The sequence below is a fragment of the Amblyraja radiata genome, chromosome 2 (assembly GCF_010909765.2).
Source record: "Amblyraja radiata isolate CabotCenter1 chromosome 2, sAmbRad1.1.pri, whole genome shotgun sequence".
NCBI lineage: Eukaryota > Metazoa > Chordata > Chondrichthyes > Rajiformes > Rajidae > Amblyraja > Amblyraja radiata.
The window spans coordinates 36,637,992-36,710,080 of record NC_045957.1 but is presented as its reverse complement, the minus strand read 5'-3'; positions in this window follow the sequence as shown (position 1 = coordinate 36,710,080).

The window sequence follows — 72,089 nt, the reverse complement described above, 5'->3', positions numbered from 1 at the left end:
ATAACTCCCTCCTTTGGAGTATATCATTGTGGAGCACCTCTCCATCAGGTGCTCCATGTGGGTTTTGAACGTTTAAACACGTTACCCATGAAGGAAGTTATCCTCTCCATCCGGGATCCTCCTGGCCTACCCTCCAATTGGGTTTGCCTAGGTACTCCTGACCCGTTTTGTTTTCCCCATGTGTGAGGCTGCTGGCATGGCCTGCTGTAGAGGCCCGTGCTGATACTGCTCCCTCCTTCGGAGCAGATCATTGTTGGAGCAACTTCTCCATAAGTTGCTCCATGTGGGAGAGTCGTCCTCAGACGCTCTCCGTTGAGGGAGGGTATCCCTCTTCCCCGGACTCATCTGAGTCAATGGGTGTCAGACTTGCGGTGATTTTTACGTCCCGCAGGACCACCACGGAGCTCCTCCTCCTGCACCAAGTCTTTCCTGCCGGTTCTGCCGGCGGTAATGTCGGGAACAAGACCGTCGCCCGCTACTGGGAATGCTGCGGTCTTCGGCAGCCGACTTCCCCGCGGACCGTCTCCTCGACATCTGGGCTCTGAAACTACAAAAAGCTTCAAGTCCGAGAGAACGCAGGTAAGTAGTTCAACTTTCCTTACCTGCCGATCCTGACGGCTGGGAGGACACAGTGCCTCTCCAGTCCGTCATGCGCGTTGCGTTCAGACGTAATGACGCGCACGCAGACGGACGGCCCTTCTTCACGTAGTCACTCACGTGACTCCGAAGTAAAATTGCTGTTCATAGCCTCTGCACCAAATGATTCAGATATGATGCTTTGTTTGTTTTTCCTGCTGTTTCTCCAGCCCATGCCTAATCAATGAGCCTTTCACACCACTTCACTGCTTTTGTTTTCTGCAGCTTTAAATCAATTTCGCTGACTGTTGAGTGCATTATGGCGGAGGTATGAACATCTCCGTGAACTTTTAAGCCAACAGGCATTGGTTAAATCAATACCATAGGCACCCCATGGTAAATATACCAAACTCGGACGCCAAGCAGAGTGCTTCATCAAGGTGGCTAGGGCTGGAGAACCACCACTTTCAAGTCCCTTTTACAGACCTAAAGTGCTGGAGCAAAGAAAACGCGTGGGAAGGAACTGCAGATGCTGATTTATACCGAAGATAGACTCAAGATGCTGGAGTAACTCAGCGGGTCAGGTAGCATATCTGGAGAAAAGGAATGGGTGACCTTTCGGGTCGGAACCCTTCTTCAGACCCACTCAGTGAATCAGGCTGAATCACGTGCTGAGTTACTCCAGCACTTCATGTCTTTTTTTTTGGACCGTCATCTATGTTTCTATATTTCTATGTTTCTACACAGTTGCTCGTGTCTCCCTTTGTGAGACTGCAGCTGTATTTTATCCATTAATGGAGAAAGGGCATTATCAAAAATGTTAGCATTCATCACCATCCCTGGTAGGTGGGTTTGGTTAGTATTGTCCTTGAACAATAGACAGTATTGTACAGTTGCTATCCTGTGACCAGCACTGAGGATTTTATCAGCACCGTTTCTGTTTAGGGACTGAAGTGGATACTTTTTCCACAAGACAATACCTAGAAGGATATGGCCAACACGGGCAGGTGGGACTAGTGTAGATGGGGCATCATGATAGGCTTGGGCAAGTGGGGCCAAAGGGTCTGTGTCCATTCTGTATGTCTGCGACTAACTCTGACTAGGGTGGCTCAGTGGCACTAAATTCTGCTTTAATTCCACTTACGAATTTGAAGAGGACAGCAACCGAGTGAGCTGGATCTTGAACAATGATGTGACGGAGCATGGGAAGTAGATAGAGACCAGTGTAATGTGGTGTCAAGGCAACAACCTTTTCCCTTAAAGTCAGCAAGACAAATCGACTGCTCATTGACGTCATGAAACCGGGCGACATGCAGACTAAAAACTCTACAGTATGAAGAAGGGTTCTGACCCGAAACATCCGTGTGCGGACGTGGCGTCGCAGGACGAGAAGCCGAAGCAACGAAGTGGAAGCCAAATAACCGATTGGAAAACGAAGCCGAAATGCCAAATAACCGAAAGCGTACAAAGCCAAAACGCCAACAAATCAAAACGGTCGGAAGCCTCAAAGCAAACTAACCGAAAGGGCGGGATGCCCAAAAGCAACCTCAACGAAAGGCCGCTCTGCTGAAACACCAACTAATTGAAAGGCTGCGTCACCTACAAACCAACTCACCAAATGGCCGTTCTGCTGAAAAGTGAAATAACGGACATGACGTCGCTGAGGGGGCGGGACTTGTCAGCAATTGGTCCAGAACCCCGCGCCCATCACATCACTGGCCGGTGGAGACGGGAGGGTGGGGGTCATTTTCCCACACAAGCCATAGGTGACTGGGCACTCTGAACCCGAGCACCAAGTAGTAAGCAGCCGAAGTAGCGCATCCCTCGGGACAACTCTCACTCTCCCATGGCTGCCCTCCGCCTTGTCTCCCCCGTGCAGCCGCACTGTGATGGGCTGTGTGTCAGCAGCGCTGCATGGAGCAGAAGTGTGGGACAGGCTGGTCCCTCCACCCACCCAGAGTCACTGACCTCGATGCACCACCATCGGACCCCAACCCCCACAACAGGGTCATTCACCCCCGACCCCCGGATCACGGTCAGAACTGCTGTTTTCTTGAGCAGAGGTGAGAAGGATTGTCGAACAGTGTAGATTAAAGAAGACTAAAGGAACTGCAGATGCTGAAATCTTGCATAGTCAGAGTCATACAACTTGAAAACAGGCCCTTTGGCCTAATAAATAAATAAAAAATAAAAATAAATAATTTGTTTATAGGGACAGTGCATATTAATGAACATTTGCATGTAAATATGCGAGATTGTAGCCAATCAGTAGCTAATTTCCGTCTCTAGTCCCAGGCAAAGGTAGGTGAAGTGTCTTGCCCAAGGACACAACGACAGTACACACTCCAAGCAGGATTCGAACCGGCCACCTTCAGGTTGCCAGCCGAACACTTAGCCCATTTTGCCATCTAACTTATCTATGTCAACCAATATGCCCCATCTATACACCTGCCTGCATCCGGCCTATATCCCTATAAACCTTTCATATCCATGGTCCTGTCCAAATGTCTTTTAAATGTTATTATACTACCTCCTCTGGCAGCTTGTTCCCTTTACCCACCGCCCTTTGTTTGGAAAGGTTGCTGCTCAGGTTCTTGTTAAATTTTTCCCCTCTCACCTTAATGCTATGTCCGCTGGTTCTTTGATTTCTCCTACTGTGTGCATTCACCCTATCTATCCCCCTCATGATTTTGTATGGCTATATACGATCACCCCTCATCCTCCTGCGCTCCGAGGAACAAAGACTTAGCCTGCCCAACCAATCCCTATAGCTCAGGCCCTCAAGTCCTGGCAATGTCCTTGCAAATCTTCTCTGCACTCTTTCCAGCCTAATGGCATGAAGAAGAATGATGTACAGGAAGGAACTGCAGATGCTGGTTTAAACCGAAGAGAGACACAAAATGTTGGAGTAACTCAGCAGGACAGGCAGCATCTCTGGACAGAAGGAATGGGTGACGTTTCGTGTCGAGGCCCTTCTTCAGACTTGAGAAAGAAGATGAATCTATTTCCAAGAGAAGGGAGGTCAGGGATTTAAGGTGATTTGTGGTAGAAGAATGAGCGCTTGAAGTGCCAGAAATTCAAAAGCTGCCGGCTAAGAGAAGATGATTAATATTAACAGGTGTTTTCCCCGCATGGACACATCAAGCTGAATGGTTTCTTCAATGCTGTAAACTTTGATAATTCTATGATTCTGTCTTCCCTTTTATGCTCCAGGTCTAATTTCCTGTTAAACGTTGTGATTAACTCTGTTTCAATAACCCATGTGGCTGCTAACAAACCTCGTTGTGAAAAGATTGCTTGCCACCTCCCACGTCACAACCCCCAGTGCTGATCCCAAACCAGTTGCTCCTTTGTCATCCGCATGACAAACCTCGGGGAAACTTCGTCTGAACTTCTTTCATTTTCTCCCTTTGAATTAATCCAGTCCTCCTCGAAAGTTAATAAATGTTAACAGTGACACGGGATTGTTCCCATAATTTATCACAATTTTTTCCTTTAGCATAATTCATGCCTTATTTATTGCGGCTCTGCAGATTTGGCAATTGACTAATGAATGTTTCAGAGGTAATGCACTAATTTCAGTGAAATTGGAAGCAACGAGTACGCTCAGTGTGATTTATGGCGAGGAAATAATCATTTTTGCTCCGAGATTTGTTGCTGAACACCTGTTTCATGACCCAAAGGAGAACATTTTTTACTGGTGTCTGAGCCATTGGGAGTCGATAAATTAGTAAAATTACCATTAATGAATCGCAAGATGACCATTGCTTAGCAGCTAAAACACGCGCAGCCTAATGTGTCTTTGATGTTATTTTCATCCACCTGCATAATGCAGTTAACTTTTCCTTAGTTCGTGTCTGACCTCCTTTCTCAAAGCCTCTGCAATATTTAGGCTCACTAACATACTTTCCATCATTGTCCAAGTGAGCAGTGAGTGTGGATGGAGGGACGACTGAATGCAAACACGCTGAGTTGAAACACGTGGTCATTTTCCATTTTGTCTCACTTTGAACCGTTTGTGCCTTTTTCCTGGGACCCCCCTTTTGCGTAGACACGAGGACCTGCTGATGCTGGTTTCGAAAAAAAGACACAATGTGCTGGAGTAATTCAGCAGGTCGGGAAGTATCTGCGGAGAACATGGATATGTGACGGTTCGGTTTGCGACCCATCTTCGGATGGGTTTCATGTCTTCCTTTCATTTCACAGAGAATTATCACCAGAGACCCCGGTTCGATCCTGGCTATGGATGCCAGCTGTATGGAGTTTGTACTTTCTCCCTGTGACCACGTGCGTTTTCTCCGGATGCTCCAGTTTCCTCCCACATTCCAAATATGCAGGTTTGTGGACTAATTGGCTTCTGTAAATTGTCCCTGGTGTGTAGGCTAGACTAGTGTACAGTCGATTGATGGTTGGCATGGACTCCGTGGGTCGAAGGACCTGTTTCCATGTTGTGTTTTTAAACTAAACAAAACTAAGACAGTTGTAAGACTATGTCTCACTCCTCAGCAATGATGCAAACTGCCTGTCAGGATAATATCAGAATAGCAACTAGTGCTGAGCCTTCATTTGCCCCATCTATGGTCATTCCTTTCATTGTCCAGTGGTGGCACCCTCACCTTTGCCATCACTATAACAACATTTAAAAGATGTTTGAACAGGTGCATGTATAGGAAAGATTTAGAGGATTATGGGCTAAACACGGACAGGTGGGGCGAGCGTAGAATGAACATCATGGGCAAGTTGGGCCTGCAATCTCTAGCGGTCTTGGGCAGAGCTATTCCCAAACCCACCTACTATGTCATTTGACAGAATGCTTTCTGCGGTACATCTATAGCTACTTGTTATGTTCTTGTGTAACTGACATTAATTAAGTCTTGGGGGTTAAGACAATTTGGCCATTCATGGCTACTAATACTGATGCCAGTCTTTTATTTGCAAATGTTTTAAATTAAACTCAAATTCCAAAACTGCCACAGTGGGACTTGAACTCACATTTTTGTACAATTAGGCCTGGCGTAAGTTTTGGTCTCCAAATCTGAGGAAGGACATTATTACCATAGAGGGAGTGCAGAGAAGGTTCACCAGACTGATTCCTGGGATGTCAGGACTTTCATATGAAGAAAGACTGGATAGACTCGGCTTGTACTCGCTAGAATTTAGGAGATTGAGGGGGGATCTTATAGAAACTTACAAAATTCTTAAGGGGTTGGGAAGGCTAGATGCAGGAAGGTTGTTCCCGATGTTGGGGAAGTCCAGGACAAGGGGTCACAGCTTAAGGATAGAGGGGAAATCCTTTAGGACCGAGATGAGAAAAACATTTTTCACACAAAGAGTGGTGAATCTGTGGAATTCTCTGCCCCAGAAGGTAGTTGAGGCCAGTTCATTGGCTATATTTAAGAGGGAGTTAGATGTGGCCCTTGTGGCTAAAGGGATCAGGTGGTATAGAGAGAAGGCAGGTACAGGATACCGAGTTGGATGATCAGCCATGATCATATTGAATGGCGGTGCAAGCTCGAAGGGCCAAATGGCCTACTCCTGCACCTATTTTCTATGTTTCTATGTTTCTATGTAAATGGTTGAAATAATTCTTAATAATTACTCTGCACTTACTTAATGCTCTGGAAATTTTGGCTGTCTCATTTCCTTTTCATTATCATTATTCCAAATATAGCTGCAGTTTTCTCCAAATCAATACAAATTACTCATAACCTTAATAACTCAGCCTTTCTGCAAAAGATGAAATCAATTATATTAATCACGTTCATGGGTCATCCAACGAGTTGAATCTGTGTTCTTTTGAGGGCGGAAATGTCCTTAAAATCTTCAGCAGTCTGTTTCAATTTCTTCAATGCATACACACCTAACATTATGTGCTGAAACCTTTGTTTAAAGAGATTTGATCCTTTCTTTAACTGCTGCAATCCACACTTGTTCCAGTTTCCCCACAGACAGTTAAGAAATCTTAATGACTAGCAGGCTTGATAAATATGAAGGAGAGGAAAACTGCCCTTGAGAAAGCACCTTTCACGACCCAGAGCACATCCTGAAGTGTTTTATGACCAGTATGTTTCACTTGAAATGTAATCACTTCTGCCACATTGGAAATTCTGTAGTCAACGTGCACAAAACAGGACAACGCAAAAGAGAAATGTGAATATGATCTGATAAGCTGTTTGAAGGATGTTGCTCCAGAATCAAGTGCTGGGCAAAACACACTTGCTTTTCTTCAGAATTAGGCCTTGGTTCATATTCAAGTTTAATGCTTGTACGTCTATAAAAGATAAAATGTTGGCATAGTCGTAGCTGCAGCACGTAATTAGGAAGGAAAATGGAGTCACAAGAGACTGTAATCTGGAGCAATACACTGCTGGGGATCTTAGCGGGTCGAGAAGCATCTGTGGGCAGAGCGTTTTTATCAAAAGTTAACTTTTAAAGTAGCTAATAAAATATATATGTACAAAACAAAAAGAGTGCAAGAATCTTCATACATTCCAACTTGATACTAAGTAATGTTAGCACCTACCTTTATACAAGACACCCTTGCCACTTACAGTACGTGGACCCTTGGGGTGATATCTCTTCCCTTGTTTGAGGGGGGTCCCCATTGGCCCTTCACTGTCCAGCAGCAGAAAGAACCTAGACTGTGGACCTCACCCAATGAGTGGCTGCACCAAGCTTCAGTGCACCCTAGACTTCAGACGAGACTTTAGAGATACAGCATGGAAACAGCCCCTTCACTCCAACAAGTCACGCTGACCAGCAATCGCACCATACACGTGCACTATCCTAGGCACTATGGACAATTCCCAATTTTCAGAAGCCAATTAACCTACAATCCGGAAAGTCTTTGGAGTTTTGGAGGAAACCAGTGTGGAATTTAGATTCGGAGATTCTGAATATTTAATGAAGTAATATGAAGGATTTTATTTTGCCTGAAGAAAAGAAGGATGAGTGAGAACCTGATTGAAGTACATTAGATTATGTGGGCCATGGATAAGTTAGATTGTCAAAACCTTTTATTCCCTGGTACAGCTGTTAAAAATAAGAAGGCAGAGTTTTAAGTTGGGTGAGAAGAAGATTTAGAAGGGATTTGGTAGGCATATTTATTACACAGGGAAGGACTGCTAGAGGATGTGGTGTAATGAATACAATGACCATGTTTAAGAGTCATCTATGCAGTCACTTAAATATGCATGACATAGAAGGATATTGCGAGCAAAAAGGATTAGATGGGCAAATGGATGTTGACAAAGGTCCTATTAGAAACTCAGACTAGTTTCGCTGTCCTCCTGATTAAATATTACTGATTGTATGCCTTGTTGTCACCTTCCCCTCAGCTAACACTGAATTATTCTACATTTCCTTATTATTATCTGCTTTGATCCATCATTTTCACACCTTACCCTTCCATATCTCTAGACTCCCTTTCCCCGGACTCTCAGTCTGAAGAAGGGTTCAACTTGAAATGCCACCATTCCGTCTCTCCAGCGATGCTTCCTGAGTTACTCCAACATTTTGCGTCAGTGTAAACCAGCATCTGCAGTTCCTTCCTACACGGTGCTATTTTATAAATTAATAGAGTTATACAGTGTAGACATGGTCCCTTTGGTGCAACTGTTCCATTCAACTGATACCCATCTAAAATAATCCCATATTGCCTCTGTTTTGCCATACACCTCGAAACCATTTATGTCCATGTGTCTGTCCAATTTCTTTTAAATGCTGCAATTATACCTGCCACTACCATCTCCTCTGACAGCTCATTCCACATACCCACCACCCTCTGGTGAAAGCTTCCCACCCAAACCATCCCCTCCCCTGGTACTTACCCTTGCAACCGCAGGAAATGCTGCACTTGTCGCTTTACCCCCCCCCCCCCCCCCTCGACTCCATCCAAGTACCCAAGCCGTCTTTCCAGGTGTGGGAGAGGTTCACCTGCACCTCCTCCAACCTCATCTATTGCATCCGTTGTTCCAGGTGTCAACTGCTCTAAATCGGTGAGACCACGCGCAGGTTTGGCGATCGCTTCGCCCAACACCTCCGCTCAGTTTGCAATAACCAACCTTATCTCCCAGTGGCTCAGCACTTCAACTCCCCCTCCCATTCCGAATCCGACCTTTCTGTCTTGGGCCTCCTCCATGGCCAGAGTGAGTCCCACCGCAAATTGGAGGAGCAGCACCTCATATTTCGCCTCATAGGTAGTTTACATCCCAGCGGTATGAACATTGACTTCTCTAATTTCAGGTAGTCCTTACTTTCTCCCTCCTTCCTCTCCCATTCCCAGCTCTCCCACAACCTACTGTCTCCACCTCCTCCTTTCTTTTTCCCGCCCCCTCCCCCCCCCCCCAACATCAGTCTGAAGAAGGGTCTCGACCCGAAACGTCGCCTAATCCTTCACTCCATGGATGCTGCCTCACCCGCTGAGTTTCTCCAACATTTTTGTCTACCCTCTGTGTGCAAGATGTTTCACCTCAGTTCCCATTTAAAATTTTCCCGTCTCACCTTAAACGTATGCTCTCTAGTTTTAGATTCCCCTATCCTGGGGAAAAAAACCTTATAGGAGTTTATCAAATTATGAGATGCATCATTAAGGTAACTATCTGTTTCTACCTCTCATCTTTAAAAAAAAAAGATAGGTTCAGCCTTCAACATCCTTTGCTCTGGGTAAAAAAAGCAATCCCAATCTTTCCAAACTCTCCTTATATAGAAACATAGAAACATAGAAAATAGGTGCAGGAGGAGGCCATTCGGCCCTTCGAGCCTGCACCGCCATTCAATGTGATCATGGCTGATCATCCAACTCAGTATCCCGTACTGAGTTGGATTATAACACAAGTCCTCTAGTAGAGAAGATATTCTTGTGAAAAAAGAGGGAACCAAAGTGCTGGAGTAACTCAGCGGATCAGGCAGCATTCTTGGAGAACATGGATAGGTGATAATAATAATAATAATAACAATAAACTTTATTACGGACTCAAGGTCCAGACAAGGGGCAACATTACATAAAAAATGCATTGCATATTAAATATCATAAAAATCATATAAAATCTTAGTATATCACATAAAAACATCATAAATTATATTTTAAACAAAACACAATACATAAGTTAAAAATCCAGATTAAAAGAATGATCAATGTCCTACAACGAGACAACGATACCAGTGTCTCCACAGCTGGGATTCGTAGCGTGTAGTCCTAACCCTTATGTTTGACAAGGCCACAATAAGCACATTTTTAGAGTCATTTATCCTGCAAATGAATTTATACATGTGATGTAAGTAAGTAAGTAAGTAAGTAAGTTTTATTTATATAGCACGTTTTAAGTCAACTCGCATTGACACCAAAGTGCTTTACATAAAATAGCTAATAAGTTTCCATACCATAGAAAAAGGTTAACAAAAAAATAAAGAAAATGGACACAACACATTATAGAGTTCAACACAAACGTCCCCCCACAGCAGAATCAAAAAATTTCACTATGGGGAAAGGCACCAGAACGTTAAGTCCTCTTCCTCTGAAACACCCGAGGTCGGGGCCCATTTGTGGCCTTGCAGCCAGTCCGATGATTTTCAGGGCCCTCTTGCCGAGAAAGATGGAACTCCGGCGCCGGGTGAAACAATTCCTCAGGCGGCTTGGAAAGTCTGGAGCGGCTGCCTCCTCCCCGGAGACCGGAGACCGGGGCACTCGTAGCCCTCAGGCCGCGCCGGTTGGAGCTCCAACCCTGGCGAACTCGATCCCTGGCTCCGCGGCGCTCCAAATCCAGCGCCGCCCGCGGCCGGACGCCCGCAGCCACAGCTCCGCGATGTTGGGAGTCGGCGGCCACAGCGCTCCGGAGCTTACCGCACGGCGACCCGGTAAGGCATCGCCCGCTCCCTGTTGGTATCCCAGCGCTGCACCGCCGAAGATGTAGTTCCGGCCGGTCCCGACAGGAAACGCCGCTCCACTCTCGATGGCAGGCCGCGAGGACGGGGCGAAGAAGGAACTTGGAGGGATGCTGCCTCTCCGACCAGGTAGGGGACTAAGAAATAAAGTTTCCCCCTCCCCCCCCCCCCCCCCCACCCACCACATAAAAGACCTCCAACTAACTAACAAACATTTTTTTTTTAACAGGACTTAAAATAAAAAAAGGTGAAGAGACGGACTGCGGGCAGGCTGCCATACACAAACGGCGCCTACTCCTGCACATCTGCCATCTTTGTCTTAGGATAGCTTCTAAAGTGCTGACTCTTGCAGCCACAAACATATTACTGGCACTACACCATCTAGGTTTCCTTAGCAGTGTTCTCATGGCATCGTTATATGCCACCTTTAGACTCTGCATACTTGTCTTTCCATAGTTCGACCACAGGTGCGCAGTGTAGTGTGGTGTGCAGTATGCTCTAAATAGCGACATCTTCACCACATCTGCACACGCACCAAATTTACGCAAGAGAATATTCGCCTGTACATACAGCATGCGTCGTTGCCTATAAATATCCTCATCATCTGTCATTTGTTCTGTAATAACGTCCCAAAATGTTATTTCGGGACGGGACCCTTCTTTGGGGATCTTTCTCCAGAGGTGCTGTCTGACCCGCTGAGTTACTCCAGCACTTTGTGTCTGATGGTGTCTGTGCCCGTATGGGATTTCTTCCAGATGCTCCGGTTTTCCACCACACCCTCAAAATGTGGAGGTAGGGTAGGTTATTTGGCCACCAAAAATTGGCCTTATTTTGGAGATGTGTGGGGGAGGTTGCAGGCTGATTGTGGGATGTAAATAGTTGGAATGTGGGAGAGAATTAAATGGGTTATTGTCAGATTAGGGCCTGTTTTGTGCTGTGCTTCTTAATGACATTTCTTGTATCATCTTTTCTTCACGTCTTATTTATTTAACTGGGTTTACATTCGTCAGCTGCTGAGATAAATTTTGAACTCAGTTGGAGAGAATGGTAGCAGCAGAGTCACTGACAACATTTAACATGTGTCCGGAGAAGCATTTGAATCGGTTGGGCTGTGAATTGCCATTCGACTCACTGGTTGGCATGCAAGCTAAGGGCTGAAGGGCCTGTTCCCGTGCTGGATGATTCTTTAGAAACAAGGAACTGCATTTGCTGGTTCACATAAAAGGAGACAAAGTGCTGGAGTACTCAGCAGATCAGACAGCATCTCTGGTGAACATGGATAGGTGATGTTTCAGGTCAGGTCTGAAGAAGGGTACCGACCTGAAATGCCCCATATCCAAGTTCTCAAGAGATGCTGCTTGACCCAATGAGTTACTCTGGCACTTTGTGTCCCGTATGATTATTTGGCATGTTAGATTACTGTACCCTATTCTCTACAATACACTATTCAGAGCCACCTAACTCTTTAATTTAGTCTGATGTTTGGAAGGCATTTTTTCTTAAAGATTACGTGCCAACTTTTTTCTCTTGTCAAAACATTCAATCATCTGCAGACAGCGGGCACTGTAAAAAGAGCACTTTAACAATATTCAAAGACGATGCAACAAAGTAGTGACTGCCACAAACGTGGCACAATATGTAAATACAGATATTCAAATTGTGATCGGCTTCCACTCCGTCTGTGATGGTTTGTCAGTTATCCCACATTTTTTTAGAATAAAGAACATTCTTGAAAAAGGGGCCTTTTCCTCTACTCGATCCCGACTACGGGTGCTGTCTGTACGGAATTGGTATGTTCTCCCAGTGATCTGCGTGGGTTTTCTCCGAGATCTTCGGTCTCGTCCCACACTCCAAAGACGCACAGGTTTGAAGGATAATTGGCTTGGTAAATTAAATTGTCATTAGTAGCTGCAGGATAGTGTTAGTGTGCGGGAATCGCTGGTCGGCACGGACCCAATGGGCCGAAGGGCCTGTTTCCGCAATGTAGCTCTAATCTAAACTAAACTAAACTAAACACTTCCACTTCAAGATGAAATTCGTTAAGCGTTTCAGAAGATATAACATCATTGTTGAAAGCCAGCACAGTTTTAGAAATCATGAAAGACCCAACAGTACATATAAGCATGAAGGAACACAGACACAAAATGCTGGAGGAACTCAGCGGGACAGGCAGCATCTCCAGAAGAAGAAGGGTTTTGACCCAAAACGTCACCCATTCCTTCTCTCCAGAGATGGAGTATGGGAGAAAACCGAAGATCTCGAAGAAAACCCACACGGTCATGGGGAGAATGTACAAACTCTGTACAGGCAGCACCCTTAGTTGAGATCGAACCTGGGTCTCCGGCGCGACAAACACTGTAAGGCAGCAACTACCGCTGCGCCACTGTGCCGCACACAGCTCTTTGCAGTTGGCAGGTTGTTGGAATGAATGATAAGAGTTATCCAAGGTTCTTGTTGAGCAGGTGCTTATTGGGTCTGAAGAAGGGTCCCGACCGAAACGTCACCCATCCATGTTCTCCGGAGATGTTGGCTGACCTGCTGAGTTACCCCAGCACTTTATGTCCTTTTCTGCATCTGCAGTTCCTCGGTTCTACGTCTTGTTTAGGTTTGTGGTTTTAATATTCTCATGGATGGCCCACAAAATTGTTCTAATCCCATGGAAGACACAAATGTTCTGTGAAAGAACGGAACAAAATGCTGATTATTTGAATCTAGTTTGAGCAGGTGGACCGAAAATTGCCGTCTGCAGTTTAACATATCTTATAAGTAGAAGGTAATAAATTTAGGAATATGGTAGAATGAGCAGGGGGTTTATAGGATTAATGGGAAATACAAAAAAGAATGAAAAAGCCATTAGGAAGTCATATTCAAGAGAATCATAGAAATTGATCCTTATTATCTGAGTGATATACTGGATATATTCAAATTTATAGAGGGATTATACAATTCATTTGGCACAGAATCATAGAAAATTGGAGAAGATCTATAACACAAGAGGAGGTCAGTCAAGCCTTCTTCCCTGCATCCATCTAAATAAGATGAATCTTAAAAAGATCCCCAGCTTCAAGCCTGCAGGACTGGGTACATGTCCCTGCAGGACTGGGTACATGTCCCTGCAGGACTGGGTACATATCCCTGCAGGACTGGGTACATATCCCTGCAGGACTGGGTACATGTCCCTGCTGGTTACAATTATTTGAGTACATGGCCAAATATTGTTTATCTGCGATAAGGGCTGGTGCCTTTACCCCAGTAAAATGGTGAGTTCACCCCCACCCTCTGGGTGACATATTTCTTTACTCATTTCAGGTCCTTCCATCAATTATTCCAAACTGATGTTCCATGTTCTCTGACCCCTGAGGCGGAGGTTAATACCAAGATAAGTAAAGGTGAGAGTGAACTCAAATCAAAAGGCGAGTCCTGTTCATAAAACGCCAAATGGCCATAAATCCCTCGGCCAGGGTGGCTGAAGCTCCTGGCGAGCCATGACCATATGTCGACAACAGGCCTGGCTCTCCCGCCGCGGAACCAGGAAGCCACCTGGAATCGTACGAAGGTCGTCTCCTACACGACCCGCAAGACCGGGAACCAACGAGGAGGACTGCAACGGCAGCTGATGCTGGACGAAGGGCCATTTTCAAGATGACAGCGGACAGAGGAGAGGATGGGTGCCACTAGGACAGCGGGCCATTCAGGCCAAGATGAGACTCTTGATGCACTCTTAAGGACTTGAAACTTAGTTAGCGCCAGAATCGTGGCAACTCTTTGTGTACCAGTGAAGTCGACCTTTACACTACAATCGTAGAGTCATGGAATTATGCAGCGTGGAAACAAGCCCTTCAGCCCAACTTGCCCTCAATGATCAATCTACACTAGTCCCACCTGTCTGTGTTTGGCCCATATCTCTCCAAACCTGTCCTATCCATGCGGATGGGAGGGAGAGATAGAAATGGCAGAGTAGACCTGATGGGCCAAATGGCCTAATTCTGTCTAATTGTTTCTTAAACACTGCAACTATACCTGTTTCAACTACCTCCACTGGCAGCTCATGCTATACTCCCATTGTTTGTGTGAAAAAGTTACCCCCAAGATTCCTATTAAATCTTTCTCCCTTCACCTTAAATCTATGTTCTCTGGTCCTCGATTCCTCTACTTTGGGCAAGAGACTCTGTGCATCTGCCCGATCTATTCCACTCATGATATTATACACCTCTATAAGATCATCCCTCATCCTCCTGCGCTCCAAGGAATAGGGTCCCAAACTGCTCAACCTCTCCCTGTAGCTCATATCCTCGAGTCCAGGTAACATCCTCGTAAATCTTCTCTGTACCCTTTCCAACCTGACAACATCTCTCCTATAAAATGGTGCCCAGAACTGTACACAATACTCTGAATGCGGCCTTACCAATGTCTTATATAACTGAAACATGACCTCCCGACTTCTATACTCATTACTCTGACTGATGAAGGCAAATGTGCCGAACGCCTTTTTGACTATGCTATCACAACATTTAAGAAATATTTAGACACATACATGGATAGGATAGGGGGGTATTGGCCAAACGCAGGCAAGTGTAGATGGGACATGTTGAAACGTGGGGACAAGTTGGGCGGCAGACCTGTTTCCACGCTGTACGACTCTATGATTCTATGACTCTATAACTAGAATTTAAAATTAGATCTGCTTCTAGAAAACAAATATTGCAAACACAAATACAAAAACAAGTCAGCAATCAACAACATAGGAAAGTGAAATTGTTAATAGGCATAAAATGCTGGAGTAACTCTGTGGGACAGGCAGCATCTCTGGAGAGAAGGAATGGGTGACGTTTCTTCAATCTGAAGAAGGGTCTTGACCCGAAACGTCACCCATTCCTTCTCTACAGAGATGCTGCCTGTCCCGCTGAGTTACTCCAGCATTTTGTGTCTATTTTCAGTTTAAACCTGCATCTGCCGTTCCTTCCTACACAAAGTAAAATTGTTATCAGCTCTTAAATATGCATTGCCAGTTTTAGATGTTACATAATTATTTTTTTAATTTACCACAATTAATGCAGAATAAATTGCAAGGTTGAAAATTTGTATGGAGCCGTCCAACAACCCATGGCAAAAGGTCAGTGATTGCAAATCAGTCTCATTCAAAAAACCTCATCCCAGTATTCATTAAGGATATTTTCGAGAAACTCATTGCTATTCATTGCCAATGATCAAACCATGTAATTACATGAAAGAATTTTAATATAAGTAAAAAGAAAATGCACGGCCTTGAGAATAATATGACTGGAGGATTGAACATTGTTAATGACTAGAATCATGAATTACAATTACTTTTGCTATCTTGCAGTCTTTCAATTCTTTTGATATAATTGAGATATTTCAGTTGCAAATCAGTTCTTGCTTAAATTTTGCAGTGTAAAAGCTGAGGTGAATTGTACTCAGTATATTTTCCTCACAACAAAACTTAGACTTATAGAGTGATACAACATAGAAACAGGCCCTTCGGCCCAACTTGTCCGCACTGGCGACCATGTCCCTGCTACACCAGTCCCGCCTGCCCACATTTGGCCCATATTCCTCGAAACCTATTCTATCCATGTACCTGTCTAATTGTTTTTTAAACGTTGGGATAGTCCCTGTCTCAAATACCTCCTCTGGCAGCTTGTTCCATACACCCACCATCCATTGTGTGAAAAGGTTACCGCGGAGTATACTATTAAATCTTTTCCCCTTCACTTTCTGGTCTTTTGGTCCTCGATTCCGCTACTCTGAGCGTCTACCTGATCTATTCCCCTCATGATATTATATACCTCTATAAGATCACCCCTCATCCTACTGCGCTCCAAGGAATAGAGTCCCAGCCTGCTCAACACATTCCTATAGCTCAGACTCTCGAGTCCAAAACTTAAAAGGTTATTCAAAGCAAAATCAGAATCAGAATCAGAATCAGAATCGCACTTTATTTGCAAAGTATGTTTGGCAACATACGAGGAATTTCATTGGCCAGGTCAGTCATACAATTCAAAGCAACAGAACAGCCAAAAACACATTTTAACATGAACATCCACCACAGTGACTCCTACACATTGCTGTGATGGAAGACGAAACAAAGTTCAAGTCCTTCCCTTAGTTCTTCCTCAGTCGTGGGCCTCGAGCCTCCGTTGACGTGACGATCTTGACTCCCGTAGCCGGCGGCATTATGGCCCTCCGCGTCGAGGCGATCAGCTCCCGCATCGGGGGGGATGTCAGCTTCCCCGCACCGGGCGATCGAACCTCGCGTCGGGGCTGGTCGAACCTTCCACGACGTTGGAGCTTCCCGACTCGGCCTCTCCCGAAGACTGCGAGCTTTTGATGGTAAGTCCGCAGTGGTCGCGGTGGGAGCGATCCCAGGCAAGGGATCAGATCCGATGTTAAGTCCGCGCCCCGCAATAGGGCTCAAAGTCAGTCCGAAGAGGCCTCCAGCTCCATCGATGGAAGGCTGCAGAGTGCCCGGAGAATGTGATCCGAAAATTAATCACATCTCCGGTAAGGTAAGAACCTGAAAAATAGTTTCCCCCGATCCCCTCCACCCTCCCCCCACATAAAACAAACCGAAGATCATTAAAACAAACTTTTAACACACTAAAAAATAACAAAAAATTTCTGTTTCTAAAAAGAATGAAAAAACGAACGGACTGCCGACAGGGAGGCCATCACCTGGTGAAATGGTATGGTTTTGGTGGTTGAGCACTCAAGCTTTCGGACGTATCTGCAGCACTCCCTCATGTTGTGTGTCCTTAATCCATCTTCTTTAGCTGCCTCATCAATGACACACAGGGAGGCAGATGTATGGGAACAACATTCAGTTCATGCTTGATCTGATCTAGGCTCCACTGAAAAATGAAGAAAAAGAAAATGAGAATAAAAGGAGAGGAAACATCAGGTTTGCTTGAGGTCCAAGGCTTTGAAAATTACGGGCGGCACGATGATAGTGTTGCTGCCTTACTGCGCTTGAAGCGCCGGAGACCCGGGTTCGATCCCAACTACGGTCTGTATGTTCTCCTCATCACCGCGTGGGTTTTCTCCGAGATCTTCGGTTTCTCCCCACACTCTAAAGACATACAGGTGTGTAGGTAAATTGGCTTGGTAAATATAAACATTGTCCCTCGTGTGTAGGATAGTGTTAATATGCGGGGATCGCTGATCGGCGTGGACCCAGTGGGCCGGAGGGACTGTTTCCGCGCTGTATCACTAAACTAAACTAAAACCAAAAACTAAACGGAAGTCAAAAACTGTGCCTCCTGGTGGGCTGTCGCTTGCTGAGTTCTAGGGGTTGGCTATGTGCCATGGACAATGGTTGGGGCATAAGGTGACGATGGTCAGGTTATGGGGGCATAGCCTGGAGGCTTTTGCCATAATCGATGGTGTTGAGGCCTGAGCTATTGTTTGGCCCTCGCTGTGATTGTTGATGGATGCAGGGAGTTTGGGAACTTTGCTGGGACAATTAGGGAAGGATCTGCGAGGATGATCTGTGTTGCTTGGGAGGTGGAACAGTTTGAGAAAATGGGAATCTTTACTACGAACGATGTGGAGGTGGGAAATACAGTTCCATTTTTGATAAATGTAACATTGGCATTGAAACCCGGAAGGAGAATTTGGCTACTGTGATAGAATCCCAAAAGTTCCCGACAAACAACTTTCTAGCAACTTCCTGCTCTAAGTTATAGAAACATAGAGCATGGAAGCAGGCCCTTCAGCCCAGCTCGTCCATGCCGACCAAGATGCCCCATTCAAGATTGCCCGCGTTTGGCCTATTTCTCTCAAAACCGTACCGACCCCCCTCTTGTGTTCTTTGCACAAGGGGGATGCGATGGATAGTAAGAATCTTTATTGGTGGGGATATATAATAAATAGGGAAGATAGACGCAAAAAGCTGAAGTAACTCAGTGGGACAGGCAGCATCTCTGGAGAGAAGGAATGGATGACGTTTCGGGTCGAGACCCTTCTTCAGGCTAATAAAAATAATTAAAAGGGTACAGGTTTAAGGTGAGAGGTAGGAAGTTTAAAGGGGATCGGACGAGGGATTTCTTACATGGAATCTGGACCCTGTTGCGTGAACAATAGACAATAGACAATAGGTGCAGGAGTAGGCCATTCGGCCCTTTGAGCCAGCACCGCCATTCATGGCTGATCATCCCCAATCAGTACCCCGTTCCTGCCTTCTCCCCATATCCCCTGACTCCGCTATTTTTAAGAGCCCTATCTAACTCTCTCTTGAAAGCATCCAGAGAACCTGCCTCCACCGCCCTCTGAGGCAGAGAATTCCACAGATTCAACACTCTCTGTAGAAGCGGTGGGAGGTAGATAATCTCTAACTTAAAAAAAATTTCTAGACAAGCATCTGAATCACCTAGGCATAGAATGCTGCGGCCCTACTATGATAAATGGGATGAGTATAAGTAGGTGCCAGGATCAACGTAGACATAGTGGACCTAAACATCAGTCACCAAGCAGACTGCCTCCTGCACAAACCTTCCATCAGGATATTGGCTAAGCTCCTCTTAGATAGATACAAAATGCTGGAGCTATTCAGAGGGTCAGGCAGCATCTGTGGAGAAAATGAATAGGGGACATTTTGGGTCAGGAACCTTCAGAATGATTGTAGGGAGGGACGGGAAATAGAAGGAAGAAAAGACCACTGTTTCTTCTATCCATTTGAAGGAAGCTTCCATCTGTTATCCAGTTCATTAATATATATGTATTGAAAAATTAACAGTGGTTCTGAACAAGACACCACATTGCTCTGAATGAAATAATTGCTAGAGTGTTAGTCAATTTGCACTGACCACTTGGTCTTCCATTTTATTCACACATTTATAGCATTAGGTCAGGTCAGGGGGAGTTCCCCCACCACGGGTGCCATGTAATCCCGTGCTACCTGCTCCATGGTCGGATAGTCGGCGACTAAACCGTCTCTCCCACCTGGTTTGCCAGGTGAGGAGGGGGCTGTGGAACCCCAGCAGGACCAAAAACAAGACCTGTCAAAGGGCGGATGAGCTCCTAGTGAGCCAACGGCCATCCACACTTCAGTAGAAGTTGCGATCAGCATTGTAAGGCACCGTGCCCGATGATGTTTTCAACGATGATGACGATGAAGATGCTTTATAGTATTTACCTCTGGCTTGCGATTTAGTTTAGGTTAGTTTGGTTTCAAGATACAGCATTGAAACAGACCCTTCGGCCCCCCGAGTCTGCGTCAACCAACAATCAATCCTACAACCTAGGAACAATTTACGCTTGCCAATTATGCTACAAACCTGCATGTCTTTGGTTTATGGGAGGAAACCGGAGCACCCGGAGAAAATCCACAGAGAGAACGTACAAATTTCACACAGAGAGCATCCACAGTCAAAATCAAACCCTGGGTCTCTGGCGCTGTGAGGGAGCAACTTCATTGCTACATCATTGTGCCACCTTAGGTTTTTTTCAAAAAGTGCCTGTTATCTTCTGCCTTGTACTTTGAGGCAGAGAATAAGATGAGCCAAAAGTAGTTTGTATGACATGCTCAGAAGATATTCTGCAGTTAGGGCACAGAAAATGAATGGGTCCTTGAGTGAACTCGGTAATACGCTGCTGATGGTTTGGATTGTTCATCTTTGTGTAAGGTATGACTTTAACCACTAAAGAATTTTCCCTACAATTCAGATCTGCAAGGGGTTCTTAATGCTACACTCAGACAACTTTTACCTTGATGTGAAGATCAGCCACTCTTTCCTCATCTCAGCACTTCTCCCTCAGAAGCAATTGGAAGCAAGAAAAGACCATTGTTGCCTCTATCTTTTTGAAGGAGGCTTCCATCTGTTAGCCAGGTCATTAATATATATTGAAAAATGTACAGTGGTTCTGAATAACACATAACATTGTTTCGAATAAAATATTTGCTAGAGTGTTAAGGGGCTGTCCCACTTGGGCGACCTAATTGACGAGTTTAGAATAGTTTGATAACAAGACACGTTGAAGACCTCCTTCGACTATGTAGATGACCTCCTTCGACTATGTTGAAGAGCAGCTTCGATTAGCTACGATTAGCTATTACTAACTTTGGGAAAATTGGACACCGAATAGTGTAGTGAAGACGACCTCCTTCGATCTCCTTCGACCTCCCTTTGACTATGATGAAGACTATCTACGACTACCTTTGACTACCGTCGACTACTCCCGATTACCTACGAATAACATGCCGACCTACTATGACCTACTACGACTAAACCTACGAGTAAAAAAAGGCATAGAATTTTTCCATGGCGAGGGCATTCTTTAACAAATTGAGAAAAACCCCGCAACCTAGCTGAGGCCTCGAGTTCGCGGAGACCACTCTCGAGCATGAAGGAGAGTTACGAAGACCTCCTACGACCTCGTGTCGACCATGCTGTGAGTATGAGTCGAGGGCAAACAAAGGTCAAAAGGTCAAAAACTTTAATTGCCATTTGTGCTTACACACATAGGAACTCTTGTGCGGTTGTTCAGAGAGTCCAGAACTCGTGGATTAGGTCGCCCAAGTGGGACAGGCCCTAAGTCAATTTGCAGTGACCACTTGGTCTTCCATTTTATTCACACTTATTTCTCTCTCTTTCGGATTACCCCTAGTGTGTATGGAGTGGATGTGTAAGTGGGATAACATAGAACTAGTGTGAATGTGTGAGCGATGATCGCAGTGGAGTTGGTGGGTTAAAGGACCTGTTTTCACTCTACAGCATTTAATACATTCAATTAATCAATCAAGCAAAGGTCTTGCGCCTTGCTTACGTTTGGGTAATGGCTTAAAGGCGGCCTGACAATCTTTGACATACCCAAATGGCAAATAGGTTGCCAGTGTGGGAGTGCATTCATAATCCTCTTAATCGCACATTCCATCATATTATAGATGTATGAAAATAGACTGTATAGGAAGGAACAGCAGATGCTGATTTACACCGAAGGTTGACACAGAATGTGGGAGTATTTCAGCGGTACAGGCAGCATCTATGGATTGAAGGAATGGGTGACATTTTGGACCGAGACTCTTCTTCACACTGAGAGTCAGAAGAGGGGGAGACACAGGGATATGGAAGAGTAAGGTGTGAAAATTATATATCAAAGGGGACATTAAAATAGGCTGATCGGCTGGCATATCTGCATTTTAGGAAATCTCTTTGTATGTAGCAAAACTACAGAGGGTGATTCCATAAATGAGGAAGCTGGTTCATCCTGCCTTCACCTCCCACCACAGATCTTTGTCTTCAATACAGCATCTTTCATAACTTCAGATTGCCAGTGAATTTTGTTGAACCTTTAATGTTAACCATGCTGTTACATGTCCTGCGCACTCTGGATGATGGCAGTGTTGTGCGGTAGTTGAAGCTGTATGCCAAGTCTGCATATGCTCAAAATTGTAGCAGTGTTTAGTTTAGTTTTGACCGACTAGCAATCCCTACACATTAACACTACCCTACACATAGTAAGGACTATTTTTTTAACATTTTTACCAAGCCAATTGACCAACAAACCTGTGTAAAAAAGAACAGCAGATACTGGTTTAAATCGAAGGTAGACACAAAATGCTGGAGTAACTCTGAGTGAAAAGGTTTGCAGTTCAAATTCCACTAAAATTAGCTGAGAACACAATCCAGGCTGACCCTTCAGTGCAATCTTGAGTGCACACTACAACATTTGCAGGACATGTCAGGATGCAAAGTGCTGAGGTAAAGGGCCTGTCCCACGAGCATGCGACTGCATGCGGCAAGCGCGACCTAACGTGGTCGCTAGAGCCGTACGGCCTTGCGGGGCCGGTCCCACCGGGCTCCGAAAAACTGACACTGTCCAAAAATTCCGCGCGGCAACGGCCTGCCGGCCCACAGCCGCATTGAGGCCGTACGCACCGCCTCAACGCCTCAACGCCGTACGCAGCGTCTTGACGGCATACGCCTAGCGCGAACTTCCCGCGGACTTCGCTCGAAATTCACGTCAACTCGTACGGGATCACTCGACCTCCGCGCGGCCCCCGTGCGGCCCCCGCTTCCGGTTTGGTCACGCTCGCCGCATGCAGTCGCATGCTCGTGGGACAGGCCCTTAACTCAGCAAGTCTGGTAGCATCTCTGGAGAAGATAGACACAAAGTGCTGGAGTAACACAGTGGGTCAAGCCTGGAGAAAAGGGCTGGGTGACGTTTCGGTTCGGAACACCTTCTTCCGACTGACCCCAAACATCACCTATTCATGGTCTTCAGAGATGCTGCCTGATCTGATGAGTCCCATCCACACTTAGTGTCCTTTTGTGTATTCACCAGCATCTGCAGTTGCTTATTTCTGTAAGACGTCGGATGTCATTCTCAGACACACACAATGTCAATGACAATGTCACTATTTAAAGAAAACAAATGGAGTTCACAAAGGCTTGTGAGCAATATCCAAACCCTAATTGTCATCACTGAAACAAATTGGCTGGTTATGCTTGAGAGCCTGGTAAATGCAAATTAGGCCCATGTTAAGGGAACATTTATTTGGCAAATCTTGAGATTGTGATTTTTTTTTTCATAAGTTGATAAGTTGTAAGAACTGAATTAGGTCGTCCGGCCCATCAAGTTTACATGGCTGATCTATCTTTCCCTCTCAAACTAATTCTCCTGCCTTCTCCCCATAACCTTTGACACCCTTACTAATCCCTTACTGTTTTGGGATGATCCAATTGAAGAAAAGTATTTCCATTGGACAAGATTTCAAACGATGACACAAATGAATACAATTATATCAAATGTTAGTGAATAACGAATAAGATGAATTTTCCTTCAGCATTTACGGTGTCACTAACATTTCTGTAGCCAGAGGAGACTGCTGTATCAAAGCCAAGGGAAATGAGTTAATGAGGTTGCATGTGTTACGCTAATTTCTCCACGAGCTTTGGATGAAAACTGTCATTAGTGAGATAATTGGCTTCATTTCACAGAGAAACTGTAAGTTGCTGTGAACTCAGTTTCCTGCGGAATTTTGTAGGTCTCATAAATAAAAACAGATCTTCATATTCGCTCAAGAAAGTCCCCATGGAATTAAAAAAATAAATTTGCTTATCAATCATTCCACATGATTAATAACAATACCGGTATCGCCCACTTAGCACTTGTCCTCGTTTTTATACGAAAACGGAAGCAAGCATTTTTTTGTTGAAGTGGGAAGTGGATACAGTGTTACATCTACCTTCTCATCCGATCAATTGGCTTTGCCTGGAGGAACTCAGTGGGCCAGGCAGCATCTGAGGATGTGTGTAGGGAGGAACTGGAAATGCTGGTTTAAACCAAAGATAGACACAAAATGCTGGAGTAATTCTTTGGGACAGGCAGCATCTCTGGAGAGAAGGAATGGGTGACGAAGACTGAAGAAGGGTCTCAAGCTGAAACATCACCCATTCCTTCTCTCCAGAGATGCTGCCTGTCCCGCTGCGTTACACCAGCATTTTGTGTCTAGCATCTGAGGATGGACAGTTCAGGATCCATCTTCAATCTGATTGGAGTGGTAGGGTAAAAATGGGGAAAGAGAGGTGAGACAGGGAGAGCATGCGAACTCCACATAGAGAGCAGGATTGGATTGGATATGGGTCTCTAGCGCGGTGAGGCAGCATCTCTACCAGATGGGTCAATGTGCCGCCCCGTTCAGGAAATCATCTGCTCAATCAGTTAATGACGAGGGTTAGAGAGTGCACATAAACAATGGAGCCTGGAAGTTATGAAATGAGGAAAATTGAAGAGAAAGAGAGAACACAAACAAAGGAATGTGAAACATGGAGGTGGAGGAGCCACCCAACATTTCATGGCATGCTAGTAGAGAGAAAGCTAGTTCGATGTTAAAGATGGATGATCTACAGGTGGCGCAGTGGTCGAGTTGCTGCCTCACAGCGCCAGAAACCCGGGTTCGATCCCGACTACGGGTGCCGTCTGTACAGAGTTTGTACGTTCTCAGCGTGACCACGTGGGTTTTCTCCGAGATCTTCGGTTTCCTCCCACACTCCAAAGACACACAGGTCTGAAGGTAAATTGGGTTGGTATAAAGGTAAATTGTCCCTAACGTGTGTCGGATAGTGTTAACATGCAGGGATCGCTGGTCTGTGCTGGCTGGGTGGGCTGGGTAGCACCAACCCACGCCCCAGCCGCAGGCTCTGTTGACCCAGGCTCCGGCCCTGGCACCGGCATTGCCACGGCCTGCCGAGAGGTGTCTGTGCACTAAACGTGTTTTAAATCATATAATAAGCCAGTGAGTCTAACAATTATTATTATTTTCAGATGAAGAACAATAAGTATAGTTCCAACAGTACTCTTCCAATTGGATGCTGGATCAGATGTGAACATTAAATTCTCCAGTTAAAGGTAACACAGCCACCCATTTATTTTTATTTTTTTTATTCTCTTATCTTTTTTATCTCTCCCCACCACCACCACCACCACCACCACCACTACCACCCCATCTTGCCTTTGGCCACCACAGTGTGCACCTATTTCACCTTTATCTCTCCCACTAGTTTTCCATTTCACCCCTCTTTCACTTCTCTTTCTCCTGATCTCTTTCATCTTTTTTTGTGTCTCTTTTTTTAATCTCTTTTAGTCCACTCTATCTCCTTTAGTTACCTTCTATCACTCTTTTTGTCTGCAGTCTTTATCCACCTAACCCTCCCTCTCCTGTATCGACTGATCACTTGCCAGGCCTTGTTTTGCCCGCACCTCTTTTCCAGCTTTCTACCCCTTACTGCGGTCAGTCTGAAGTGACGCCTGTTTGGTCGTGAGTAGTGGCCCAAAAAGTCATACCTTTTTCTGGTCGCCGCTGGATTTTCACCATGTTGAACATTTTTGGCAACCTGCTGCGACTATGACGGGTGTCGGTAAGTCGCTGAAAACATTGCGTAAGTGGGACAGGCCCTTAAAACGCACTGTTGATGGGTAATCATATAGTTCCTTGACATTTTTTGAAGGGTTGACTTTGTCAGTGTTTGCAGATGTTATTTCTACTGAGGTGTATTTTGATATATCATTGACCAAACCACTAATTACACAGGCAGGTGCACAGTTAATAGCAGACAAATAAATGCATTTATTCTCTAATCATTTGTATTTTGCACGCTATCATAACATTTTGATTAGCCAGGTTTCCACAGAAGTACAATAACATTATTACAGATTACTCATATTAATAATTGTGACAGTATTGCAGTGACTCACTGATTATGTTGTGTTCTTTTATATATTGTTGAGAACCGTGATTGGCGTTAATAAGTCCTTCCAAAAAAGGTAAATCAATTATATTTTAACTTCTGAGGTTTACAGACTGAATGTGCATTCCTGACCCAATTGATGCTCTGTACCATTGAATCAAGAAGGTAACAGATAGCTCATACATTTGTTTTACTTTGAGATCGTATCAAAACAACTGGCAGATAATTATAATTGAGAATTATGGGTTTGTATAACATCTGAAATTTTGCAAACAACAATGAAGAAGAAAGTGTGCCACTTTGTTTTAATAAAATGAAATTAATTTATCTTGCTGGGATATTGGTTAATTGAACCATGGTTTCTTTTGTCTGGTATCTTATACAGCTTATTCGGCAGTAACCTGATAGTTTTCTTTCCCAAAATGGATTGGATCCTTCTGGTCCTGGGCAACTGCGTAGAGACACTGCCCTCTGTACCAGCCAAACCTGGTCCTTGAACAAGCAACTAATGGGAACATCTTCCCTTTACTTTAGACTTTAGCCTTTTGAGATACAGGTTGGAAACAGGCCCTTTTGCCCACTGAGTCTGCGCCGACCAGTGATCACCCTGTACACTAGCATTATCGCACATGCTAGGGACCTGACTATTTACAGAAGCTAATAACCTACAAACCTGTATGTCTTTAGAGAAAACAAACTGTATAGACAGCACCTGTGGTCTGGATCGAACATGGGTCTCTGGCGCTGTCAGGCAGCAACTCTACCGATGCATCACTGTGCTTCTTCTTCTTCTTTTCGTGTCTTTGAAGCTGGTTGGTTATATGACAGTTTCCCATTCCTTTACACAGTCCTTTGCGTTTTTATTGAACACTGCTGCCCTAATGTAATTGAACTAAACCGGGCATGATCTTGTGGATCTCTTTCAAATCTCTCAGCCTTCTTTGCTTCATGAATAACAACGGCAAAAGTCAAATCTTGCAGCTGAAAACCCTTATTTAGTTTAGTTTCAAGATACAGCATTGTAACAGCCCACCAAATTCCTGCAGACCATCGATCACCCATTGCATGCTCATACTACTGCTAGGTTATCCCACTTTCCCATCCACTCCCGACACATTATGGGCAATTTCACAGAGGCCAATTAACCTACAAACCCTCACGTTTTCGGGACGTGAGGAAACTGGGATCTGAATGCATCAGTTCAATAGACAAAGTCCAATGTCCGCAACGGACTTCTTGAAAAGGACAATCTGGGAACGTCAGCATAGACACAAAGAACAGCTTGTGGACTCAAAGTTACAATTGATAAGAATCTAGACAGGACAGTGAACAGCAACACTTTCTCAGGATGAAGGTACTGAGATAATGCCAACCTGCCCATTGGAATCAGGACCAATAAGGAAGGAATGCAACATGGGTGATTGGTTTTTGAGCCAGTGAGATGTACCACAAAGATCGACAGCCAAATACATCCTAATCATCTTATATAGATAAGGAAACCTGTTTTCAGCTGAATGCTCAAAATCTTTTTATCTGTTAGTTAAATTCAGTCTTTAGTCTTAAGTTGTGAATCTGCAGTCTTTTGTCTGTTAGTTATGTTATGTTCACTCTCCTAATGAAACTCTCCAGATCTTTTCATGCTTCGCCTTGCAATGCCTTGTAACCACTGAGCCTGAATAAAATGTTTTAAAAGCTAACACTGGACTGGACAAATCGTTGAGAATTCAGTGATCAAACAGGTGGCACAGTCGGCAGAATTGCTGGAGAACTAACAGGGAAACTGCCGGACACTGAACCTACACCTGCGCCCAAGAGCACTTGCTGATGAAGTCATTCAGGGCAGAGGCATACTCATTCAAATTCGCTGCAGAATCCCAGAATATGGCGCAGTCCACTGACTCTAAACCGCTGAGGAATGTTTCACCCGACGCCCAAGTTCCATCTTCACGGCAAGAGGGCCCTGAAAATCATCGGACTGGCTGCACGGCCACAAATGGGCCCCGACCTCGGGTGTTTCACGGAGGAAGAGGACTTAACTTTCTGGTGCCTTTCCCCACAGTGGAAAGTTTTGATTCTGCGGTGGGGGGATGTTTGTGTTGAACACTATAATGTGTTGTGTCCATTTTATTCTTTTTAAAAAAAAATTTTTTTTTAACCTTTTTCTATGGTTTGTAATGGAACTTATTATTTAATTTATGTAAAGCACTTTGGTGTCAATGCGAGTTGACTTAAAACGTGCTATATAAATAAAACTTACTTACGTAAGATGTCATCCGTGTCCCCTGACCAGCATTCAGTTTAGTTCAGTTTAGAGATACAGTGTGGATACAGGTCCTTCAGCCCACCGACCAGCGAACCCCGCACATTAACACAATCCTACACGCACTAGGGACAATTTACACTCATACCAAGTATACAAGCCCAAGCCACTTTACCTACAAACCTCTACGTCTTTGCAGTGTGAGTGGGAACCGAAGATCTCGGAGAAAACCCATGCGGTCACGGGGAGAACGTACAAACTCCGTACAGACAGCACCCGTAGTCGGGATCGAACTCGGGTCTCCAGTGCCGTCAGTGCTGTAAGGCAGCAACTCTTCCACTGCACCACCGTGCCACCCCAAATCTCTTTAACAACTCTCTGTACCGGCCCTCCCAATAACCTGCAGGTGCCAAAGGCACAGATATGCAGACAGATCATGAAAGATGTAAAAACAACAGGGTTATTGTAGTGAGTGAATTTAACTTCCCCAATATTGATTGGGACTGACTTAATGTCAAAGGCTTCAATGGGGTTAGAATTTTTCTTGCATATCCAAGGAAATTTCTTGAAATAATATGTAAAGGTCTAACGAGGGATGGAGCTATACCTAGACCTAATAATGGGGAATGAGTTTGGCCAGCTCATAGAAGTATTAGTGGACAGTTAGTTTGATAACAGTGACCATTCTGAGAATAGAGACCATAATTGTGCAACTTTTTGAGGCAGTTATAGATAAGGATAAGATTGGCTGGAAATGCTAAACTGGTATTGGGGAAAGTAGATCTGGAGTAATTGTTAGAGAACAAATCCACATCTGACTTGTGGGAGTCTTTTAAAGGCCAGTTGATTAGACTTCAGGACCTCCATGTCCCTGTGAGGATGAGGGATGGAAGTCGAATCAAGTGGCAGAGTTCAGGAACCTTGGATGACTAGGGCTATTGTAAGTTTGGCCAAAAATAGAAAGGAAGCATATGCAAGGTTTAGGAAGCTGAAATTGGATAAGGTCTTAGAGGAACAGTAAGGAAACAAAAAAAAAAAACACAATTAGGAGGGCTAAAAGGAGCCATAAAATGCCCTTTGCAAGTAGGATTAAGGAGATGCATAAGGCATGTTATGTATGTTGGAAGCAAACAAGTAGCTGGGGAAAGGATGGCACCATTCAACCAGAAAGGAGGGAATTTATGCATAGAGGCAGAGGATGTGGGTGGGGTCCTTAATGAGTACTTCACGTCAGTATTCACCAAGGGGAAGGACATGGATGATGGTGAAATTAGAGGAGAACATATTGATATTCTAGTGCATCTCGATATCAAGAAGGAAATGCTGAATGTCTTGACAAACACCAAGGTTGATCAGTTTCTAGGGCTTGACTGGATCTATCCCATGATACTAAAATAAGCAAGGGAGGACATTGCTAAGGCCTTGACACAGATCATTGTATCATTTTTAGCCACAGGCATGGTCCCAGAAGACTGTAGAATAAAAATGAATATGGGTTCCGACCCAAATCGTCACCTGTTCATGTTCACCAGGGATGCTACCTGGTCTGCTGAACTACTCCAACACTTTGTGTTTAGCCAATGTTTTTCCGTTGCTAAGATGGGCAGAAGAGATAAGCCAGGAAATTATAGTCCAGAGAGCCTTGCATCAGCTGTAGGGAAATTATTAGATATGATACTAGGAGACTAAATAATGTCTTCACTAAGGAGGACACAAACAGTCTTCACTAGGGAGGACACAAACAATCTTCCTGATATAGTAGTGGCCAGAGGATCTGGGGTGACGGAGGAACTGAAGGAAATCCACATTAGGCAGGAAACGGTGTTGGGTATACTGATGGGACTGAAGGCTGATAAATCCCCAGGGCCTGTTAGTCTGCATCCCAGGGTACTTAAGGAAGTGGCTCTAGAAATTGTGGATGCATTGGTGATAATTTTCCAATATTCTATAGATTCAGGATCAGTTCCTGTGGATTGGAGGGTAGCTAATGTTATCCCACATTTTAAGAAAGGCGGTAGAGAGATAACAGGGAATTATAGACCAGTTAGCCTGACACGGTGGTGGGGAAGATGCTGAAGTCAATTAAAAGATGAGATAGCCGCACATTTGGATAGCAGTAACAGGATGGATCCGAGTCAGCATGGATTTACGAAGAGGAAATCATGCTTGACTAATCTTCTGGAATTTTTTGAAGTTGAAACTAGGAAAATGGACAAGGGAGAGCCAGTGGATGTAGTGTACCTGGACTTTCAGAAAGCATTTGATAAGGTCCCACATAGGAGATTTGTAGGCAAAATTAGGGCACATGGTATTGGGGGTAGAGTGCTGACATGGATAGAGAGATGGTTGTCAGACAGGAAACAAAGAGTAGGGATTAACGGTCCCTTTCAGAATGGCAGGCAGTGACTAGTGGGGTACCGCAAGGCTCGGTGCTGGGACCGCAGCTATTTGCAATATACATCAATTATTTGGATGAAGGGATTCAAAGTAACATTAGCAAATTTGCAGATGACACAAAGCTGGGTGGCAGTGTGAACTGTGAGGTGGACGCTATGAGAATGCAGGGTGACTTGGACAGGTTGGGGGAGTGGGCAGATGCATGGCAGATGAAGTTTAATGCGGATAAATGTGAGGTTATCCACTTTGGTTGCAAAAACAGGAAGGCAGATTACTATCTAAATGGCATCAAATTGGGGAAAAAGGAAAGTACAACGGGATCTGGGGGTCCTTGTACATCAGTCTATGAAAGTAAGCATGCAGGTACACCAGGCAGTGAAGAAAGCAAATGGCATGTTGGCCTTTATAACAAGAGGAATCGAATATAGGAGCAAAGAGGTCCTTCTGCAGTTGTACAGAGCCCTAGTGAGACCACACCTGGAGTATTGTGTGCAGTTTTGGTCCCCTAATTTGAGGAAGGACACTCGTGCAATTGAGGGAGTGCAGCATAGGTATACAAGGTTAATTCCCGGGATGGCGGGACTGTCATATGCTGAGAGAATGGAGCAACTGGGCTTGTACACTCTGGAGTTTAGAAGGATGAGAGGGTTTCTCATTGAAACATATAAGATTGTTAAGGGCTTGGACACACTAGAGGCAGGAAACATGTTCCCGATGTTGGGGGAGTCCAGAACCAGGGGCCACAGTTTATGAATAAAGAGTAAGCCATTTAGAACGGAGACGAGGAAACACTTTTTCTCACAGAGAGTGGTGAGTGTGGAATTCTCTGCCTCTGAGGGCGGTGGAGGCAGGTTCTCTGGATGCTTTCGAGAGAGAGCTAGATAGGGCTCTTAAAAATAGCGGAGTCAGGGGATATGGGGAGAAGGCAGGAACGGGGTACTGATTGGGGATGATCAGCCATGATCACATTGAATGGCGGTGCTGGCTCGAAGGGCCAAATGGCCTACTCCTGCATCTATTGTCTATTGTCTATTGTCTATTGAGACAGGATTTAATCACATTTAGTAATGTATGGACTTATTATACAACCCAGTCCAAACTGCCTTCTTTCCCGAGATGCTGCCTGTTCTGCTGAGTTACTCCAGCATTTTGTGTCTACCCACAGTATTAGATATACTGGATGTCGGAAACTGTAGCAAATGAAAGGGAGCAGCAAGAGAAACTCCATGGGCCAGGCGGCATCTGTGGAGGGGGGGGGGGGGGGGCAAGAGCTGGCAAGGTGAGTAGGAGTTAATCAGCTCAAAGGAACGATTTTCTATGCATCTATGTAAATTGTGTTCAATTCTGGGCAAAAAGTTCAGCCATGATTGAATGGTGGAGTAGACTTGATGGGCCAAAAAGCCTAATTCTGCTCCTATCACTTATGACCTCCTCTCCTACCTTCACCTTTATTGTGTTTTTTTAAACAGATGAGCAATTATTAAATGTGCACATTTAACACTGTGAAGGTGAAAGGGAATAATGGCATGTTGCAGTTTCAGGCTTGCCTCATGTACATGTTGTTTATCCAGTCTCCTGTGTGCTGCACTCATCCCAAACTGTATAATGTGAGGTGACATTCGGTCTGATCTTGTTGATTTCCTGTACCACTTCCTTTTTTTTCGGGCGGTAATTTAACTGTCATTTATCACCCGCAGATTGCAGACTTCTCTCTGAATCTACCGCGGCTAATGAGATGCTGATTGGCAATTCTGAATTCACTTGCTGATGATTATGTGTTATTTTAACAAGAGCATGACAATAATTTCCCGTAATGTCACTTGTTAAAGTAACTATGCTATAATTGGCTTATCAAGGTGTCATGAAAGGAGAGGTGGGGAGGAAAAGAACATCGGACATTTTTTTCCTCACGTGATCATGCTCTTATAAAGTTAATTGATATCTTGAAAATGCATTATCATCCATCAAAATTACATTCCAATAACAATTTGCAAGAATTAAAATCCTATTTGAGGTGTTTTGCACATTCTGTTCCTCAGGGCATTCCTCTTAATTACACAATTCCTTTCCAACCTTTAAATCTGGACTTAAATTGGATAACGTGCACATTTTCCTAAAATGTGCACAAAGTGATGTTTTTAACTAACAGTTCAAATTGCTCCTGTCTTGTCAGTTGATCCAATAAAGATATTTGTTATTCCAGCAAATAAAAGGGAAGAGAAAATACACGGCAGAGTAAATACGACATGGAAATCAGATGTGAATGTACATTCCTGCTTCCACATGTGTAGGCTCCGATATTTTGGAGGTTTGGGAAGGGGTATGTTGAATTTCTGTTCACTTTTTAGTTTAGTTTAATTTAGAGACACAGTGCAGAAACAGGCCCTTCAGCCCACTGAGTCCGTGCCGACCAGCGATCACCCTGTACACCAACACTCTCCTAAACACTGGGGACAATTTACAATTCTTTACGGAAGCCAATTAACCTACAAACCTGTACTCTCTGGAGTGTGGGAGGAAACCGGAGCACCCGGAGAAAACCCACGTGGTCACAGGGAGAATGTACAAACTCCCTACAGCTCACTACAGACACGATCAGGATCGAACCCGGGACTTTGGTGTTGTAAGGCGACAACTTTACCGCTGCACTTGAAGGAAAATGTTCTCAGTGCAAGTTCAAAATGGTTCATTTGCAGATCAGAAAATTCGCAACACATTGATATAGCTTCACTATAGCTCACATTGACATACACAGTTAAATATAGCTCTTAGAGCTAATAGAATGAAGGGATACGGGGAGAAAGCAGGACGGGGTTACTGATTCTGGATGATCAGCCATGATCATATTGAATGGCGGTGCAGGCTCGAAGAGCTGAATGGCCTACTTTCTATTATTTATATTCTATGATTCTATGATCTAAAATATATCAGGACAAACTACATCATGCAGGTTGTCCAGTGAGACCACATATCAATATAGAGTGGGTTGTGAATTGCTCATATTTGCAGACCCAATTCGGTAGCCTTAACTCTTTACCTTTCACAAAGAGCTCCAGTAACTACCCAGCTTAGCATTAAAAATTTGGATCTATGGATCTTTGGATCAGAGGTCGCCTACTTTGAAGAAGTTCTTGTCCTCACTCCGATGAGAGTTCTGTAACATCCTCTCTCGCTGCCTCCCCTCTGTGATTCCTCCTGCACGGCCACATTTTAACCCAGACTCGTTTGTTTTCTCTTCTCAGAGCTAACAGTGATCTATTCTACATTTTCCTTGACTCTCATCTCTTTTCATGTCTCACTTTTATACCTTACCCGTCCTTATCTTTGTATCTCCCTCTCCCCTGGCAGTCTGAAGAAGGCTGTTGACCCGAAACATCACCCATTCCTTCTATCCAGAGATGCTGCCTGTCCCATTGAGTTACTCCAGCACTTTGTGTCTATCTTCGGTGTAAACCAGGATCTGCAATTCCTTCCTAAACCACATGTCATAGAATCTTAAATGTGCTGTTTATTAGCATGAGTACCCTTCTGAGGATGTGATAATTATTTTTGCAATGCTAATTAACCTCACTGAAAGGGAGCAATATAACTATTGAGTTTTATTTTGGCTTGAAGCAAATACTTTATAGATTAAAAGATATTGTTACTTTTCTCCTACTTTATTCCCCAATTCAGTTTTTTATTTTCATATCTCTTTGGAGAGGTACAGTACTTTTGTTCTAACTGTATAGGCTTTGAGGGAAATGGACCAAATACGAGAAAATGCAACTAACTTACAATAGATGGGACATCTTGGTCGGCATGGACGAGTTGGGACGAAGGGCATGGTTCCGTGCTTTATGACTCCATGAGTCTCTCTCTCTGACTCATCCATTCCGATTTACTTGCGTTTCTGCATTGGTTCTTCAGCCTTCCAGTCTCTACGCTTAATTCTCTAATTTAAAGTAACTTTCCCTTCTTTTCTGTTTATATGAGCACTGGCCAATTTTGCCAGTCACCCATCTGATTTTGTAGACATAAAATACGGCAGATGTTGGAATTATGAGCAAAACACAAAGCACTGAAGTAATTCAGAGAATCAAGCAGCATCTGTGGAGCGAATGGGCAGGCGGCATTTCTTCTTCCATCGGAACAAAGAGGAAGAAGCTTAAACTTTATTCCCTTCCATCACAGTGAGGAATGTGGAATCCACTGTGGTGGATGTTTATTTTAACTTTTATGTGGTTGTGTGTCTTGTTGTTTTTCACTTAGTATGGCTGTATGGTAACTCAAATTTCATTGTACCTTAATTGGTACATGTGACAATAAACTGACCTTGAAACCTTGATCTTCTGTCTGAAGGAGGGTCCCGACCTGGAACGCTTCCTTCCATTCCTTCCACAGTGAGGAATAAATCGGGTAGATGCACAGAACCTCTTGCCCAGAGTGGGGGAATCGGGGACCAGAGGACATAGGTTCATGGTGAAGGGGAAAATATTTAATAGGAATCTGAGGGGTAGCTTTTTCACACAAAGGGTGGTGGGTGTATGGAACAAGCTGCCAGCGGAGGTAGTTGAGGCTGGGACTATCCCAACATTTAAGAAACAGTTTGATAGGTACATGGATAGGACAGGTTTGGAGGGATATAGACCAAATGCAAGCAGGTTGGGTTGAAGGCCTGTTTCCACACTGTAACACTCTATGACTCGAATATGCTGCCTCATCTGATGAATTCAACTGGCACTTTGTCTTTTGCATCAGCTCTTGGATCAGTTTTTCATCTCTCCATTAGTAGAGCCAGACCAGATGGGCATCTACAGGCTATAGCCCTAATATTAACAATACATAATCCAGATAAGAAGTTCAGTTTTGGTGCAGTTCAACATCACCCCATTTGACTGCCTTTCAGAATTTGCTTGTATCCCTCCTTCTCCCGCCCCTGCCCCAACCATCTTGCAACTTAAACTTTTTTTCTCTCTCTCGTTTCTGATGACGGTAACTGTTTTCTTTCCACAGATGCATGTGGGTTTGTAGGTTAATTGGTCGCTGTCAATTGGCCCTAGTATGTAGGGTGTGGATGCGCAAGTGGGAAAATAGCACCAGTGTGAATGGGTGATCGATGGCTGGCATGGCCTCGGTGGGCCGAAGGGCATGTTTCAATGGTGTATCCCCAAACTAAACTAAACTAAACAAATGCTGCCTGGCTTGCTAAGCATCTCTGGCATGTTCTGGACCTGTACATCTTTTTCTTTCTCAACCTTTAACGTTTAAGTGGTTGTAAGTCTGGCCCATTGGCTCCTTCATGAAGATCCTAATTGTTTCATTACAAATCCACGCATTCCACAGGGCAAACCAGAAACATTTAGAATGTCAGAGGTCGAGAGGGGATTTGATAGAAGTATAATAATAATAATAATGGATGGGATTTATATAGCGCCTTTCTAATACTCAAGGGGCTTTACATCGCATTATTCATTCATTCCTCAGTCATACTCGGTGGTGGTAAGCTACTTCTGTAGCCACAGCTGCCCTGGGGCAGACTGACGGAAGCGTGGCTGCCAATCTGCGCCTATGGCCCCTCCGACCACCACCAATCACTCACACACATTCACACACAGGCAAAGGTGGGTGAAGTGTCTTGCCCAAGGACACAACGACAGTATGCACTCCAAGCGGGATTCGAACCGGCTACCTTCCGGTTGCCAGCCGAACACTTAGCCCATTGTGCCATCTGTCGTCCGCGAAGTATAACACATTTTGAGAGGCAAAGATAGGGTAGACAGTCTGACCCTTTATTACCCAGGTTGGAAATGACAAAGACTAGGAGGGGCAGCATTAAGGAGAGAGAGGCAAAGTTTATAGGAGATATATGGGTACATTTTGTTTACACAGAGGGTGAAAGGTGCTAGGAACGAGCTGCCAGGGGTAATGCTGGAGCCAAATATGATGGTGGTGTTTAAGAGGTTTTTAGATAGGCACATGGATATGCAGGGGAATAAATGGATCACGTGCAGGCAGGTGATTAGTTTACCTTGGCATCATGTTCGTCACAGACATTGTGGGCTGAAGGGCCCGTTCCTGTGTTGTACTGTGCTGTGTTCTATTTGGAGCCAAAACACAGAATACGCTGAAAGCACATACAACACAATCCTGCAAAATCTCATTCATTGGATCCAATGATCGTTAAAAAATATACTATTATTAATGATGACAACAAAGAAGTTTGGGTTTTGAAGTTCTCCAGATGTGGGTTTGTTGAATGGTTTATTTCAGTGAAACCTCTGCTCACCTTCAAGGAAGGGAAATTCTGAAAGGGAAATAAAAACTGAATTAAGAAAAGAAAACCAAAGTGTAGGATGAGTATTAATGCTTACATGAAATGTAATGTTACACATAAATAACCCTCACTTTCCAGCCAATCTCTTCATGTCATAGTTACAACATTGGCATCTGCCTGACAATGTGGAACATTTCCCAAATATACCTTGCTCATCTAAATCCAACCCAAGAAGGCCATTTCCAATGATTACCAAATAATGGAATGGGCCATGAAAGTTTCTATCTATCAGCACTTAATCAGCCATAATCTCCTCACCAATGCCCAAATGAAATTTGCCTGGATTATTTGGCTTCATCCCTCACTGTAGCCTTGGGCCAAACATGGACAAGAGAACTGCATTTCAGAGAGGAGGAAGAGTGTCTGCCCTTTAGTCAGAGGGTGGTGAATCTGTGGAATTCTTTGCCACAGAAGGCTGTGGAGGCAAAGTCAGTGGATATTTTTAAGGCGGAGATAGATAGATTCTTGATTAGTATGGGAGCCAGAGGTTATGAGGAGAAGGCAGGAATGGGGTTAGGAGGGAGAGATAGATCAGCCATGATTGAATAGCAGAGTAGACATCGACATCGAATTAGTAGGCCTAATTCTACTCCTATTCCTTATGACCTTTACGTTAAGGAGTTCCGCGAGAAGTGATCTCATATAACCATATAACCATATAACAATTACAGCACGGAAACAGGCCATCTCGACCCCTCTAGTCCGTGCCGAACACATAGTCTCCCCTAGTCCCATATACCTGCGCTCAGACCATAACCCTCCATTCCTTTCCCATCCATATAACTATCCAATTTATTTTTAAATGATAAAAACGAACCTGCCTCCACCACCTTCACTGGAAGCTCATTCCACACAGCTACCACTCTCTGAGTAAAGAAGTTCCCCCTCATGTTACCCCTAAACTTCAGTCCCTTAATTCTCAAGTCATGTCCCCTTGTTTGAATCTTCCCTACTCTCAGTGGGAAAAGCTTTTCCACGTCAACTCTGTCTATCCCTCTCATCATTTTAAAAACCTCTATCAAGTCCCCCCTTAACCTTCTGCGCTCCAAAGAATAAAGCCCTAACTTGTTCAACCTTTCTCTGTAACTTAGTTGCTGAAACCCAGGCAACATTCTAGTAAATCTCCTCTGTACTCTCTCTATTTTGTTGACATCCTTCCTATAATTAGGCGACCAAAATTGTACACCATACTCCAGAATTGGCCTCACCAATGCCTTGTACAATTTTAACATTACATCCCAACTTCTATACTCGAAGAGAATCAAGGCGGGAAACAGCGGTTAGAGTCATACCAAGGAAGGTTTGTTGTATGATAGGATACAATAAAAATGTATTCATCCCTGGAGGGAAATTGGTCTGCCGACAGTCACAACAAACAAGGTACACAAAAACTAAATTAAAAGTGAAAACATAAAGAAAAAGACAAGCTACTGTAGTCTGGCTGCCGTGTGCACAGCGCCTTCACTGGAACAAATGAACAAACAAACAAATGAACACAGACCTATCCCCTGGGCAGAGGATTCTAAACTAGAGTGTCTCCCACACCGGGTCACCCTTTGTTCTCCCACCATTCCTCCCTCCAACGCCCCCTCACGCTCATCGACTGTCGATCGTGGGTCGATCGCGAGTTTCCTCCACCCCTGTCGAGGCTCACGCTACAGCCGAGACACTTGCTGCCGCTGCCGCTACCGCTGCCGCTGCCGCTGCCGAGGCTCTTCTCGCCGTCGTTGTGCCTTCGGCCCAGGCAGGCCTCACCGCCCGGCTTCTCTGGCCAGTCGGGCCTACCGGGGCACATTCCGGTCGGCAGTGGCACAGTTGTTTGCCGGGTGGATCGGGCCCACATGACTCCCCGGGACACTCCCGCCACACGCGCTACTTGTAGTTGTTAGAAGTAAATCATCACAGCTCTGGTACATCGCAACTGGAGCTCTGCAGGATCATGTCCTAGACCTCACCCTCTTCAGCTGATGACTCAATTTACGACAACTTCATAAATCAATGTTGTCAGAAGGAAGGAGAGGCAGTAGAGACAAAATGACAGAATTCTGAAGGGTATGCAGAATTAAATAGACCTGGGTGTACATCGATAAATGTTTGAAAGTGATAGGGCAAGCTGAAGGTGTGATTCATAAAACATATGCAATCCTTAACTTCATAAATGGAGGCATATGGTTTAAAAAATGCTGGAAAATTATTGTGAGGCTGTACATAGCAGTGGTTTGGACTACAAATAGAGGAAACCATCCAGTTCTAATATTCACACATTAAGAAGTGTGTGAAGATCATAAGGATCAAAATGGTCCAGGGATGAGTGAATTCAGTGACTTGGTTGAGCTGGGCATACTGGAGTTGTTTCCCTTTGAGCCAAATGTGATTGGATGAAGGTGAGCAAGATCATGATGGGTAGCGTAGATGGAGAAAAATTGTTCCATAAGTCGATGATGGCAGGAATCAGAGTTTAACATTTTAGATGGCCGATACAAGGGGAAAATGAGAGAAAGCCTCTTTAGTTGTTGGTGTCTTGAACTCACTGCCTGTAAGGTGGATGGAAACGGAATAGATAAATTCATTTAAAAGGAAATTGCATAGGCTGGTGAGAGAACAATTTACAGGGCTCTGGAGAATGAGTAGGTAAATGGACTAAAGTGTTTACTTCTCAAAGAGCCTGCATTGACCTACTTCAATAATGTAGCATCCTATGAACATACATTTCCTGCATCTTCTTCTTCTCTCCAAAACTGTTGCAACCTCAACGATGTTTTTTATTTCTGATCGCGGAAGGACAAATCTAACACTGTTTGAGCCACGTGCTTTAGGTTGGTGTAGAGTATTATGAGGGGAATTAACTTGCCAAATTATTCATCCGATTCTTGAAACTTTGGGCAACATTAAAAGACACCAGATGCTGTATGTCCAGAGGACTTAAAACAGTCACACTTCTTTGCTAATCATAAAAACTGCTTGAGCTTACGAGTATTTCCAGAATTTTATTTTCAACTAGCAACATAAATATTTATACCATATTCAGAACAGCTTATTCCCCACTTTTCTCAGACTACTGAATGATTCTCCCCTAAACCTATCTAATGACGGACCTTGTAATATTTTTCAGTAACTGCAACACGATAATGCTGTGACACTATATTCTGCACTTTGGTATGTGTATGGCTTGATTGTTCTTGTGCATAGTATGATCCAACTACATAGCATGCAAACAAAATATTTTCTCTGTAACTTGATACAAGAGGCAGCAATGTACCAATATCTATATTTTGCTTTTGTGTCAGGATGAATATGATTGGTTTGAGAACTTCAAAATGATCAACATTTCCAAGACCTGCCATTAAACCATGAACAAAAGAGATGTAAGAATCCATTTAGTAAGTAAAAAAATAACTAAAACATTGTTTAACGCACAAATCTGTAATTAGTATGTAGGCTAATATTTAGACAGAGTTGAACTGTTAGACTGAATTTGATAAACCAATCTTTCTCTATCAATGTGAACTCTCAAAATATTGTTATCAGTAAGAGCTGTGACTAATCACTTTGTTAAGAAATAGAAGTTAATTAAATTACTAGGAATAGCTGGGGGAGATGGAATGTTCCATCACTCCCACATAGAACCACACTCATTATTGTTTCTGACTCATCAAGATGATTTACACGCTTTAAATGTGATATTGTATCTTAATGCATTTCAGCACGTCTTGAATGCATTTTTCAACTATCATGGCAAAACTTGTTCTCAGATTTGTTCCTGCCTAGACTAGGAAGAATGTCATTTGCAAATAGAAAAATTTGCACATGGAAAATTGTTGACTAATTCTCCACAGCAGTTAACGAATGAGCCTCGATTAGATAGCCAGAGTTTTCAATAGAACCAGGCAGCAAGCAAAAGGAAACTAAACATGTTTGTGGCGTGGACTCCTATATATCAGCGAGACCAAGGGCAGACTGGACGACTGTTCCACTGGACACCTACGCTCAGTCTGCCTTGGCCTCCGTGATCTCCCAGTTGCCAAACGTTTTAACTCCCCTTCCCATTCCCAAATTGACCTTTCTATACTGGGTGTTCTCAACTAGCAGAGTTTGGCTATATGCAAATTGTAGGAACAGCACCTGATATTTTTCTTGGACAGCTTACAACCCAGCGGTATGAATATTGATTTCTCTAACTTCGTAGCCATTGCATTCCCTCTCTCCGTCCATCCCCCACCCTAGTCCTCTTGCTAATTTCACCATTTGTATCCTTTAACTATAAATTCATCCCCAGCCAACAATGGACCATTGTGGGCTCCACCTTTCCCGAGTCATCGATGTAGGCTCTGCTTTGTTCAGTACCTTCTCAAACATTTAGTTTGCCACTCCCTGATTCTTACTCTGATGAAGGGTCTCGAAACGTCACCTATTCCGTTTATCCAGACATGCTGCCTGACCCGCTGAGTTACTCCAGCATTTTGTGTCTATTTACCTTATTGTGCTTGTCAGCTTTAAACGGTTCATTACTGTTGCCATGTTTCCATATTCCCTCACTACTTAAATGGTGAAATTTCGTGAAAGAATGTTAAAATCACATTTTCTTTGCCCTCACCCAAATTGTATTGAAGTTCAATGGTCCCAACGGTTCAAGGAAGCTTTTGTTGTCAAATGCGCAAACGCATTTCCTTACATCCATTAAATACATACATACATACAGTCCAGTAAAATGTTGCCATACCTAAACACATACTCAATTTGCAAAGTATACAGAACTAGTCTACTAAGCCCGCATGTAAGAGGTGTCAGGTTTTTAGTGCCGTTCTCAAAGTCACGTCCATGCTCCAGTTTCTATGAATGGTGCCCGATCCAGGAAAGCCCCAGGCTGCTGCGGGCTTCCAGCCATCGCCTTCCTTGGATTATTAAACGCCTTCTTGAAACGCCTTCCTTCTTGAATGCCTTCCTTGGATTTGTGGGTCGACCTGCGAACTGACTCCCTCTCCACGTCCGTCCACCTTTGTTCCCCCGGGGGCACCTGCCATTTATGAAGGGACTGTAAGAGGCTTGTGGATATCTCTCGGCAATGTCTGCCAGTCTGAAGAACAATTGAGTGTGTATCTCGACTTTGTCCATTAAGTACAGAGGTCCCAGTTAGTATAAGGTACACAAAAATGCTGGAGAAACTCAGCGGGTGCAGCAGCATCTATGGAGCGAAGGAAATAGGCAATGTTTTGGGCCGAAACCCTTCTTCAGTTAGTATATTCCAGTTGTAAATTGCTGGAACTAATCTGAGGCCAATTATCACTTTGTATTGTTGAAATAGTGCATCAAAAAAGGTTTTTATTTCCTTTCTTTTAAAGATTGCATTACATCCATAACACAAGACACTTTGAATTATTTTCTCTGCTGTGTGATATGTGCTTGTTCCATATCATCATGTCTTTCTTATATTCCTTGTTATGCTTGCTTTGCAACTGATAAGAGCAGGGGTAAGGAACGTTAAATGAATTTAAGACACACATCTTAAAATAATGCATGCATTTATATTATGGTTTACATGACAGAATATCCTAAAACAGAAAACTAAGTACTATTGATCTGTTATACTGTTGTAATGTTGGGAATGTGGCAATCAATTTGACCACAGCAATGTTGCACAAATGTGATAATGATCAGATAATCTCTTCTTGTGATGTTGGTTGAAGTATAAATATTGGCTAACATGGAAGAGATAGCCTCTTTGTCCTTCTTTGAAATAGAGTTATGGGATCTTACAGGCCCATCTGAAGGTGTAGATGCCACCTTGATGTATCGTCTTATTCAAGGGACTTCCTTAGAACTGCTCCATGCTGAAAGGTAATTGTTAACCGAATCCATTCTTGTGTCAAGCAGAGATGGGGTACAAATACATCTTGTGCAGTATGTGCAAAATGGGTGATGAAATAATACATGAACATTGCACTCTATTTCTGAAACTTAGAAATGGACTGCAGCAACATCAATGTCTTGTTACAACTGGCATTTCCCACTAAATAATTGTCTTTAAAGTTCACTATATGACTCCTTGTGTTTCACACTTAACTGTAGTATCAAATGCGAGCTTATTACTTAAACAACACAAAAGTAACATCTTGTTGCTACGTAAACTCATATAAACCTGATTTCTTGCAAACCCAATGTGGCCAAACTTGATGTTTGACTTGTGGTGTCCAATGAGTTCTCTCCCAAAAATTGCTGAACTTTATGAAGAGTCCTTTCTTATTCTTCCCACAAAAGTCTAAAACTTATTTTGATGTTGTCTTCACAAGCGGCTCTGAAATATGAAATGTTCCCACCCAAGTTTATTCTTCTTAAATAGTTATCTAGGAATCGAGGATGACTTGCTTTCACCTGGGTTTTCTGGGATCTGAGGTGGGTAACAAGGTCAGTGGAGGAGTTCCAGGGCTCTTCTACACTCTTCTACACTCCTAAACTCTTCTACACTCGCAAATTAGGTTCCCGCAGTGGGACAGGGCCTTAACTTTGTGCATTGGTGTACAGGAGAATCTATCATGTTATGGTTGTGCTTGTAGTCAGAGTAGCGAGCCAGAACATGTTTAGATGGGTGGCTGCTAGATGTGGATTACTATTGTTTGGTGGGCAGCTGGAGTATAGGTAGACCAGGATTGGAGGACCTAGGTGGTTAGTTGTGTGGGGGAGTCAGGGGCTAGCATAATCAGGAATGTGGGCAGAACCAAATCTCTAGACAACAACAGTTATGTCATTTCCATGTTACAAAGGGATAGATACATATTCATTCAATGTCTTGCTTCCACTCATCCATCTTCCTACTACTAAGACATCCCCATTACCCAATATTGTTATTTCAACCGAACTGTAATAGTCAGTGCTATTCGAACCTGATGAGGTCCCTGGACACAAAATCTCAAAATAGAAAACCTGAGATTGGTTTGATTAGGAAATGCAATAAATCAAATTCTAACAGTCACATTGAAAAGAGGACACTTTTTTTTACTGCATAATCCTTTCTCAAGCATTATTGTAATTTGAGATTTGCTTGTCAGTGTCAGGATTATTTAGGTTTCATTTTCATCAGATGTTTGATTGAAACCACAATAGACACATGTGGATGGCTGAGTTGATAGAATCATCCACAGTTACAGAGAAAGTAAAATTGTTGGGTTAAAAAAAGTTGCAAACAAAATTTGGATTTATTTTGACTGGTGTCCTTAGCTATTAGATGTTTCTGCTCCTCCCCCCCCCCCCTCCCCCCCTTTTAATCCTTTGTTTAATTAAATTGATGATTACTGGTTTAATTCCTGCCTGTTATTTTCTGATCACTGCATTGTCTATCAGTTGTGTTGTGAGTCATGACCACAAAAAAACAAATAATAGGTTGTCACAGCTTGGTTTAGGAACAGTTCCATCCAAGACCGCAAGAAATTGCCGCGGATTGTGGACGCAGCCCAGACCATCACACAAACCAACCTCCCTTCCACTGACTCCATTTACATCTCACACTGCCTCGGCAAGGCCAGCAGCATAATTACGGACGAGTCACGCCATGGCCACTTCCTCTTCTCCCCCTTCCTATCTGGCAAATGATATTGAAGTGTGAAAATGCACACCTACAGATTTAGGGACAGTTTCTTCCCAACTTATCAGGCAACTGAATCATCCCATCAGAACCAGAGAGCAGCACTGAACTACTATCTACGTCAGTGGTAATAATAATAAATAATAATAAATTTTATTTATGGGCGCCTTTCAAGAGTCTCAAGGACACTTTACAAAAATTTAGCAAGTAGCGGAAAAACATGTAAGCGGAATGAAATAAATAGTAGAGACATGACTAGTACACAAATTAAAGACAGAATTCAATTCAAAACACAATATGAGGCAATTCAAGCACAGATGAAAAGGGAGGGGGACGTGGGGCTAAGGATAGGCAGAGGTGAAGAGATGGGTCTTGAGGCGGGACTGGAAGATGGTGAGGGACACGGAATTGCGGATCAGTTGGGGGAGGGAGTTCCAGAGCCTGGGAGCTGCCCTGGAGAAGGCTCTGTCCCCAAAACTGCGGAGGTTGGATTTGTGGATGGAGAGGAGACCGGCTGATGTGGATCTGAGGGACCATGAGGGTTGGTAGGGGGAGAGGAGGTCAGTGAGATATGGGGGGGCCAGATGGTGGAGGGTTTTGTAGGTGAGGACCAGGATTTTGTAGGTGATCCGGTGGGAGATGGGAAGCCAGTGAAGTTGTTTGAGGACTGGAGTGATGTGATGCCAGGATTTGGTGTGGGTGATGAGTCGGGCGGCTGCGTTCTGGATCAGTTGGAGTCGGTTGATGTAGGTGGAGCTGATGCCAAGGAGAAGTGAGTTGCAGTAGTCCAGTCGGTGACCCTCGGCCTATCCTTGATTGGACTTTGCTTGCTTTACCTTGCACTAAACGTTATTCCCTTATCATGTATCTGTGCACTGTAAATGGTTCGACTGGAATCATGTATTGTCTTTCCGCTGACTGGATAGCACGCAACCAAAGCTTTACACTGTGCCTCGGTACACGTGACAATAAACTAAACTGAATAACAGAAGTGTGTATCGATATGTTTGAAGCATTAGAAGTGTAATGGGCCAGAAATGCTTGAAGCCATAAAAATTATTTTGCATAAAAGTCATGACCCCTGTGAGTGAGTACCTGTCCTGCAAATCATGGCATTTCTCTAGATATCAATAAACAAGCAGGCAGGATCTCAATCCAACATGTTGACCATCCCATTGTCTCCACATCTGCTGCCAGACCTGCTGAGTTCCTCCAGCAGTTTGTTTTTTATTCCATATTATTACAAAAATTCTTGACTTTGTAGGAAACGGACCTTCCAGCCCAAAATCATGGTTAAACAATAATTCTGAAAAATCAGATATTTCTGCGTCAGAATTTGTAGTCAAGATGGAGGAACCAAGTTAATTTCTTGCAAATAATTGAGAAATACATACGTCTTGCCAAGGATCCACAGGATATGATGAAATATATTATTTCTTAAATAAAAATACTGGAGACAAGACAATGGCTATTCAGCATAGCTATAGGTGCCATGTAGTATCATAGCATGATATGAGAATATTATATCATTGAAGTGTGGCTTTGCTGTGACCACTGCCTTGCAGTTGAGATACATTAGTTGTATCATCATGGAAGTAAGGGCTGGTCCTTTTAAACTGAGATGCACAGGAATTTCTTCTCTTAGAAGGTAGTACATCTCTGGAACTCTCTGCCTCTGGGGGTGGTGGAGGCCAACTCATTAGACTTAGGAAGATAGATAAATATCTGGGTGGTGCCAGCAAGTGGCTGCCTCGCCAACAGTCTGTCTGTCCTTTCTTCTGTTTTTGTTCTTTTAAGTATGTGTTAAAGAGTATGTTTTAGTGTTCCTTGGTTTGTTTTATTTGGGGGGGGAGCTGGGGGAAACGTTTTTCAATCTCTTACCTCGATGGAGATGCAATTTTTTTTCCGTATCGTATCTCCGTCCCCACTGCGGCCTAACAACATGGAATGGCTTGGCCTTTCCTGGAGACTGACCTGGCGCTTTAACCGCGGGCACGGCACGGATTTACCATCGTGGAACTTGCGATCCCTTTGCCGGGGATGGACTGTGGAGAGCTCCAACCGTGGGCCTGTGGACTTGAAAAAGGAGTGATACAGATCCAATTTCCCACATGGTTATATAATTCCAAAGAAACCTGCAAGAAAGCTTGACGAGATAAAACAATGCACAACTAAATTCAGGGCAGCACAGTGGCACAGCCATAGATTTGCTGCCTTATGGCCAGATCCCCAGGTTCGATCCTGACTATGAATGCTGTCTGTACGGAGTTTGTACGTTCTCTCCGTGACCTGCGTGGGTTTTTTCCGGGTGCTCCGGTTTCCTCTTACGCTCCAATTAACCTCCACATTCAGGTTTGTATGTTAATTGGCCTTTGTTAAAAAAAATTGTAAATTGTCCCTATTCTGTAGGTTAGTGCTAGTGTATGGGGTGATCGCTGGTCAGCGTGAACTCAGTGGGCCAAAGGGCCAGTTTCTGTGCTGTGTCTCCAAAGTAAAGTCAAGAATATCAACCCCGAGTGACCGTAAATAAAATTGTATTATCACCATCCCTCTACCCTGACCTGTAACTCCCCAACCCGCAACCTTCCCTCCACTACCCACTACTGCCTTCGCACTTTGGAAAATGTCCAGTTTTGCCATTTTTTGTTAAAAATGGATATGAAGACAATAATACATGCTTTGGCCATGTGGCATCATTTCTATTACAAGTGTAAGCCAAGCTTTGTTGAGCAACCTGAAGAAGGGTCCTGACCCAAAACGTTGCCTACCCATTCTCTCCACAGATGTTGCTTGACCTGCTGAGTTCCACCATCACTTTGTGTTTTGCTCAATATTCCAGCATCTTGTACCTTCGTTGAGCAGTGAAGTGAGTTCCAACCTCTGAATAGTGGCTGCATATCAATTCGGGATAAAACAGGTGGGTTTTTCATTCTGGAAAAAGCCTGATTGTGATCTGCCAGCTGTATAAACTTGTGGATTAAAGCAATCAAACAGTCCTCTGTGCTGTTTGATTCTAGAAATTAGCACAAAGACCATCGAACAGTATAGCCCAAGAACTGGACCTTCAGTCTACAATGTTTGTGCTGAACATGATGCCAAGTTTTATACATTTTCACTGACTGCACATGATTCATATCCCTCAATTCCAGCATATCCATGACCCGAAACGTTCCCATTCCTTCTTTCCAGAAATGCTGCCTGTCCCGCTGAGTTACTCCGGCACTTTGTGTCTCTCTTTGGTGTAACCCAACATCTGCAGTTCCCTTCTACATATCTAAAAGCATCAAAATACGACTTCATATCTTCTTCCACTATCGCCCCAGGCAAAAGATTCCAGGGACTCTCTGTATTCTCTGTATAAGAAAAGTGCCCATGCATCTATTTTAAAAATTGCACCTCTCACCTTCATGCTATGTCCTCTAGTCTTTGAATTGTCTACCCTGTGGAAAGCTTTACCCTCTAGACTCTGGCATTTCCATCCTGGCTCTCTCTCGTACTTTTATAAACTGCTATCAGATCACCCCTCAGCCTCCAATTAAAACAATCTTAAGATGATTTCCTTAAGTATGAATATAAGTGTTCTACATTCATTTTCACCTCTCTTATGCCCCTGTCCCACTTAGGAAACCTGAACGGAAACCTCTGGTGACTTTGTGCCCCACCCAAGGTTTCCGAGCGGTTCCCAGAGCTCCCTACCTGCTTCCACAACGTGCAACCTCCGGCAACCACCTGCAATCTCCGGGAACCGCATGGAAACCTTGGGTGGGGCGCAAAGTCTCCAGGGGTTTCCGTTCAGGTTTCCTAAGTGGGACAGGGGCATTATTCTCACACTTAATATCTTAATAGCAAAGAAGAACTCGAGTCTAGTCTAGTTCAGAGATACAGTTCAGAAACAGGCCCTTCAGCCCACCGAGTCTGCACCGACCAACGATCCCCACACATTAACACTATCCTGCACACACTAGGGACATTTTTAAAATATTTATACTAAGCCAATTTACCTACAAACCTGTAAGTGTTTGGAGTGTGGGAGGAAACCCACGTGATCACAGGGAGAATGTACAAACTCCGTACGAACAAGCACCCTTAGTCGGGATCGAACCCGGGTCTCCTGCGCTGTAAGGCAGCAACTCTACTGCTGCGCCACCGTGCCGCCCCTAACGTTGTTCATCTGCTATCAGCTTACCGTGTGATATCACAAACGGACCTCGAATGGAAAGTGGGAGGCCGAGGTCACCAGAGGAGGGGTGCCGGGCTGCTCAAGTTATAATTTTTTTTGCACAATTGCAGTCACGATGACAGACAGTTCCTACAATAATTAATGAGAAAGCTAAACAAAGGAGCTTGATTGCTGTGTTATTATTCATTCACGAGTGTGGCGTAGGCCATGTGGAATGGCTTAAATTAGCAGCCATTGGGACAAAACAAAAATCATTTAAAATCTTTATGTAATCACCGCATGAGACCATTTTAAGTCTTCAGCTTATGATTGGTGAGTCTTACTGTATTTTCTCTTTTAAAAAAATGATTATATAGCACTGGCAAAAATGTTACAAGAGGCATACCAGATGTTCAAATCTTTCAAATAATTAATTACCACATAGTCTGCTGCTTCAGTTTGTAGATAATTTACAAAAGTGAATGCAATGCTGATAGCTAGTTGAAAAGCAACATTCTTTAGAGCTAAAATAACATCTATTATCATTTTCAGAAGTCCATGACCAGCTGAAAAACATGTCAAAGTGAAGCAAAGAATCTAACGGGTGGATAACTCCAATGATCTGAGGATCGTTTCATTAGGTGCCATTGTTGTGACTGATTCTTGCTACAGCAGTTACAGTAATAGAACATGTTCGCTAGAACTAATACCTCTGCACTGAATCTATTTCCTACTGCCCTGGGAGGAAGATGAATCTGATCCTCTCCCTAGTCTGGGAGTTGTGCATTCAGTTTCTGAAGTTCTATCACATTCATAAGTTATAGGAGTAGAATTAGGCCATTCGGCCTATTCAATCATGGCTGATCTCTGCCTCCTTATCCCAGTTCCCTGCCTTCACCCAATAACCCTTGACACGCTTTCTAATAACGAATATGCTTTAAAAATATCCACTGACTTGGCCTCCACAGCCCTCTGTGGCAATGAGTTCCACAGATTAACTACCCTCTGCCAAAAGTGGTTCCTCATCATAATCATCATAATCATAACAGTCCTTTATTAGCCAAGTATGTTTTGCAAAATACAAGGAGTTTGATTTGCCATACAGTCATCATACCAATAAAGAGCAACAAGACACCTAAATACATTTTAACATGAACATCCCCACATTCCTCACTGTGATGGAGGCAAAAAAAGTTAAATCTCTCCCTTCTTTGTCCTCCCGCAGCTGGAGGCCTTGAACCTACCGTTGATGGAACGATCTTGGCTCCCGCAGCCGGCGGTCAAGTTCCCGCATTGGGGGGGATCTCAGCCCCCCCGTGTCAGGCGATCGGACCCGGGGTCGGACTGGTCGAACCTTCTGCATCTTGGAGCTTCCCGACATCAGTCTCTACCCGAGACTGCGAGCTTCTCGATGTTGAAACCGGCAGGGTAGCGCCATCGCAGGCAAGAGTGAAAAAAGTTTCCCCTTCCCCCCTCCCCCCTCCCCCCCACCCCCCACATAAAACAAACCAGGAGAAAATTAACACATACTTTTAAAACATATTTATAAATAATAAAAAGACAAAAAGACAGACAAACTGTTGGCGAGGCTGCTATCGTTGACGGCGCTACACTCACATCCTTTCTAAAAGAGCAACCTTTAATTCTGAGGCTATGACCTCTGGTCCTAGACTCTCCCATCAGTCAAAACATCCTTTCCACATCCATTCTATCTATGCCTTTCATTATTCTGTAAGTTTCAATGAGGTCTCCCCTCAACTTTCTAAACTCCAGGGGGTGCAGGCCCAGTGCTGTCAAGCGCTCATCATATGCTAACCCACTCATTCCTGGAATCATTCTTGTAAACCTCCTCTGGAACCTCTCCAGAACCAGCACTTCCTTCCTCAGATATGGGGCCCACATTTGCATTCATATTCTATTGCTATTTAGTCGAGAATGATTTTCAAAATCTTAAACATGCGTAGGTAAAACTCAAACCATAATAAAATCAGTATGTGTAGGAAGTACCAAGCAGGTCAGGAAGAAGAGGGGACAACAAAATGTAGCAATGTTACAAAATTTTGAGATTTTAAAAATCAAGTCTGCAATTTATCCCATCAGATAAAGCATAAAAATAAGTTTAATTTGACACCTAATTCACTTTCATATCTCAAGTATTTAAAAAGTTATGGCCATTTTCATACTGGGAAATGAGCATCTTGTTCCCTATTGATTTTCTATGGACATAACAAAAAAGCTGTGATCGTGAACAGTCAAAAGCCCATAACTTTCTTAAAAATTAAGAGAACTGAATGAAATTTTCAGTTATCATAGATTGAAGCATTCTGAAACAAATATAAAATAATCTTACTTGGATGACCTGAAATTAAAGCATATAATTAGTTAGTTACCTAATTGTAGCTAATTTCAGACTTCAATTACTAGATCTAAACATCTATCCATTTCTTAATAAATGATTAACATTTTTAAATAGCCTAAATGTCCAAATAATATTCACAAATAATTCACAATAAAACATGATTTTTAAATCTCATTCACATTAATTTATAGACCAAATGGAAGGAATTTAGTGTTCAATTGCTGTAAATAAATGCCCATTTAAATCAGCTTTCCAGTGGGTCCCTGTGGAACGCGCTGGTTTAGAACGTTCACATTGCGGTAGATTTGTGCCCCAAATGCCGAGAAAAATACTGCGGGATATAATGGGCCCAAAATGAGCTACTCGCAATATTAAACTTTGTATAAAGGGATCTTTAGAAGCCCTTTTTAATGTAAAAATAAGCTACATACCTTCAATTATTTGCTTTATGAGACCCTGCGGTTGCTGGTGGTCGCGGGTTTAGAGATTGATTTTTAAACTACTATAACTATTATACGAGGCCTTTAAAACTAATAATAGCTTTTGCGACGGGGTCTTTCAGCGATTTTTCGTTAATAATTAACTAGGCTGAACATCTTCGATTTGAACAGCCTAGAGAAAATCGCGTTTTAAACCCGCCCCCCTCTAAACGGCGCCAAAATCGCGCACACCCGCAGCGGCAGATTTCCAGCGACGCTTCAGGTAGGCTTTGCAACATACCTACAAAATGAGAGAAAAAAAGAAAATCAGAACATGTTATCCTCTCCTCTCCTTCTCCAAATATTTTTTTATCATTTGGCATTTTTCCCACAAATTAAGGATTTTCCTTTTCTAGAAACATTAGTCTGTGTCTCTCTGCAGAAATGCTGCCTGACTTCCTATGTTTGGTTCTTTTTTTCCAGAGTTGCAGCATTTGTATTACTTTTCCTATTTGCGAGGCTACTGTAGCCGGAAAACTCACATTTCCCTTTCTCCAGTGCAAGCACATTTTTTCTCAGGTTCCAACTTTGTGCATGTTTATTTTTTTGTTAAATTGTGGTTTGCCTGGAACTTCTAGTGGTTTCACAATTTTTTGCCTGAACAATGTCGAGCCTGAGATCACTAACTTATATTCCTTTTCCAGCTACCTGCTTATTTCCATCAGTGTGGTGCAACCATAATCCCTTTTTTCCTCCAAGAACCGAGCTTCAATACTGAACATCAAAATGCCAACTCACACCCACATGCAACACTTTCCTCGTTTGTCTAGACTCTGGAAATCTCCTCTGTGCCTTTTGCTATCTCCAGGCTCACTGCATTTATCTTGGGCCACAACTGAAGTTGAGAAAATTGCGTTGGAGTCTGGAAATCTTAAGGACAAAATATAAAACTTTGGAAGAGACAGGCCAGGTAGCATCTCCAGAGAGAGAACAACAGAGTGAGTGCTTCACATGAATGATTGAGTGATCTCCTTCTGTGTTTGTAGCATCACCTCTCGTTTTCTCCACGGACATTGGCAATTCTTGCAATTTACTTTGAAATAATTCTCCACATCTATGTTTCACATACAACCTATTAAACTTGTATACATCCCTTTCAGATCATCTCTCAGATTCTTCTATTCAAGCATTGTATTTTTTCCACAGAACTCAGACTTCGAGCACAGAGTATCAACCTTCTACCGCTCCCAGCGCTTAGAACGTCTTCCGTTTCTCTCAAGTGGTTTGGGTGGAAGTAAGAAATAAAAAATGTAGAAAGTTATTTCTGTATGTCCATAAGTTCATTCGATCTTGGAGCAAAATTAGGCCATTTGGCCCATCAAGTCTATTCCGCCATTCAATCATGACTGATCTATCTTTCTCTCTCAACCTCATTCTCCTGCCTTCTCCCCATAACCCCTGACATAGAAACATAGAAACATAGAAAATAGGTGCAGAAGTAGGCCATTCGGCCCTTCGAGCCAGCACAGCCATTCAATATGATCACGGCTGATCAACCAAAATCAGTACCCCGTTCCTGCTTTATCTCCATATCCTCTGAAGAAGGGACTCAACCTGAAACGTCACCCATTCCTTGTCTCCAGAGATACTGCTTGGCCCGCTGAGTTACTCCAGCATTCTGTGTTTCCCTTGATTCCGTTAGCCCAAAGAGCTCTCTCTTGAAAACATCCAATGAATTGGCCTCCACTGCCCATTGCGTTCCGACTTCTGTTCTCGGAAGTTTAAAAAAAAAATTTGCGGGACAATTTAATCGCTGGAGTAAAATAAAAAAGCGACTTCTAACGCCCTCAACGCCTACAACGTGACGGATCTCACGTAGGGGACAAAACACAGGGTAAGTCGTTTATTTTACATATAAACTTGCTTCTTAGGATGACTTTAATCAAAATTTCCTTGGCGAAAATGTGATTTTGGCCCCATACGAACCGGCAATGTTTTTCCTGCCGATATGGGGTTCAAATTCACTGCAACCGCAACGTTCCAATCGATCGCGTTACACAAAAACCCACTCGCAAGATGATTTAAAAGCTCATTAATTTACGGGAATTAAACATTAAATTCCTTCCATTTGGCCTATAAATTCATGACAATGAGATGTAAAAATCATGTTATATTGTGAATTCTTGTGTGAATGGTATTTGGACACTAAAATGTTAACCTTTTCTTAAGAAATTGATAGATGTTTAGATTTAGTAATTGAATTTTGTAATTAGCTACAATTAGGTAACTAACTAATTATATGCTTTAATCTCAGGTCATCCAAGTAAGATTGTTTCATATTTGTTTCAGAATGCTTCAATCTATAATAACTGGACATTTCTTTCAGTTCTCTTAATTTTTAAGAAAGTTATGGGCTTTTGACTGTCCTCGATCACAGCTTTTGTCTTAAGTCAATGGAAAAGCAATAGGGAACAAGATGCTAATTTCCGAGTATGAAAATGGCCATAACTTTTTTAATACTGAAGATATGAAAGTGAATTAGGTGTCAAATTAAACTTCTTTTTGTGCTTTATCTGATGGGATAAATTGCAGACTTGATTTTTTAAATCTCAAAATTTTGTAACATTGCTACATTATCTGTATTGGAACATTATCTAAGGAGCCTGCTGGGTGAGGATCAGTGTGCAGTGGCACAGCAGGCCCACCAAACATATGAGGAGATTGCTGAATGTGCTGAGCGAGCCCAAGCCTATTAGCCATGGCTTGGTATCCCCATGTGGGCAACAGTCAGCACAGGAGGGAGGTGGGGTCCCGACTGGCTTAGCCAGCAGGCAGGAAGGAATGGCATGACCACACCTCACGACCAGAACCCAAGGACGAGCCCATGTCTATGGACCCAGGGCACCCCTCGACCCAGTCCAAACCGTGGCTGATGGGCTGCACCATACTTGGCGGCCAGGAGAGAGGACAATCACCCCAAATGTGCACCCTCTATATTGACGCCCAGACTACACCTGCTTTATTATACTCTGGCAGCTATATTACTCTGTACTGGCCAGAACTGTTAAACACAGGCCAGCAGCTATCTGAGACTCTAGTACTGGCATGTGTGCACAGTGATGTAGGCCAAGTTACAATTGCCTGTATATCTATTGCCACCAAGCAGCATAGCTGGGCACCCACTGTAGGGGTGGTTAAAGGACTCCTGGTTCTACTCCTCGTTGGATGTGACTGTCCAGGGTTTAAAGACCTATTCGCTAGGCTCTGGAAGGTCCAAACCCCATGTTTAATTTAGTTTAGTTTAAGTTTAAGATACAGCACGGAAACAGGCTCTTCGGCCCACAGAGTCCGCACCGACCAGCGATCCCCGCACATTGACACTATCCTACAAACACTTGGGACAGTTTACGCTTATATCAAGCCAATTAATCCTGCAAACCTGTACATCTTTGGAGTGTGGGAGGAAACCGAAGATCTTGGAGAAAACCACCGCAGATCACGGGGAGAACGTACAAACTCCGTACAGACAAATCTGGGTCTCCGGCGCTGCAGGCGCTGTAAGGCAACAACTCTACTGCTGCGCCATCGTGCCACTGTAGCACCATTCTTGGAGAGGATGCAAGGAAGCCTGGGAGTTTTGCTTGCAGCCAGTGTACCTGGCTGAGCGGGACATGCAGGCCAGAGATGAGCAGAATGAAGAGTAGAGAATGTTGGTTAAACAGGTTCGTGAGCTAGAGGCAGAGCTGGAGGAAGAATGGAAGCAACGTGCACATGCAGCCTCCACGAGGGAGAAGTTGGTGATGGACTCTCAAAGGCCCGGAAGCACAAATTGAGGCAGCGAATTAAAGTCGTAATGAGGCAATTAAATAACTCTGTAGACTTCAGGCACAGACGAACTATCAATGTGAGTTGGAAGAGGCTCATGTTTCCAGAGACGAGATCTTTACTCAGTCCAAGGAGAATGCCTCCTGCCGTTATCCTTTATCCCTACTTAATCTCACCACTCGCACTCATCTCTCTCTACTGACTATCTCCCCTCTCTTAGTCCTGATGCAGGCCCTTGACCTGAAACCCTGTCAATTCTCTTCCCCCCACAGATACTGCTCAATGAGCTGAGTTGTTCCAGCATAATGATTTCTGCTCTGCATTCCAGTATCTGCAGTCTCTTGAGCCTCCCGAGTAGTAATTTTCAAAGCGCTAATATCTTTGGTAATTTTAACTAGCAATGGAAAGAGGAAGAGAAACAGGACAATTTGAATTTTCGTTATTGTGAAGATATATTGGTACATTTGGAAAACAAGGTCACAGAATTATTCTGTTGGTGTCGCCTCTTTGAAAGGACTATTTAATTAGTTTCACTTCATTGCTTTTTGTTCTAGGCCCTGCAACATGCGATACGATATGCTACGATACAATATGATTGAACTTTATTTATCCCAGGAGGGAAATTGGTCTGCCAACAGTCATAAAACAAAAGATACACGAAACATGAAATTAAAGTGACGAGAGGAAAGGATTGGGGAGGCGCAAACATTGGGGGGGGGGGGGGGGGGGTGTGACGACTCATGACAGAAGGGCTAGATTGACCCATTAATTATCCAATTCTCTTTTGGAAGTTCCAACTGGATATTCTTGCACCATCTTTTCAGGCGGTACATTGCGAATCTTAATGTCTCTTAGTGCAAAAATAATTTTCACCATATTGTGTCTAATTATTTGGTCAATTACCTTAAACATGCTAATCACAACAGCCAATTTGCACATAGCAAGGTCTGATTAACAGTAAGTATTCCACAAAGTGCAATCGTATGAATATTCATTGAACTTTGTTTGTACTGGAGGCTGTTGAGGAATATTAGCCAGAAGACTTTGTGAACGCTTAGATTTTCATAGAATAACAAACAAGCTAATTAACTTCAACCAAATTCACCCCAATTTAACAATATCAGTAACAATGATGCTTTTTATTTATAAAAAGCTGTTAATGTGGTAACACATCATAAGAAATTTTACTTTAACCTATAGCCACATAAAGAGACATTAATCTAGATGATCAAAACATCTTGGATGAAAGACAGCACCTTCAAAAATTATTATCAATGTTACCAAATTGGCATAAATGCAAATTGATTGAATTATTCCATTATTTATATTTAAATTCAGTAAATTAAAACGGTTGAACCTCTCCAGTCTTGGAACCTCTAGCACTCATGGAACCAGAGAAAGTGCTGGACCGCAGAAACTGTCCCCCAAAAAAACCCTCCGACATAAACATATGTCTAACACCTCAGCTTGCCATTTCACTCCATATTCCTTAAGACTCAAGAATGTTTAATTGTCAGGCAGCATCTCTGGAGAGAAGGAATGGGTGACATTTTGGGTGGAGACCATTCTTCAGACTGAGAATCAGGGGAGAGGCAATCTAGAGATATGGAAGGGTAAGGTGTGAAAATGATAGTTCAAAGCAGACGTTGACAAGGAAATGTAGATAGACACAAAATGCTGGTGTAACTCAGCGGGACAGGTAGCATCTCTGAATAGAAGGAATGGGTGACGTTTTGGGTCGAGACCCTTCTTCAGACCTCCTTCAGTCTGAAGATGGGTCTCGACCTGAAACATCACCCATTCCTTCTATCCAGAGATGCCACCTGTCCCGCTGAGTTACTCCAGAATTTTGTGCCTATCTTTGATCTAAACCAGCATCTGCAGTCTCTTCCTGACATAAGGAAATGTAGAATGGTTCATTGTTAGCTGAGGGGAAGGTGACAACAAGGCATACAATCAGTAAAATTAATTAGGACAGTGAAATTAGGTGGATAACTAGGGTTGGGGATGGACGTAAAGAGAGGGAAAGCAAGGGTTACTTGAAGTTATAGAAATCAATATTCATACCGCTGGGTTAATTTTAATGATTGCATGCCTCCTTGTCATCATCCCCTCAGGTAACAATGAACCATTCTACATTTCCTTATCAACATCTGCTTTGATCTGTCATTTTCACACCTTACCCTTCCATATCTCCATACTCCATACTCCCTCTCTCAGTCATTCCCCCTGATTCTCAGTCTTAAGAAGGGTCTCGACCTGAAATGTCACCCATTCCTTCTCTCCAGATGATGCTGCCTGTCCTGCTGAATTATTCCAGCATTTTGTGTCTATCTTCAGTGTAAACCAGCATCTGCAGTTCCTTCCTACACATGTTTAATTGTCATATGTTCTGACATACGACAATTCAATTTTTACCAGCAACAGCAATAACAGGCCTATGACACAATACACAAAATGAACTGAATTGAAATACAAATAAAAGTGTCAGATTTTCAACTTGCATCACAATAAACAAAAAAAATTATCCCCAGTATGTTGTGGGAAAGTCTGTTTTCTGTCTTCTGCAATTGTAAATTGTCCCTAGTGTGTTAAATAATGCTAGTGTACGGGGATTGCTGGTCTGAGCGGACTCGGTCAGCCGAATAGACTATTTCCATGCTGTCTCTAAATTAAACTAAATGAATGACTAACTGAACTAAACTGAACTAAACTAAACTAAATTAAACTAAACTAAACTAAATGAATCTAAATTAAATTAAACCAAATAGCCCAGCAAAACTCTAGTTTAAGCACAATTTGGGTCAGGCATTAAATGCTGACCTCGTAACGAATGTCGACCTCCAAGCAAACAAATAAAACAAATAAAAATGATGTGGTGGAGATTCAATCTGGCTTATGTGGTTATAGGTTGGAGATGCATCTAAATTATTCAGGCGCAAAAATGAGAATACTCCTCAGATTTGGAAAATAAAACATAAAACAGTACAATGCAGGAATTGGCTCTTTAGCCCACCATCTCTTTAGCGATCATGATGTCGATCCAATTCCATCTACTTGAACATGATCCATATCTCTCTATTCTCCGCCTTTCATGGGCCCGTCTAAATGTTTCAAATCTTATTATCATACTGTATCTGGTTCCACACCTCCCCTGGGAACATGGTTTAAAGCACCTCGGCTGAAAACAAAACTTGCCTTGCAAAACTTCTTTGAACTTTCTGCCTCTCATCTTAAACCTTACACTATCTGGTATTTAAAATATTCATGTTGGGGAAAAAACACTCTGACAATCTACCTTTTGTATGCCCCTCATAATTTTACCAACTTCCATCAGGTCACCCTGCAGTGTCTGACGCTCCCGGAAAAAAAATCCAAGTTTGACTTGTAGCTAATACTCCATTCCAGGCAACATTCTGATGGATCTGGGAGAAGATGCACCCTTTTCATAGTCTCCACATCCTTCCTGCACTGTGGGGACCAGAACAATAATCCAGGTGCAATAACCCAAATACAGTACACAATATATTCCATTTCACAGCAGAATTTAAGACATTTTGGAATCAGAAGGTGTGATTCTGCCCATTGATTTCATCTAATATGATGTCCATTTATTACTACCCAATCTGCCTCATCTCCTAAGAGAAGGTACTGAATGTTGATGGAACTCAAGAAAGCGAAAGATACAAGAAATGTATTTTCTAATTGCAAAACTAATGAAAGTTAGATTCAGGAAACTAATTTCATACCTATTGGCAAAATTCGTCATGGTCTTACATCTCCTGATGTCTCTTGTGAGTTTGCCAATTACCTGATGCAAGATGACTTTTTGGCCTCGAGAGTATTTAACAAAAAATAATATGAAAATATGTTTACTTCTGAATCTGATTATTCCAACAAATAATTTCTAATTTTAAAGAAGCTTCTCTCCTCAACATTACTTCACAGCTGTCATTGACAGCAATACTAAGTCGACCATGTTTAGATCTCGTAAGCTGGAGGATGTTATGATCACAGCCCTCCCATTCTGCTTTCCTTACTCAAAGACGTTACAGTGCGATCCTTAAATCTTCTGCTTCTGATTTTTGACTTTGATCTCCTCTTGTATTCCTATCTAAAAAGACAGATGCCCTTTCCGTGAAACCATGTTGACAAGTTGAATAACCGCCCAGGAATTGGAGTCGGCATGGTGGCCAGCTGCTGCCTTACAGCGCCAGAGAACCGGGTTCGATCCTGACCTCAGGTGCTGTCTGTGTGGAGTTTGTACATTCTCCCTGTGACTGCGTGGGTTTTCTCCGGGTGCTCCGGCTTCCTCCCACACTCCAAAGACATACAGGTTTGTAAATTAATTGGCTTTGGTAAAAATTGTAAATTGACCCTGGTGTGTAGGATAGTGCTAGTGTATGGAGATCGCTGGTCAGCGTGAACTCGGTGGGCCGAAGGGCCTGCTTCCACGCTGTATCTCCAAAGTTAAGTCTTAAGTCTGTTAATTTTCAGTACGCTGCTTGCCCACTTTAGTTAGTTACGGAATAAAGCATGAAAACAGGCCCTTCAGCCCACCCACCAAGTCCATGCCGACCATTATCCCATTCATACTAGTTACTATTTACATGCTAGGGGCAATTTACTGAGGCCAATTAGCATACAAACCCACACACCTTCAGGATGTGGGAGGAAACCGGAGCACCCGGAGGAAACCCACGCAATTACAGGGAGAACATGCAAACTCCACACAGACAGCACCTGAGGTCAGCATCGCAGCAGCAGCAGCATCAGCAGCTCCACTGCTATGCCACTGTGCCCTTAGAGAAAGATGAAAAAAACATTGCCCAGTTATGTATAAGGACAGCTCTACATTCCAGGCATTCGCTGAATTTTAACGTGTATGCTTTAGGTCGGATTTTGATCATCTTTTGCACTGAATGCAGCAAACTGAAACTTCATTCATCATTGGATGATTTAGATTCAGGTGAGTTTATTGTCATATACACCAGGGTGCAATAAAATATTTAATTTACATGAATCTCATGGAGTAATCAATGAAAACAGTAACTGCCCAATAAATAGAATGATGCAAGAACAGCAAAACAGTGCAAAGATGCAAACTGAAGCAGTACAACAAATACTAAAGTATAGCTACAGAATATTTGAATGAGGTACAGTTAAGAATCAAAGGGTGTGGTCACTGGGAAATGGGTGTGAAAGTGGGGATTGATTCAGAAGTTTGAGAGCTATGAGGAAGAAGCTGTTCTTAAGTCTGGATATCTGAGCTTTCAAGTTCCTGTATCTTCTCCTAGAAGGTAAAAGGGAGAGAAAGGAATAACCAGGGTGGCAACCTTGATGATACTTCCAATATCTTTTTGCTGGTTTCATTCATTTTGTGTCTCCCTACTCTTTCTTTTCTGTCTGTGGGTTCCTGCGTCATAACAATGAGCCGCAACACAACCTCGATCTGGACATATTTTAACCCTCCGAACTCAATATTGAACAATTCAATTTTAGGAACACCCTCTTCCTATATCAGAACTGACCTTGTCCACAATGTAATCTAATGACTCCATTTTCCTCTCTTCATGAAAACAGCCTGACCTACTGGGCATGTTCCACACCATTGATATTAGCAATGCATTACACATCTTTATCTCATCCATTTAACTAGATGAACCCCTGCAGCTCATCTCAACAGCAAACATGAGCTCACCTATCACAGTTTTCCAGTAACGGTTAGAAATTTTGTTTTCTTTTACAAATGAAATATCTTTGTGAGGTTAAATTGCTAATCATCCTCTGGTACTTGATGAATGAATGAAATTTGCTACTGCGATTGGGCCGGCACGGTAGAGCAGCGGTAGAGCTACTGCCTTACAGCGGCAGAGATCCAGGTTCGATCCTGACTACGGGTGCTCTCTGTATGGAGTCTGTATGTTCTCCCCGTCACCTGCATGAGTTTTTTTCCAAGATCTTCGGTCTCCTCCCACACTCCAAAGTCATACAGGTTTGTAGGTTAATTGGCTTGTTATAAATGTATATTGTCCCTAGTATGTGTAGGATAGTATCAGTGTGCGGGGATCGCGAGTCTGTGCGGACTCGGTGGGCTCAATGCCGTGTTTCCGCGCTGTATCTGTAAACTAAAACTAAGCAGAGAGAGAGGGAGAGAGGGAGAGAGAGAGAGAGAGAGAGAGAGAGAGAGAGAGAGAGAGAGAGAGAGAGAGAGAGAGAGATGAGATGAGGATGAGAGAGAGAGAGAGAGAAAGAGAGAGGAGGGTGGCCAGTCTTTGGTGTGTGTGTGTACCCAGGTGGCGGCTCACCGTCTCAGGACTCTGCGGAGGTACGTGTACGCGGAGTACCCCTCCAGATGGCAAGCTATGGCCACATATTATTTCCACCGGGTGGGTTTCGCACTCCTGGTGGTGGGCATCAGTCGACCCATCATATGGGGTCTGCCTAGTTTCTATCACAATGTGTTGAGAGTGAGGAATTTGGTCGTCTTCAGCCAGAGTGTTTCTCCCTCAGGGGTAGGAGGGTGTTGTAACTGCGAGGGGGGGGGGGGCGGTCCTCACTCTGTCATGGCGGGTGTCAAGGAGAGGCGTGTGCTTGGAGTGGTTCTGACTGAGCGTACCCCCGCTCCGTCGGATTTGCTCATCAGGCCCAGGCTCCGGGATATTTCCCAGGTGCCGACCCCACACAACATGAGCCACCTTTCCGAGATGCCCAGCGTGCCGTTTCATGATGCGGGGAGACGCATACTGTACAGAATTCTGAACCTCCTTGCCTTCTTCTTCTGTCCGGACACGCCTTGGCGGTCTGTGTTATCACCTGAGTGCGGGGGCGGTCCCCAGTGGAGGTCTCGCTACAAGGGAGTCTTCCCCCTTTATGTTGGGGACCTGGGGTGGAGAGTGTTGCACAGAACGGTGGCGTGTAATCAACTTTTGAGTCCGTTCACGGGCTCGCCGGCCGCCTGCAATTTCAGTGGCGAGCAAGAGACCATGTTCCATGTGTGTATGGAGTGTGTAAGGTTGCTGTCCCTTGTACCAATACCTGAAGGGGCTGCTCCTCAAGTTTTGGCTGCATTTTAGTCTCACAATCTTGGTGTTTGGGCACAAGTGAAGGGTGGGGAGGGCCGATCGATCGGGGGGGGGGGGGGGGGGGGGAGGTGCTCCTGGACCTGGCCAAGATGATCATTTGCGGGTCCAGGCAGCGGGCGGTCGATGGTCACACCAGAGTCGGCTGCCTGCCCCTCTTCCGGGCCTATGCCCGAGCTCGCGCGTCCCTGGAGAGGGAAGACGCGGTGTCCACGGGGATGCTGGAGGCCTTCCGTGAACGCTGGTTGCCACGAGGGGTCGAGAGCATTGTTAATAATAATTGTATCATTGTACTATAATGACTGATTGAGGTATTATATCATTGAACGTTTATGTAATTTGGGTTCGCTGTAATATGCAATTGCTGAATAAAGTCCTTGGAAAGGAAAAAAAACAAAAAAAACAAAAAAAATGTAATTGGATATATTTGATCCGGCCTCGATGATTTATCCACTTAAAAATGACAAGTAACTGCAAGTACTAAATATTTGCAAAAGGGACGTTTAAGGTTTCAGATCCTGACCCGAAATGTTGCCTGTCCATGCCCTCCATCGGTGCTGCCTGACCCGCTCAGTTCATTCAGTTTGATGTTTCCAGCATCAGCATTTCTCGTGTCTCCATTTATTGTTTCTCTTGCATTGGATTGAACTGGACTTCTTCTTTTCGTGTCCATCTTGTTACAAATGTTGACCTCGCTGTCATCGTCCATCCTGAAAAGGACGCAGGCTTCCGGCGACAATCAGTGGGAGCCATCACTTGTCGCATACAGATGATGGTGGTCGCAGAATTAGCTCTGGATACTGAGTCTGAAGAAGGGTTTCGGCCCGAAACGTCGCCTATTTCCTTCGCTCCATAGATGCTGCTGCACCCGCTGAGTTTCTCCAGCAATTTTGTGTACCTTAGCTCTGGATACTTCTAATTTCCAGCCCCGCGATGTGGACGCTTCTGCTATGTGGCCTGAACTGGACTGAAATCACAGGTTTGTCATTCAAAGATGGCTACATCAAGAAAGGAGACATTTTGACCTATCAAGTTTGTAACAGCTCTACAGAAGCGCATTTCAGATAGTTCCCCTCTCCTCCCTCTCCCCACAACCCTACATTTTTTGTTTCCTTTAATTAAAAAAGCACAGAAAATATTTTTGGTTACACCAGTTATAAATCATGAGTACAGAAAGAAACAAATATATTAGTTCATTACTGACTAAACATATTTTTCTTCACAAGTGATGATATTTATTTAAAGATCACAAAAAAATCACTTGCATGGACAGGTTTATTTAAATTCTAGGAGGCCCTTCAGTGGCCGCATTCTGATTGTTGATGCAAAGATCTGCCCCGCGAGTATTCTCAGTGACCACATACTGTTATTGCATTCTCACAAACCTGCTGTGGCAAAAGGTCCTTCCAGCCTCCAGCCTCCTGCCATTTCACTCAGGCCTTTGGCTCAGTAAAACAGATAAGATGTAAATGCTTCAGACAAGCAGTCCATAGACACACTCAATCGATACAACATCCACTGTTCCATTGTACTGTCACCACTCTAAAAGCCCGGCAGGTTGCTTCCAAATGTGTTCTTTTCTTTGAGCCAACGGGCTCAGAAGACACACTGCATTTTTTTTTCAAATATCTCGTCCTGTGCAAACAAGCTTGGTCACTTTACACTGCAGAATGACCTTAAAACGTATGGAATCCACCTTCCTTACCCCAGGGGTCACATATAGAGGGAATGAACAAACATCAGAAAGAATCAATAAATAACATTCACTTCCATGATGTTTTCGTAAGTACAGAACATCCCAAATCATCTCAAGCCATTGATTTAGTTTACATTTCAATGTTAATATTGAATGGCACCCACCTTAGGTCATAAGGTCATAAGTGATAGGAGCAGAATTAGGCCATTCGCCCATCAAGTCTCTTCCGCCATTCAATCATGGCTGATCTATCTCTCCCTACTGACCCCATTCTCCTGCTTTCTCCCCATAACCTCTGACACCTGTACACCAGTGACATCTTACACAGAACAATGAGATAAATAATCATCCTAATTTATTTCCGTTGAGGTTTTGGTTTAGCTAAGGTTACTTTTTGGTTCTTGGTAAACAGTGCCTGATGTTCTTTTCTAACCATCTGAGCCACATTCACTTTAACATCTCATGGAGAGAACGGACATCACTCTGTGTTTTGTACTGAAACAACAAAAAAGATTGTCTCTCATGTGAAGCTTCATGGGGCTGTCCCACTTGGCGATTTTTGAGGCAACAGCCAGCGACTGTCATAATCATCCCAGGTCGCCGAAAAAACGCGACAACCTACATCATCCTGGCGACAACCTACGACAGCACCTACGTCAGGAGAAATCAAGCTATGGTCATTGGCGGCAAACCCACCGTCCCCAAAAAATGTTCATCATGTTGAAAATTTAGCTGCCACCAGAAAGACCCTACGACATTTTGCGTGACTGAGGAGACTACTCCTGGTGACCATCGGTGAACATGTGGCGACAAACTAGTCGCTTGTAGTTGCCTAAAACATTGCCTAAATGGGACAGGCCCATAACAGTCCTCTCACCACCGCGAGTGCTGTTCTGACCTCCCACCTACTTCATTGGAGACCTTTGAATGATCTTTAATCAGACTTTATTGGACTTCAATGTTATATCTCACAGAAAATATTGTACCCTTTATCCTTTATCTGTGCACTGTGGACAGCCTGATTGTATTCATGCATTGTCTTTTCTTTGACAATAATAACTAAACTAAACTAAACTAAACTAAACTAAACTAAACTAAACTAAACTAAACTAAACTAAACTAAACTAAACTAAACTAAACTAAACTTAAACTAAACTAAACCAATGGCCTCAGGATTCATAGTCATAGAGTCACAGAGTGATACAGTGTAGAAACAGGCCCTTCGGCCCAACGTGCCCACACCGGCCAACATGTCCCAGCTACACTCGTCCCACCTGCCTGCGTTTGGTCCACATCCCTCCAAACTTGTCCTATCCATGTACCTGTCAAAAGGGGCTGTCCCACTTGGGCGACCTAATTGGCGAGTTTAGAAGAGTTCAGGAGAGTTTGAAAAAATGTCATGTTGAAGACCTCCTTCGACTATGTAGAAGACCTCCTTCAACCATGTTGAAGACTAGCTTCGACTAGCTACGATTAACTACGACTAACTTCGGGAAAATTGGACACAAAATAGTGGAGAGTGAAGATGACCTCCTTCGATCTCCTTCGACCTCCCTTCGATCTCCCTTCGACTATGATGAAGACTATCTACGACTACCTTTGACTACCTTCAATAACCTTCGACTACCTTCGATTATCTACGACTAACATACCGACCACCTACGACCTACTACGACCTACTACGACTAAACCCACGAGTACAAAAAGTATCGATTTTTTCCATGGCGACCTTTTGTTACATGCGGGCATTTTTCAAAATGTTGGAAAATACGCCGTAATCTAGCTGGGGCCTCCAATACACGGGGACTACTCTTGAGCATGAAGGAGAGTTACAAAGACCTCCTACGACCTCGTGTCGACCATGCTGCGAGTATGAGTCAAGGGCAAACTCGCCAGAACTCCTTGATTAGGTCGCCCAAGTGGGACAGCCCCTTAAGTTTATTGACAATAATTGGACATTGCAGGTCAGAGACAGTATGGACCTTTGGTAGATTTTGCAAATCCAAAAGGACACTGGGTTCTATAGAAACTCAGCAGTTCAGGCAGCATCTCTGGAGAACTTGGATAGGTGACAATTCGGGTCGAAACCCTTCTTCAGACTGATTGTAGGGTGGAAGGAGAAAGTTGGAAGAAGGGAGAGGCAGGATAAAGTTTGGCAGGTAATAGGTGGATGCAGGCAAGGGTGGGAGGGATATTGTTGATAAGCAGATGGTTGGATCAAAGGCCAGAGATAACACCCTTTTGCAAACCCATACTGGCAGCGAATCAGGCTTAATAACAGGAGAAGGGATAAGAGGCAATGATGTTATAGTTCTAATTCCTCTCGTACCCTCTGAACTCATCCCCTCAGTCAGACCTCGGGGTGGATGAATTTATCATTTTACGGTTTGTAAAGAATAGCTGGCTAGATTGAAAATTGGCTTAGTAATAGGAACCAAAAGATGATGATCAACTGAAAGCGTTCTTTCTGTGTGGCAGTGATGAATGGCATTATATTATGCCCCATAGCTTTGACTCCACCAGCCTTCAATAACCTTGGAGTTAGCACCCTACACCATTCTGGAATCTGCTGATGATATCAAACTACGTGGCCTGGTGACAAGTGGAAAGGAAGTGAACAATGCTCGATGTAATCTAGATCAATTCATCAGACATGGGTAAGGAATGACAAACGTCCTAAGGCTATGATTCTGGGAACAGGAGGGAGAAGCAGAGAAAGGGTATTCATCAGCAAAGTGGAAAAGGGAAAAAAAAAATATTTTTTGACTGTTCACCCACCAAGCAATTCCAGTAAATAGAAAAACTTTATCAAAAAAGTCAATCAAAGGATGGGATGTTTTCTAAGGCCATCAACCTCACTTCAATCATCAATGAAGACCATTCATCATCCCTTCTTCACAAGTCCTTCAATTGAATAAAGCATAAAGAAATCCTGTTTATGTAACACCTTTCATAATTACAAGCGCTCGCTTCTCTGCAGTTCAACTCTTTTTTGACGTTCTTGGCCAAGATGGTGAAGTAGTTCATGTTGACTGGTTCAGCAGCCTCAGCAGGGCCAGCAGCATAATCAAGGATGAGTTGCACCCTGGCCATTCCCTCTTCTCCCCTCTCCCTTTGGGCAAAAATATAGAGGTATGAAAACGTACACCTCCAGATTCAGGGATAGATTCTTCCCAGCTGTTATCAGGCAACTGAATCATCCTACCACAACCAGAGAGCAGTGCTGAACTATTATCTACCTCATTGGTGACCCTTCAGTCCGAAAAAGGGTCTCGACCCGAAACGTCACCTATTCCTTCGCTCCATAGATGCTGCCTCACCCATTTCTCTAGCATTTTTGTCTACCTTCGATTTTTCCAGCATCTGCAGTTCTTTCTTAAACACTCAGACTATCTTTGATTGGACTTTGCTGGCTTTACCTTGCACTAAACATTATTCCCTTATCATGTATCTATACACTGTAAAAGGCTCGATTGTAATCATGTGCTGTCTTTCCGCTGACTGGATAGCACGCAACAATAAACAAAACTGAAATTGAGTCTTGCCAGTGGGAACCTGCCCTTAAGGTGTTGCTACTCCCTCCTCTCTCTCGCTCCACCCGCACCCATCATCCACCCATTTGCCGATCTCACATCAAAGCACATCTCATGCAACATGAGCGGCTGGTGAGCTGGGTGTTTGAAACAAAGTGCCAGTGTCTCGTCTTTGTGGATTGCCTCCAGACCCTTGCCAGGTCATTCTTCCTCAGAAGCCAAAAGGAAAGAGGACCAAGGAGAAGGGATGAAAGAAGAGTTTGAGTTTAGTTTATTGTCACTACATGTACGATAGGACTGTGGGATGGGGAGAAATGAGATGTGAGAGGGAGCATTAGTAATGGGAAGTTGTCTATGGATTGAACTCCACTGCTAACCAGGGCCTGAGTGTGGTCCTCCCTACAATGGTGGGATCCATCTCTTCCACGGAGATAAGAGATGGATCCCACCAACTGCCGCTTTCAAGCTCTGGAAAAAATGACACTGGATATGTGCCCTACAAGAGAGAAAGGAAGTTTAACCCAAACAGTGTAGGAATGAACTACAGATGCTGGTTTATATTGAAGATAGACACAGAATGCTAGAGTAACTCAGTAGGCCAGGCAGCATCTCTGGAGAAAAAGAATAGGTGATGTTTCGAGTTGGAACCCTTCTTCAAACTTCTCCAGAGTCTGAAGAAGGGTCTCGACCCGAAACTTAACCTATTCTTTTCCTCCAGAGATCCTGCCTGTCTTGCTGAGTTACTCCAGCATTTCTTATCGGTCTTCGGCTTAACCCAAATTGTGCTGGACTCAAGATGTTCCTTATGCTTGTTTTTCACAGGATGCCGACCTGCGCATTTCTCTTTGTGATTTTGTGGCACTCATTCTTCTGCCAGCCTTTCGTTCAGGCCGAGTGGTTCTGTGTGGTCCTGAGCTGAGGAGAAAGACAACCTTTGTGTCTGTCCTCTCAACTTTATGCCATCCATATTCTTCATGACAAACATAAAAAATAAATTAAATTTAAAAATATATTAAAAATATAAAATATTAAAAAATAGTAAAACATTGAAAAAAAACATATAAATACAAAAAAAAATTAATCTGGGTCGCAGCTTTCATTAAAATTGTAAATGAAGGTAAGTGATCTGCTTTGTTAACTTTATTTCAATTAACTCATCTTTTAATTGATTTGAATAAATTGCATGCTCTTAAATGATTTTTGTTACTGATATTTTTCACTTATTGAAATGTTTTTCAGCTGTTTCTCAATGTTTCTATCAAATAGAATAATTCGGAAACAGTAAGAAACACTTTTATTCTACATATTCCTCTAAACTATCTGTAAACTAAACTAAACAATACTATAGACACAAAAAGTTGGAGTAACACAGTGGGACAGGCAGCATCTCTGGAGAAAAGGAACAGGTGACATTTCGGGTCGAAACCCTTCCTCAGATTGAACTAAACCTAGTCTATTTTAACAATACCTCTAAATCACTGATGTCTATTTCATGAAGGAGAAGGACAACAGATGCACGTATCACCTTCATCGAAGGGCTCTCCCCTAATTTAAGCAGAATGAAGACTTACGTGTATCAATATCTTTTTATTGTCAGTGGATCCAATCTGGAATTCCTTCTCCAGTTGAAGACCACAGAAGTTAGTCTTAGACTGCTGCTGTAGACGTTGAAATGGTGACTCACCATCACCTTTTCAGGTACAATTCATGACGAGCAATAAGTTCTCATTGATCTACCGTGACGCCCCGATCTCTTTGAATCTGCACTTCACCGTGAATCCCTGGTGAGAAATCGGGGCGTCACAGTACCGCAGCGGTAGAGTTGCTGCCTTACAGCACCAGCGACCCTGGTTCGATCCTGACTACGGGTGCTGTCTGTATGGAGTTTGTACATTCTCCGCGTGACCTGCGTGGATTTTCCCAAGGTGCACCGGTTTCCTCCCACATTCCAAAGATGCGCGTGAATGTAGGTTAATTGGCTTCTATAAATTGTCCCTCGTATGTAGGATGGAATTAGTGTACAGGTGATTTATGGTCAGCGGGGACTCGATGGGCCGAAGGGCCTGGTTCTATGCTGTATCTCTAAATTAAATACCAAATTAAATTAAATTAAATTAAAGAAATTACAGAGTGGGAAGGCTGTAGTCAGCACAGCATGAACTGAACATTGAGAATAACAAAAATCTACAAATGCTGGAAATATGAAATGTAACCAAATAAATGCTGGAAACACTCAACAGGCCAGACGGTTTTTATGGAAAGAGACAGAATTAGCATTTCAGTTTCAGGACTCGTCGTTGGAACTGGGATATGAAGTGAATTCACTTTGGTAGAAAGAATAATGAGAAACAATACAGATGTAATGGAACAGAGGGATTTGGGTCCGCAGGTACATTCATCAACATGGACAATTATCCCGTTTTGTGCTCTAATGACGACATATAACATGTTGAGTGATCAGTATATCCTGCGATTCAGAAACAGATACTTGGACTCCTGAGGAGGGAAGTTATGAAACCAAAATTAGACCACAAATGGAACAATCCATCCATTTCTGCTCACCTGCACAAGGTAGTGATGATTCTGGAAAAGGTTCCCAAAAGATTAACTGGGACTTTTTCCAGGGCTAAGGAGTTTCAGTTATAAGTTTAGACAGAAATAAATTAGGGTGGCATGGTGGCACAGAGGTAGATTTCCTGCCTTACAGCGCCAGAGATAGGGGTGAGGTGCTGACCACATGTGCAGTCTGCACGGAGTTTGTATGTTCTCCCCGTGACTATGTGGGTTTTCCCTGGGTGTACCAGCGTCCTCCCACATTCCCAAGATGTGCAGGTTTGTAGGTTAATTGACTTCAGTAAAATTGTAAATTGCCCTAGTGTGTAGGATAGGGCCAGTGAGCAGGGATCGCTGGTTGGTGCAGACTCGGTGGGCCAAAGGGCTTGTTTGCGGGCTGTATCTCTCAAATAAACTAAACTAAATTGGAGTTATTCTCTTTGGATCAAACAAGGTTGAGAGGAAGATGTGACTGATTGTCACTTTGCATTTTAATTCACATCCCAGGTACAAAACCTCACTAGCCAGGCCTTCACAAGGAGAACATTACTGGTGTGATCTTCATGACCTTCAACTCATCCTCAGATATGAAAGTGTTATTGCAGTAGCTGTGGACAAATTTCCACTTGCCATACTTATAAAAGGGTGGTGAATCTGTCGAATTATTTGCCACAGAAGGCTGTGGAGGCCAAGTCAGTGGATATTTTTAAGGCAGAGATAGATAGATTCTTGATTAGTACAGGTGTCAGAGGTTATGGGGAGCAGGCAGGAGAATGGGGTTAGGGGGGAGAGATAGATCAGCCATGAATGGTGAAGTATACTTGATGGGCCGAATGGCCTAATTCTACTCCTATTCCTTATGACCTTATATAAAATGGCCTAATAAACTACAAATATAAAGTGATCTTCAATGAATCAACACACTGGCACAAGAGTGGCACAGTGATGCAGTTGATAGAGTAGCCGCCTCATAGCGCTAGAGACCCGGGTTCAGTCTTGGCCTCAGGTGCTGTCCGTGTGGAATTTTCACATTCTCCCTGTGACCATGTGTGTGTTCCCTCCGGTGCTGCAGTTTTCTCCCACATCCCAAAGATGTGAGGTTTGCAGCTGAGCTTGCCTCTGTAAATCGTCCCCAGTTAGTAGGGAGTAGACATGAAAGTGGGACAACATGGAACTGATGTGAACGGGTGATCGATGGTCAGCATGGTCTCAGCAGGCCGAAAGGCTTGTTTCCATGCTGTATCTTTCAATCCATCAGTGCTAATAAGGCATTCAGAAGAAAGCTCTTAACCCAGACAGAGTAATTAGAACGTGGAAGTTGTCATCACACGGAGTGATTGGGGTAAATAATATAAGATAATTTAATGACAAGTTGGGTGAGTAAGTAAAGAAAAAATCAATAGGAAATTATGCTGCTAGAGTTTGACAAAATAAGCTTATTTGATCAATTCTGGTCAATGGTGGTCTTCAGAGATCCATATTCTGTGAGATTTTATATAAAAACATTGAAATATAGAAAATAGGTGCAGGAGTAGGCCATTCGACTCTTCGAGCCAGCACTGCCATTCAATATGATCATGGCTGATCATCCAAAATCAGTACCCCGTTCCTGCTTTTTCCCCATATCCCTTGATTCCGTTTGCTACAATATAATTACAATGTAATGGCTACAATGACTAGGGAGTGCTCAACATGGAGCCTTGGGGTAAAAACGTACCCTAGCGCAGACCATTCCCCGTCTTCATTCATTTAAAATAAATAAAAAATGAAATTGGGCTAAATAAACTTGTGTAAATGTGCAGAAATGCAACCCAATAGTCTGCTGCATTAAGGAGATTATTTTAGCACTCATGTTATTCAAGCATGCACATGTTCTGACACCAGTGTGTGAAACTGCATGCCTTCAAGCAGACTGTCATGAACAAAGATATCAAAATCACTCTAGATTCATGCTGATACCGAACAAGACTCCCGAGGGCATCATGATCATGTCAGACCGAGGACACAGCCAAATGACCCTACTTCACTGGAAAAACTAAATCTTCTTTGAAAATTACAAGTGACAAAAGAACCGATTCTAAGTAAGTAAGTAAGTAAGTAAGTAAGTTTTATTTTTATAGCACGTTTAAATCAACTCGCGTTGAAACCAAAGGGCTTTACATAAAATAAATAATTAAGTTTCCGTACATCGATAGAAATGTTTAAAAAAAAAAAAATGACACAACACACTATAGAATTCAACACAAACGT